Raw genomic sequence first — 72,089 nt, 5'->3', positions numbered from 1 at the left:
TAATTTTGAGATATGGAAGTTGAAGATGGAAGATCTGCTAATAGATTGAGATCTATGGGATGTTGTTGATGCAAATGTCTCAAGACCCTTTGATCCTATTGTGGTTCTCAATATGATTTTATGGACCATAAAGCCGAGGGTCTAATAAGACTGTTCTTGGCAGACTCTATTGTGATCAATGTCTAGGAAGAGAACTTTGCACAGAAGCTATGAACTAATCTTGGTGAGATGTATCAAGTGAAATCTTTACTAAATTAAATTTTCTTGAGGAAGAAATTGTATTCCTTGAAGATAGAAGAGGGTGGATGAATTATAGACCACCTGGAAGCATTTAATATGTTGGTGGCTCAATTGGTATTTGTTGCTGTTAATATGGACGAAGAGGAGAAATATAAGATCTTTCTTTGTTCTTTGCCTGATTCGTGGGATTCTCTTGTTATGGTTATTGGTAGTTGTGTAGGGGAAAAAGCGAGACTAGGCTAACATGTCCTAATCCTACCTTTTGACACACATTGTGGAATACGAAAGAGCCTAGAGGTATCACACAATTGGCTACTTCTTTTTGTGAAAGAGAGAGCCACAGGCTACCTATTAGGGTTTCTATTCCTTTGTTGTAATTGAAAGATAAAATGATGCAAGTTCAATTCCTAACCTCAGAGTGCAAGTATAAACTAATAACAAAATTGCAGAATTGAAGTTAAACAATGGAAAGCTGCAAACACAAGGACAAGACAAGAATGCAGATGCGTACCCAGAGTTAAAATATGAGTAAAAATGTTTGGGACGGGGGCGCGAGCGCCACTGTCCTGATCTTGCTCCTGAAACTGCACCTGAAACTGTTATTTTACAACCTGGGAAACTGTCGGAAATGTTGTCTGACAGAAGGACCAGGGAGCCCAGCACCCCTGTCCCAGGGACCAGGGCGCCCCATGCCCCTGTCCTGGTCTTTTGCTCTAAAATTTGGTGTGAAGTTCAGTCTTCGTCTGCTTCCGTCGGATCTGCAACTTGCGGCGTCGTCCGAATCCCGAAACCTGCACTTATATCTGAAAAGGGATGGTGGGCCGCTATATAGGGTTTTGCCTTAGTCAAACCCCCGCTTTGGTGATTTCCACCTCCACAAATAGCCAAGTTGTATTGTAAAAGTAGTGTGTGTACAAGATCCTAAAATGCAAGTAAGCAAACTAGAGCAACCTAGAAAGTAAACCCTAATTGCTTGTAAATGATAATGTAAATGCTCCAAATCAAGATGTAAAGAGATCTAAAGCATGAATACAAGTGATATAATGAGGCTTATGCAAAGACATGAAAACAACATGAAATCATACCCAACCCCAAGGGAGGGGTACAAGCCAATCTTCAGTCGGTGATCCCTTATTGCTCTTCAATGCCTTCAAAGCCCTGAATGGATGAATGAAATTGATGAATGCTTGATGGATGGATGTTTAATGTTGTTGAAGTCTTCAAAGATCTGCTCTTTCACTGCATAGAAGGTCTCTGAAACCAAAATTTCGATCCTTTCAAATGAAGAAAGAGAGCTCTTATATATGAAACCCTAGGTCTTAATTTCAACTTTTGGCCGACCTAGAGATTGAATCTCCCGCCAATTTCTTGGGGTTAAGCTTTATTTTATGATTGAATTGCGCTCCTAAAATTTCGGGAAAAATGTCTGGACCATGTGCACTCCGGGTGCCCTGGTCCCGACAACTTTTCACCAAATTTTCAAAACCGTAGGATATGATGATTTTAGAGAGAATCCCAAAGTTACAGGTGATTTCGAGATGTTTTGACCCCCGAAATCAAGCCCCCAAGTTCAAAATAGGACCTAATTAGGGTTTTTGATTAAATGATGTATTGGAGGAATAAAATGAAAGGGGCACACTTTAATGAAAGGGCCCAACTTTATGATGTGGAAGATGATGAAATAGAACCTTAGACCTAATTAATTTGATTAATTAAGTGCTAAAGGGGAAATGCATTGCAAAATGCAAAATGCGCCAAGGCGGGTGCTAAACTAGGTGTGAAATTGTACTGCTTTAGCAAGTGCGTACAATTTACGACGTTACAGTAGTACTTCTGTTATTTTGAATCCTGAAGATGTGGTGGGTGCCCTAGTTGGTGAAGAGATGCAAAGGAAGGTATCCATCAATTAGAAAGAAGCCCTAACTTTTCATGGAAGACTTAAGGAAAAAGGCAAGAAGAATGAGAAGCATAATAAATCCAAGTCCAAAGGGAGATCAAAATATTTTGGAAAGTCCAAAGTCATCTACTGGAATTGTGGTAAACCAAAACACATCTGTAAGGACTGCAAAGAAGAAAACAAGAAGAAAAAGAAGTACAATTATGATTCTGAGCCTAAGAAGGAAGATGGTGATACATTCATTGCGGCCTTGTCTACTCATGCAGGTAATGATGCATGGTTAATTGACTAAGGTGCATCTTTTCATATGACTTCCAATAGATATTGGTTTTCTGAATATGAAGAATTTAATGGAGGTAAGATGTACTTTGGTGATGATTCACATTTAGACATTGTTGGTTGAGGTAATGTTAGAATCTGGTTTTCTGATGGTAGAATAAAAAGGATTAATGGTATGTTTCATATCCCTTGATTAAAACAAAATTTATTATCTACGAGCAAACTCATAGATGTGGGTGTGTAGGTTGTCTTTTCTAGTGCAGGATGCAAGATGATTAAGGGTGTTATGGTGATTTCTAGAGGTGTCAGGTTCGACACTGTGTATAAGTTAGAGGCATACACTATCGAGTGTAATAGCACTTCTACAAAAAGTAAATTTGTGGATACTTCGTCAAAAGATTTGAGGGTTTCACCTTCAACAGATGAACATGCTTTTGGGTACCTAAGGGTTCTCTTTCTTCTGAAGCAAAGTTACTTGCAAAGAATACTATGTTATGGCACCAAAGACTAGACCACATTGGAGAAAAGGGTCTAAGGACCTTGAAAAATAAAAGCCTTGTTGAAGGTTTGAATGATTGTAATCTTGACTTTGATTTTTGTGAGAATTGCATTTATGGAAACCAAAACCGCATTTAGGTTTACTCGAGTTCTCATAAATCTTGTGGTGTTTTGGATCTTATTCATTCTAATGTGTAGGTATTCCTTCGATTGGAAAATCCACATATTATGTTTTATTTATTGATGATTTTAGTAGGACATGGGTATAATTTTTAAAGAGTAAATATAAATTTTTTAGTCGATTTAAAGAATTTAAAGCAATGGTTGAGTTGCAAACTGGAAAGAAAATAAATATTTGAGGACTGATAATGGTGGTGAATTTTGCTTTCCAATAGGGCATGTTGTGATGGTTAAGTTGTTGTGTTGTAGCTCCAGATTAAAAGCGTTTACCCATTCAAAAAAAAATGGTGATGAATTTTTCTTTAATAATTTTGATAGATTCTATAAAGAATGTGGCATTAATAGATAGAAGACAACTCTGTATTATTCATAGAAAAATGGAGTTGCAAAAAGAATGAACATGACTCTGGTGGAGAAGGCTACGAGTATGCTAAGTGGTGTTGGTCTAGAAGCAAAGTTTTGGGTTGGAGCTATTGCCACTACTTGCTACCTAGTTAAAAGGTCTCCTACATCATCTCTTGTTGATAAAATGCCTATGGAAGCATGGCTAGGTCATAAGCCTTCATTGAGACATCTTAGAGTTTTTGGTTCTAAGGCATATGCACATGTGCCAAAGGAGAAGCAAACAAAGTTGGAGAACAAGGTTGTGAAATGTATCTTCATCGGATACAGTTATGGTGTGAAAGGATACAAGCTTTGGGACCTTGTTGCACATAAGTTAATACATAGTAGGAATGTTATTTTTAGAGAAATTAAGTCTCCTATTACATTTCAGCCAGCACAAACTAGACAGGAAGATGTGATTCAATTTCCTTCTATTCCTGAAAGAGTTAAATCAAGACCCCTAGATAGGCAAGAAGTTGAGAAGAGATCATCTAGCACTGAATCTTGAGAAGAGGAGGAAGAACCTCCAACTCAGCTTGTTTGAAGGTCTACAAGACATAGACAACCACCTGAAAGGTATTCACCTAATCATTGGAGATGTATTTTTTCTTTCAATACTAATGTGTATGAACCTAGATCTATAGAATAGGCATTAGGTATGAATGATTCAAAATCCTGGAAGATTGCTATGGAAGAAGAAATGACAGCTTTGCAAAAGAATGATACATGTGATCTTGTACCATTGCCTGAAGAGAAACCTGTTGGTTGTAAATGGGTGTTCAAGAAAAAGATTGGTTCAAATGGAGGTATTGAGAAGTATAAAGAAAGGTTGGTTACAAAAAACTACTCTCAGGTTGAGGGTGTTGATTATGGTGAGATATTTTCTCCTGTTACAAAAATGACATCCATTATATTTTTGCTTTCTATTGTTGTTGCTTATGATTTATAGGTTGAGCAAATGGATTTGAAAACTGCTTTCCTTCATGGTGATTTGGAGGAGGATGTTTATACGATATACCTAGAGCTAATCGACATAGTTCAAGGTTTTTTCCTATTCATATTTTGGGACTATGTGTCTTTTGCACAATTCAATAACTTTTGGTTGTTGGATTTGTAACCCGCACACATAAAAGAAGGAAATTTTTTGTATTTTACAAGGGATCACCTAAGTCAAATATCTTGTTGGTGTTTCCACCTCCACTAGAACAATGATGATGTTAAAAGGGAACTCAACCCTAGTAGGGCATAGGATAAATCATAAATGAAATGTTGAATTGACAATATTATACCTTAGAATTGATAATGGTGGTGATGCAATTCTCTTTAGAAAGACCTCCAAGTATCAATACAATAACATGAATAAATCATAACATAATAACTTATGTAAGCATACTTGAAGATATATTGTTGTAGCATGATGCTCCTTGTACTTAGATCTTCTCTTGAATGAAGGAATTGAGACTCTTGAATTAGAATGCTAGAATAATTTAGGATGATTTTTGGATGATAAATGATTTCCTTATATAGGGTTCCTGAGGTATTTTCACATTTAGGCTAACTTCCAATGGTCATATTAAAAGATCCTAAATGGTGAGATTAGACACTCACACACATTTAAATTTAGGCCTAGCTTGGAGGGACTAGGGTGCTAGGTGCCATAGTCCACTCAAAAGGGACAAAAGAAAAGTGGTTAAAGAGTATTCATACCCAAGACATAGGATTAGATCACCTCATTAGCATATGATGACAATTCAGATGTGACAAGGCAAAATAGGCTCAAAATGACCGAGAAGGAAGCACACTAATGTAAGGACCGGAAAAGAGTGAAATTGTAAAGTGGTTATTCTTTACAACACTACAAAAACCAACTGTTTATGTTGATTAGTTTGCACGAAAAGATTTTTTATGGAGAATAGGATTGGGGTAATAATAAGAAGGTTAGTATAATTATTGGAGAGGATGTATGCCATGTTACAACCACACACCAAGGCTAAGAATAAAAAAAATCAAGCAAGGGAATCATCCAAGGAAAAAATGGTAGAGGAAGAAGATCCTAAGAAACAAAGGGAAACCAAGATTTTTTCCACCAATAGGAAGGAAAAGTAAACAAAAGTAGTAGTGTATGTTGAGTCAAGTGAGAGTGGGGAATATATTTCATTCATTAGGAGAAGGAAAAAGATGAGTATGCCTTCTCTTTTTGCTAGTGCACCATCTCTACTACCTTCCAGATGAAATACTCTCTCACATTCCCATGCCTCACCTCCATGTACCACCACCTCCATCAACACTTCAATTACCTCATTAAGTCCCAATTGCTCCACTAATTTAGTCTCTGTCCCAAACTCCAAACCCTCATCCTAAATGATCACCTCCACATGTCCATAATCCACCTCTTGAAACACCCATTCATTCTCCCCCACACATAGATTCCTTCACCCTCTCACACTTCAAAACTAGAGAAAATCAACTAGAGGGTAATGGTGGGCAGTATGAGGAAACCTTGTTTGGGACTAATACTAAAATATAAACAACTTTGCACAAAAAATTGGTTCAACATCAAAATAATGAGTTGAGAGCTCCTAGGACAATATTGGGATAGGTGTGTTAACTCCCCCTCACTTTGATCATATAGAAGAATCAAGACATCCAATGAGGAGGAATATTTTTCATTAGTGGTAGATTTGTTCAAGTTCCAACCAAAATAGAAGAGGGAATGAATAATTTCCACCATTGCCAATAGACAAACAAAGTGCTAGGATGGAATAGGTAGCCACCCTCATGATAGACAATTGAAAGTTGAGGGCTACATGCTATAGTAGGTCAACCTAATGTTTCAAACTAGAGAAGAAGAAAAATAATCACTAAATATGGTTTATTCCATAATCCTTGAGCCTATGAAGAAGGATGAGACCACAAAGGAGAACTAAAATCTCAAGTGGAACAACTCATTTGATATGTCAATCTTTTGATGGGCCCAATTGAAACAAGTGGACTTGTTCTAACAATTTTTATAGCACTAAATAAGGATGCATAGTATCTAAATCCTAAAGGTATCAATCTTGCTACCTCAAATTGGAGAGATGAATTAAGTCTCCTAGGCAGCAATGACATAAAAGAGGCATTGAGAGATTATCATAATATTAGGAATGAGGCAAATTTAGCATCAGAAGTTGAAAATAAATTTGTTGATGAATTTCTAGCATGGGATAAATATCTCCCAACTTTGCAAAGAATAAATTTTCTTCCTTCTAGTGAGCTAGTCCGATTGGGTATTTTTAATAAGAGGATCAAGAGGAGTTGTCAGAATGGTTGCAAGATTACAAGCTCAAGGTTAATATACTCAAAGGGTGTAAGGCCAAGATAAATGGTTCAAGATGTTTAGCAAATAATGTTATGGCCAAGATAGAAAATTTTATTGAAAATATCCCTTGTACCTTCTAGGATAACTCTCTTGTTCACCCAATAATAACAATAATGAAAGAATTCATATATTCTCTTCACCATTAGTTAAAAAAGGAAGTATTGACAAAATTATGGGAATGAAGGCTACATTTTGGGGCCTCCAAGAGTATACCTAACAAAGTTTAGAGAGATGTAAAGAAATATCAAACAATTAATATTCTCTAAAAAAACGAAAATAAATATCATAAAGGACCAAATGTCAATGACTTGAATGAAGCTATCACCTCTTTCTTAAGTAATTTTATAGGCCAAATGTAGTTTTATTTGTGTTGCTAATTTTTTTAATAATTTTTTATTCTTTTAAATGGACGTAATAACTCATTCAAAATGAATTAAATTTTATTTAAGGCCTCTAGATGCAACTTAGTATGCTTGTGAAATTTTGAATTTTAGGCCAAGGTTATAACTTAGCATTAAGTGACTTAGTTTTTCATTTCAAATTTTGGACACCCAAGCTAGATAATATATTGTCTCCTTGTGGATATTGTAAGGGGTTGGTGGATAGTGAACTATAACAATTTTAGTATGGAATTCCTACTAAACATTGCAATCAAAATATATTTTCAAATTAATGAAGGATCATGCATATTGTGTATCAAATGTCCAATCTAGTGAGGATGTATTCTATTTTATTTATTTAAGTTGAATAGATTGATAAGATCTATTCCATCGTAGAGTTATGTATTGAATCTTTTTTTTTTTTGAATAAAAGGGGTAAAAACTTTATTGAAAATTAAGCACAAGAATAAAAAAGAGAGCCGAAGCCCCGAGGCCCTAGATAGAAACCACCAATCCAGCTCCATCTTATCCAGCTCCATAACCATCCATGTCCTTAGTAAAGATCTTCTGCAAATCCTGACAGTAATCCCCGGAGAGATGCTCCCAAACTTCAACTTTCCAATCACTATCATGTTCTAAGGCCCACTTGGCCAAGTAATCAGCTTCTCTATTCCATTCACAAGGGATGTGGATGAAAGACACCTGCTCCATTAAAGTACTAATTTGGAGAATCTACTAAACAATCCCTGCTAACTGCCAGTGGATCCCACTAACCTTCTGATCATTCAACAAGTTAACGACCATTTGTGAATCCGATTCACAAATCACCTTCCTTCGACCCAACTCCCAAGCCTACTCTAGGGCATAGAGAATCGTAAATCCCTCCATAAAGTTATTAGACGGCCACCCTTTATGCATTGAAAAGAGGAAAACAACCTCCCGCCTGTTATTCCTGCCTACACCACCAACTCTAGTAGGGCCTGGGTTCCCCCTTGATGATCCATCAGTGTTAATCTTGATAATCCCATCCAGGGGGGGTATCCACCTTCCCACCCTTTGCACCTTCTTCATATCCCATCTACCTCTCCTGACACAAGTTGAAACAGGAGACAACTCCTGGAGGCCAAACCTACTCACAATATCTGCCTCATCTCTACTCAATGGAAAATTCACCTCACATTTAGCTTCCACTGTCTCTCGGATCATAGCAATGATCCTATTCCAAACTTGCTAAACAAACAATCTAACCTCATGAAAGATCCTCATGTTCCTCTCGAGCAAGATCTTCCACAGAATGAAGATGGGCCCGATGTACCAGATAGTCTGGAGGAAGGAGGACAAGATAGGAGGTCTGCCCAAATTGTTCCAGAACTCTACCAGAGAATCCACGTGGACACAAGGATGCTTTCACACCCCCCACCAATAATGCCAAATAAGCAGAGAGAAAGGGCATCTGAAGAATAGGTGTGAGGAATCTTCTTCCCCATAACCACACAAAACACAAATAGAGGGCCCCGAAAATCCCCTCTTGCGGATATTGTCCCAAGTTAGACATCTATTCAAAGCCAAAGTCCAAGCGAAGCAATTACACTTCGGCCAAGAAACATTATTCCACACCTGTTTCCACTAGTTCACCTCTCTTCCCTCAAGTCTTCGGTTCAACAATTCCTGGTATCCACTAGCCACAATAAAAATGCCCTTAGGATTTGGAGACCAAGCAAGCCCATCCCTACTCTTGAGGGAGCTACAATGTCTACTCTCCAAAATGCCTTGCAACTCGGCACACTCTTCCTCCATCCCATCAACTGGCCACTCATTAAGAACCTTCCACCACTCCAACTCCAGCCAACCACACCTATAAACAGCCTTAAAGTCACTCACCCTTGACCATCCCGCCTCCAAAAACCTCTGGCATAGATTCCCAAGGTTAGGAAATTGATCAAGGATGGGAGGATATCCATCCCAAGAGTTGTTCTAGAAAAGGACCTCTTCCCCCCTTCTGCAAATCCAAAATAGACTAGCCTTAATGAGTGAAGCCCCCCTCTTGAGAGTATACCATATTGATGAGCCCTTTCCCTTATAGAGGATATCTAGGGATTTCCTCCATCGGGATCCTTTGCATATATTTGTTGGCCAAAATCCTAGCCCAGCCTTGATCCTGCTCAACACACCACCTCCAGTACAATTTAGCCGCCAACGCTTCCCCAAAAAGAATAGACTGCCTTACACCAAGCCCCCCTGATTGCTTCGGGCTACACATCAGGTCCCAATTAACCAGACTCCATTTGGAAGAGGAAAGATTGCCTGCCCATAAGAATTGCCTAGCCAGAGAATCCAAACCCCTCAGGAACCACTTAGGAGCCACATGAAGCATACATCGATCGATTGGAAGAGCCTGAACCACCGACTAAATCAATTGAACCCTCCCAGCAAAGGAAAGCAATCTATGAGTCCAATGTTCAACCTTCGTGCGAAATTTATCCAAGATACCCTGTCAGGTCTCCCTAGGAGGGTTTCCAAGAGAAATAGGAATACCCAAATAAATCAAGGCAGAGAGCCAACTTGGAATCTCAAGATAAGAGCAATCCTTCTTTGAATAGTGTTAGGAGTGTTGAAAAAGAGGATAGAAGATTTATCCTCATTGATAAAATGGCCCGAGGCCGCAAGATAAACATCCAAGACCTTCCACAGATTAGTAGCTTCTTTGACTCGAGCAAGCCCCATAAGGGTCGTGTCATCCACAAACTACAAATGAGACTGTGGCTGCAAGTCATTACCCCATTTCCATCCCTGAATAATACCCAACCCCACATTATGCTTAATCAGCCTCCCCAGACCCTCAGCCAGAAGAATGAATAAATAAGGGGAGAGGGGGTCCCCCTGATGGAGACCCCTAGAAGCACCAAACAACTCCGTATGGTCACCATTGATAAGCATAGAGAAAGAAATAGATGTAACACAACTCATAACCCACTGGACCCACTCATCAGCAAAACCGAAAGCCTTGAGGATCTTCTGAAGGAAGGACCACCGAACTCTATCATACACCTTAGCCATATCCAGCTTGATAAACATAGCTTTTTCCTTGGATAACGCCATAGAATAAATGGTCTCCGTAGCAATGACCACACCATCCAAGATTTGGCATCCTTCCACAAAACCACTCTGCTCCTCATAGATAACATTCCCCAGGTACTTCTTCAATCTATCCGCTATCAACTTAGAGATGATCTTATAAATCACATTGCAGAGACAGATAGGTCAGAACTGGCCTAACCGGTCGACCCCCTCACACTTGGGGATTAGAGAAATGAACGTTGCATTCAACGTCTGTGGCATCTGCTTATTCCTTTGGGACTCCTGGACTACTTCCAATAAATCTAGTTTGATAATATCCCAGAACTCTTGAAAGAATTCTATCGGGAACCCATCCGGTCCAGGAGCTTTTCCTTTCCTCAAGTGAAAGACAATCCTTTAAAGCTCTTCCAAAAAAATAGTACACAAAAGCTTCTCATTCATCTCCCCTGTGACAAGAGAAGGATGGAAGCAAGAACTTGATTCTCTGCCACCACTTCCCCCTAGGAGTCCTCCCTGAAGAGGGCCTGGAAAAAATGTAGCGACTCCCTAGAAATCTCCTACAAGGATAGGCACTGCTCACCTCTATCGTTAACCAGAACAGGGATGGAATTTCCATGTCTTCTTGCTTTTACTGAGTTGAAGAAGAAAGTGGTGTTCTTGTCCCCCTCCTTCAACCAATCAATACGAGCTCTCTGCTTCCAGTATATTTCTTCCCTAAGCTCTCATTCCTCAACCACCTTGACAGCCTTTTCCTCCTCCCTAAGAAAGTCCTCAGACAACCCATGCTCTCTGATTTCACTAGTGATCCCATTCAGCACACTTTGAGCAGCTTTCTTAGCATGAAAAATTTCCTGAATCCCTATCGGTTCCACTATTTAAGCTGAAACTTAACAAATTGTAGCTGCTTGGCAAAAGAGTACATGGTTGTGCCAAAGGCCGACCTCCCATTCCTCCACCACTCTGCTACAAGAACCTGCAAAGTAGGATCCCGAAGCCACATAAGTTGGAATTTGAAAGAAGGTGAGCGAGCTACCCAAGCTGAAGAAGACATCAGCTTGATGGGCCAGTGATCTGATGCTCTCCATTCAAGAATCTCATAACATGTGGACCACCCCCCACCAATCCAAAAACTAGAAACCAGAAAATGATCCAACCTCTCTGCAATTCAATACTCTACCAACCTCCTATTGTTCCAAGTGAACAACCCATTGCCAAGCTTAATGTCAACAAGTTGCAATGAAGATATACTATCCTGAAAATGGAAAGAGGAAGGTTCCAACCGCATAACCCCCCCCCCCTTCTTCTCACTCAACTCGAGGATGGCATTGAAATCTCTTGCCATAATCCAAGGATGAAAAGGGGCCAGCCTTCGCACACCTGAAATATGAGATCATAAGTTTTGCTTACCCTGAAAATCAGTAGGGGCATATATGTTAGAAAAAAAGATAAGTTCCCCCATCTCAAGACTAGATATAACCCTAGATACCGAAGATCTGGAGGCAACCTACCAGACAGGGCGAAATCTTAATGGCTTCCAAAGGCAGGCCACCCCTCCAGAGGAGCTAGCTGCCCCAACACACTGACACTCGCCACGCCCCATAGCTTTGACACCAGACCCATCATACTCTCCACTGAAAATTTAGTTTCTTGCAAGAATAGGACATCAGGTGAATGATTCCTAATCAAATCCCGAATAGCTTTTTGTCTAGGGCCACTATTCAAGCCCCTCACATTCCACGAAAGAACAATCATTTAGGAGGATTGGAAAAGTGAGAATCCAAAGTCTTTACTCTCCTTGACTCAACCAAATTCTCCCCCATCAATTTGATCTCATCTAGATCCATCTTTCTACCAACCTTTGAACTCTTCTCTAAAGCACTTTTCTTTATATCTTTCTGATGCAGACCCAGGTGAGCAGAGGACTTATTATTTTTACTCCCAGCCGATTCCATTTTCAAAGCCATCGGAGAACCCTCCCCCTCAACCAAATTTGCCTCAACACCAGGAGTGGTTCCCAATTGGACCCCTACTGGCTCATCCATCTCCATTTGTTGGCTTCCAACCACTAGCAAGGCTTGGGTAGAGTCCTCAATTACTCTTTCTAGAGCCCCCCTGATGCACCTTGATCCAAAGGGGTAAACCCTAGATTTACTTCCTGATGGCTAAGGTCATCTAAGACCTCAAATCTATTGAAGGAATCCTCCTCCTGTCTCTCCTATAAGGGCCTCTTTTATCCTCGGTTCTTGTTCTTTGTCTTAACTGAGACAAAACCCATCAGCACCCGCAACCTCGACTGACATGGCAGCTTTCCCCTTCTCAGCCCTATCTAGGCTCGGGTCCGACTGCTGAGGTTGGTGCACCGCCAGTTTATATCTAGGGCACTTATGCTGTAAATGACCATACTCATGACACAACCGACATCAGAAAGGTAAACTCTCATAATCTAATTGCTGAACCCAAGAATAAGAGCTTGTGAACGTATCTATAGCATCTGGCAAAGGTTTACTAAGGTCAATTTCAACACAGATACATGCAAAGGTCATTACCTTTCTCCCCAGGGTTTGCATTGAAGATCCCACTAGCCTCCCAAGTAGAGCATCAAGCATCCGAAGCACATCCTCCCGACAACATTCCATAGGAAAACATGGTAACCGAACCCACACTGGAACCCTATTTGGGATCTCCTCTGAAGGATTAAACCCCGCATGCCAAGGCTTGATGAACAATCCCACCTGGTTGTAAAAATATGGGCCACCTTCAAAAACCCTATTGTGATTCTCCATGCAATTGAAGGTAACCATGAAGTAGTTATTTGCCAAGAGCATAATCTCCATTTCCCCTTCCGGCGCCCAAGTCCTCTGCGCCCAGTTTTCCAAAAACTACAAGGAAACCCTCATTCCTAAAAACTTGTAGTATAGCGAGTGTTTTGAAAAGTATTCAATGTCTTCAACTATCATCTCAGGAGGAATAACCAACTTCGGCCTCTCGGTGCATCTCTTTAGACAACCATTAATCTTCAAAATGCGAGAGCTGGCAGCACTCCCAACCCCTGAATCAAAAGCAAACAGATTATTGTTAAACATCTTCATACTCTGGAGTGGGCATTTTGAGCCCACCGCAGCACAAAAATCCATGGCTGGAGCAACCTACGAAGCCTCACCACCAAAACTCGACATCAGTGTGCAAAAATAAAATGAGGGTGCCTATAAAACCACACCCCAAAGGGCTGCTCAAAGAAGCTCAGAGCCCAAGACACCACCCCACCCATGCACCACCAAAGGACGGATCCAGCTAGCACCCCAAGCTCACGGGAGACCCTCGTGCCACAGCCAGCCGGATCCCCACCTGCGTGCAACCTAAACTCCACCCCCGCACAGCCTAAGTGCCACCCCCGCGCAGCCAAAGCTCCACCCCCGTGCAGCCTCAGCTCCACCCAGCAACCCCCACAACACCCCCACACCCAACACTGCTCCCTGCTCAACACCTGCAGCCCTGACACACCCCCAACACCCTGCACAACCCTCCCCCACCGCACCAGCAACACCACCACCCACAAGCTAGGGCCACGAAACCCTAGCTCGACCACACGGAGACGCCCAAACGCACGACATCCAAAAAAACCTCTCTCCACTCCAAAAATCAAATCAACACAATATCCTGACTTAAGTGTATTGAATCTTATAATACGTTGGTTTGGTTATATTAAAATTGAAATATCTTAGCATTATTGTTTTCTACATTCTTTCATTTATATCATGGGTGGTTGTGTAGATACTAACTATTGTAAATTTTGTTTCTTGGGATTTAATTAAACCTTTTACATCTAAGAGATGGATTGTGAATTACTCATTGTTCATTCATTTCATTTTTTTTATATTCTTTGAGTCCTAATCATCTTTTAACTTTTTTGCACTAGATAGTTCTAGGGTAAGTTTAGACCTAGGTCTATCCAGAACTTAGAGTAGACCTAGAATAGGAAAATAATAGTTAGAGTAGGGTAAGAAGGTGATTTCACTCTTGAGTTTCAAAATTCCAACTTTGTCTCAAGTATATATGAATCATTTGACTATGTGTATTTGTGTAATTTGATAAAACTGACAAAGACTCCATGTAAACAAATCACATAGGTCATTTAGTTTTTCCAACATATTCAAGACCTAGTTGAAAAGGGACCTTAGAGATAAACCTTCATCTTTTGAAGAGAAGTAGAGTGATCTATCATTCTACTTGACATTGGTAGTGTACATACCACCATCAACAGATACAATCTTTCTATTGGTGTTACACATTATATCCCAGGTCGATGTAGGAATATGTTGAGGTATATATACATTTGTTCTTCTCTTCTTCTTATGAAAGCATGTTTCTTTCATATAAAGAAATATACCTTAAAAAATCAATGTAGTTTAGTTGTAGCATGATATACACTTTGTAATGATGGATCATTTATTTAAATATGACTCTAAGTCTAATTCAAAAATTTTATATTTTCATATTATGCTTCTATGATTTCTTTGTGGACACTTAAAATCTGCATCACCTTTGTTCTCCATTTTTAACCTTATCACACGATCTTGTCCCATTCATTCATTAATTAGTTTGTTCCCTCACCTTCCCATTATAGGTTTAATATTGCATTTTATCCTTAACCTCGTCCCTTTTTTGTCAAATCATTCCATTGTCACTCTTGCAATGACTTTTTGCCTAATTGCATCCCGATTAGGGTTTTTTGCCCCTAATTCGGTCCTTCCGTTCAACCTTTTCCATGCCTATCTAGATCCTTATTCTCTCTTCCCATTCTAGATGAAAAATTTGCATTTCAACCTTTTCTTCAGCCCCCTTGCATTGTATTTTGTCCCTCTCGCTCTAACTGTTAGTCCCAACCGGTGCTGAGAGGGGAGGGGTGAATTAGCACTATACCAGTTCGTTCTAGATTTAAACTTAATCAAAACTTCTATTCAAACTTAACACTTGTCAGTATGAGCAGCATTTAATAAGAAATATGCATACATAAAATCAAACACACATGACTACGAAGATTTATCACGTGGAAACCTAAATGGGAGAAAACCATGGTGTGAGTAGAAACTCACAAAATCTGCACTCTTCTGAAGAATGCCTGGTGAGGAGCCATCCATGTTAGGAGATTAAAAAGACATTGTTAGGTTCCACCTAGTTAAGGGATTTTCTTTAAGGCCTATTGGAACCTTTACCCTATTAGAGGTAGCCTTGTTAAAGGGCTTAGGATCATCATTTAAGATGTAAACGGTTGAGGTATTTTACAAAGGGACATGTTAAAGTCCACCCGGTTAAGGGATTTTACTGTTGTAGTTATTAGAAAACAACAGAGAAACTGATTTGTTGTAATAGCTACGCTTATCTTGATCAAATCCAAATGAATCTCTTCAATTTGATCACCAGTTGCACTAACTCTGTACTCTATTGGTGCTTTGCATTCTTTCTCTTCTCTTCACACTATCTGAGCTCTACACACTCTCTTCACCACTCTGCTATTCACTTAGTAATTCTGCCCTTTTCTCACCTTGTTGATTGCCTCTCCTCAAAATTGCACTATGCAATTTTTACGATCACTCTTTTTGGTTTTCGCCAAAAACATTTATACCATATTTTGCCAACACATACCCACTGATTCCTCAATCAGTTTATACCTAACACTTGGTAGATTTGAAATTCAAATATTTCCAAATCTTCCCACACTCTCTCTGCACTCTCTACATAAATCGTGCCAACAACTCATGCTTATCTGCCTCTGCAATTCATAATTTCACCAACCTCTAGGTCGTGTCCTATCCTTTTAATGCAAACCAGAAAATCCGCACAAATCTCACCTTAATTGGTTGTTAACTATTGTAGACTTCACTATCTGTTTGTTTGATGACATCTCATCATGACTGACTCACCTTTGGTCATCTCATCTAGCTTGCCAGTCACCGCTCTGATATTATTGGTGGATAGCATTCTTCAACCTGTATCATCGATTGATCGATGTAACTCTTCATCTTTTTCCACCGGTCACTGATCATCAATCAAACTGATCACCTGTTTGTCCAAAGTGTTCTGGTTGAGCATATGACTACTAAACTACAATCTGAGTCACCTCTTGTGACCACATCATCATTTCATCTGTCAGTTTTAAGAAACAGATCTCAACACCTATCGAGTGCTTGACTGACTAGTCAGCCACTCTGTTTATCCTTCAACCAATTAGTCTTCTACCAACATACTACTTAAGTGTGTCAATAATGTATATTTGGGAAGCACTGAATCCTTCATACTGTTTGCAGCCATTACCATACCTCCTTGCCTATGAGTTTGGCCTTATTCACCTGTAAGTGTTGGTCATCAATGACAATACTAACTAATGAACCAGTTGTGCCAACACCATTAGTTATTCTAACACTAACAATGTCTATTTTGACTATTTCCTTCGTCTCAATTTTAGGGTTTTTAGGCCTTCTTTTTAGGGTTTTTGCCACTTGGCACTTTCCATTTCTAATCCCGTTGGATCCCTTCTCCTACCTAGCCATATGAAAAAGTTGCAATTTGACCTCTTTCCTAGTTCCATGGTGTCGCATTTGTCCCTTCTCTGTTTGGTGACTTGTTTTGATTCGGTTTACTCAGTATTGCTCAATTTTACCTAATTTTCCCTAATTTGTAGTTTTTCATTCAAATCATCTCATTTCCCATCTAAACTTTCCCATTATTTTCAATTTCATTTGTTTTGACCCAAATTGACTTAATTTGACCCCTTTAAGGTCCTCAAACGTTAGTTTGACTAATTTTCTCATTTAGGTCTAATTAATTCATTAATTAATTAAGACCCTTTTTACTAATTATTCTACCCTAATCTTCCATCATTTCATCAAACCTATTCCCCTTTTAAAATTAATTAAATAATATATGCATTATTTGGTTAATTGCAAATTATCCCCTTTAATTGAACAATCTTAATTGATTAATTAAAGGTTCATTTAATTTTAAACTCTAGTTGTATAATGCATTTAAATTATTTAATTATCCACTTATGTCTTCGAATTAAATAATTGTCTTTATTTATTTAATTTTCCTAATTATCTTGTTGCATGAGGATAATATCCACTTTTTCAATTTTTAATTGAATATATCTTTCCCAGTTTTCAAAAATAGCAACTTTGTCTCAAGATTTATCAGTGCCTCGGAGTGGAGTTGATGCAGTACCTGATTAGGAGGCGATTGCAGCAAGTCACATGAAAGATCTTTTAAGGTCTCGTCCTCCTACTTTTGATGGTTCTAGCAGTGGCATGGAGGTGGAGACTTTCTTCTAGATTTGGGTAGGTTTTTTGCTATGCATCTATATAGCAGTAACACCAAAGCTAGGTGTGCAATTATGCATCTTCATGATTTTGCTTCTACTTGGTGGCGTGTGGAGGAGTATAAGCTGCATTTGGACATTGCAATAGTTTATTAGGAGTTTTTCCTTGAGCGTTTATGTGCCTGTTTCTTATAAGACTGTTGGAGACAGAGGAAGGTTGATGAGTTTCATGATTTGAGGTAGCGGGATATGCAGTTGAGCAGTACAAGCGTAAGTTCTTTGAACTTAAGCAGTGCATTGGAATAGTGGATGATGAGGCTACATTGGTGCAACATTTTGTTAGAGATCTTAGTGATCGTATAAGTGGTGGTGTTCGGGTTTTGGAACCCATGACTATGGAGATAGCTGTGGAGAAGGCACACTTGGTTAAGGAGAATCTGACTTTGGATTTAGGGGGTATGCCAGGTGTGCAGACGGTTACTGCTCTGGCTCCAGATCCATTTCTAGAGGGGCACAGTCGTAAGCTTCATATTTTGCTATGAGTTATCCATCTTCCTTTAGGAGTGGACAATGATATCGGAAGAAGTATCCTTAGAGTCAAAATTTTATTTGTGGTGCTAGGTCATAGGATGAAAGGAATCACAATAGGTAGTGTGATAGGCGATCTTTTCCTTCTCAACCCGCACATAGTTCTCAACAAAATTCCAGTAGAGGTAGTGTTCAGCAACCTAGTGCACCCCCAGTTAGTAGATGATTTATTAGAGGAGGTTGTTTCTCTTGTGGGTAGCAGGGACATATTGTCATTCATTGTCCTCAAAGATCTACATAGATGTTTGTTCAGATCCCACAGTAGCTGATGCAAGCAAATCTCATTATGTATTTGCAATGGTTGATAATCATCAAGTTGAGCACCAAGGTACAGTTGATGAGACTGTAGGTGCGATAGGTGGTATTCCTTGATCAATATTATTTGATTTAGGTGCTTCAGATTCTTTCATTTCTCCATCTTTAGTAGAGCGATGGGGGCTTGTTGTGGCAAATCAAGTCGATAGGTGGCAGATAGAGTTGTCTATGAGGTCCAAGGTGGTAGTGGATTCCTATGTGCATGATTGTGTGTTGGATTTGGGAATATGTACCATCTTACTGGATCCTCATGTTCTTTTGTTGGGATCCTATGGTGTTGCGCTAGGTATGCCACCCAAGCATGACATTGATTTTCAGATAGATTTGGTTCCTAGAGCAGAGCCTATATCTAAGGCTCCATATCGGATAACTACTTAGGAGTTGAATGAGTTGAGATTACCATTGGAGGAGTTGCTATCTGAGGGATTCATATTTCCTAGTGTTGCTCGATGTGGAGCGCACATGTTGTTTGTTAAGAAGAAGGATGGATCTCTTCACTTATGCATTGATTATCAATGGCTGAATAAGGTGACAGTGAAGAATTGTTATCCTTTCCCAGGGATTGACAGCCTCTTTGATCAGATAAAGGATGCTAAGGTCTTCTCTAAGATAGATCTTAAGTTAGGGTATCACCAGTTGAGGATTCACTAGGCGGATATTTATCGTACAACATTTTGTACTCGATATGGCCATTATGAGTTTAAGGTGGTACCGTTTGGGCTTACCAATGCACCCTCGGTGTTCATGAGTTTGATGAATGGATTTTTCAGTACTTATCTTGAAAAAAAATTTGCTTGTGTTCCTTGATAATGTACTAGTATTTCGAGATTGATGGAGGAGCATGAGGAGCATATGAGATAGATTTTGCAGTGTCTTCATGAGAATCAGTTGTATGCCAATATGGCTAAGTGTGAGTTCTTCCAAACCAAGGTTAAGTACCTTGGCCATGTCATTTTAGGAGAGGGTATCATAGTGGATCCCTCTAAGATTTAGGCTATTGTAGATTGGCCAACACCCACTAATGTGGGCGAGGTTTGCAGCTTTATGGGCCTTGTAGTTTATTATCGCCGGTTTATTTAGGGATTCTTGAAGATTTCTCATCCTATCACTTCTCCTCAGAGGAAAGGGGAGAAGTTCGTGTGGTCAGATCAGTGTGAGGTAGCTTTTCTGATCCTTAAGGAGTGTTTGACTAGTGCACCTATTCTAGCAGTGCCAAATCCATTAGGGGATTTTATGGTGTGCACAGATGCTTCTTTGGAGTGCCTTGGAGTTTTTCTTATACAGGATGGTCAAGTGATTGCCTATGAGTCACGTAAACTCAGAGATCATGAGTTGAATTATCCTACTTGTGATTTAGATTTAGCGGCAATTTTGCATGCTTTGGTGAGATGGAGGCATTTTCTTCTTGGGCATCGGTTTGATTTGCACAGTGATCATCACAGTTTGAAGTATATTTTCACATAGTCGAACCTGAATGCTAGGCAATGATGTTGGATGGAGTTTCTTTGTGAGTACGATTTTGAGGTGAAATACATCCAGGGTAAGGATAATGTGGTAGCAGATGTGTTGAGTCACAGGAGGCATGAGGTATTGGTGATGGCTCAGCATGGATTTGAGGAGTCAGATTCTTAATGCACTTCCTTCGTATGCTTTTGTTGGCAACAATGCAGCAAACTGAGAGGGGGGTGAATCAATTTACACCAAAAACTTACTGCAACTAAAACCACAAATCAGATCTGATAATTAATAGTTAAAGCATGAAACAATACCACATCAATAACACACATAAAACAAAGATTTTTGACATGGAAAACCTGGTTAAGGGAAAAACCACAATGGGAACCTACCCACAATGAGATAATACCCTGATAGGAGTAAGTGGAATATTACAATGGGGAATGCACATGCATTTAGGCACATTGCCTAGAGCTCACTGTTCAAATTACAAAACCCAGAAAGGCTACAACCTTTAGGTAAGGATCACTGCCTTACAGGAAGTCTTACTGACTTACAAAGACATTTGAATTATATTGAGAGAATCATCAACTGATGAAATAACATCTTCACATGCCTGAGTACAGTTCTGGTTAAGCTCACTGTCAAATATGTTCTGCAACACTTCTCACACATTTGCACAACTTCGCATAATATCCCAGCTACTAAATAATTAATACAATATTTGCACATATATTGATCATTCTCAATTATTATTACATTCATTTATAAAGTCATCAACATTATTTCAAGGTCATCTCAACACATGCTACATATTACAAAAAAATAATCACACACGCTACAATATTACAGGAGATCCTAGGGTGTTCATGAGTTTGACTAAGACATAGTTTGGACCTAAACAACCACCGCAAATATGAAACACCTCCAAGAATTATGCCTTGATCCCCCGCAACACGCTACATCACCATGAATGTCACATAACACAAAGAACATCATCAGATTAGGAAAATCTTCAATAATTCACACAACGATCAATGCAAACCACTAATATGCATAGCACATGATCTAGAATCATCCTCAAGTAACAACTTGGATTACTAGAATCATAATCATCATTATACTAGACCTTAAGAACATTCACAAAACTGACTGTCAACCTAAAATATTTGCTTTCAGACTTCCAAATCATGAACCAATCAAATTGAGGACACACATCAATGTCCAAAATAGATCCCACACATCCGCAACAAAAGATAATGCGATTCCAGAGCAATACACACAGACTCAACAAAACCCACAACACTGACCAACCAACCTCAATATCGGATCTCATAACTCAATCAATTCATCATGCAGACCTCTGAAACTTATGTTGAATCAACTAGAGATAAGTACCACAAAACCCATTAATCCGCATTAGCTCATTTGCAACATACAGGCTAAATCGACTCATCCAATTTGACTACAACATCGAAATACACAGCATATCCAATAATCTCTTCACATATGTTGATATCAATGACAACATATCATCTAATATCCAACACCTTAGTACCAGGAGATCAGTACAAAGATTTCTTTAGGGAGAGCTTTGGATGAGAGATATGTAGGTTATTCATTAGATTCAAATGATCTTCTTCATCATTTGGGACATATTTATGTTCCACCTTTAGATGGACTTCGAGCTTTGATCTTGTCAGAATCTTACCATGTACCTTACTCAACACATCCAAGTGTCAAGAAGATGCACGTGGATTTATGGCAGTTGTATCATTGGGCCAGTATGAGGAGAGATATAGCAAATTTTGTGTCTTGTTGCTTGGAGTGTCAGTGAGTGAAGGCAAAGCATCAACATCCCATAGGTTTGTTGCAGTTGAACCTGGTTCAAGATTAGAAATGGGATATTATAGCGATGGATTTTATTATCGGATTGCCTATATCTTCTCATTGTCATGATGCTATCATGGTCACCATTGGTAGGTTGACTAAAGTGACACACTTCTCTCCAACCAGATCTTCATACACAGCAACGATAGTGGCTTGGATTTTCATGGAGGATATAGTGAGATTGCATGGTATTCCTCGTCAAATTATATCAGATTGTGATTCAGTGTTCACTTCAGCATTGTGGACTTCTCTTCAACATGATTTAGGAGCTTAGTTGAACGTCAGTTCATCATATCATCCCAAGACAGATGGACAAATTGAGAGATTCAATCAGGTTTTAGAGGATATCTTGGAGATGTATGTTATGGATCAACAATATTGATGGGAGGATTATCTATATTTAGTGGAGTTTGCACACAATAATGGCTACCACGGTTCAATTGGAATTTAACCTTTTCAGGTAGTGTATGGGCAACCATGTTGTACGCCTTTGAGTTGGGATCATTTGGAAGATAGAGTGCTTCTTGGTTTAGATATATTGTAGGATATGGAGTAGCAGGTGACTCGCATTCGAGAGCATTTGATGACAGCGCAGGATAGGCAGAAGAAGTATGTGGATGCTTATCATGTTGATTGGCAAATTTTAGTGGGTGACAAGGTATTATTTAGGGTTCATCCATGAAAGAGTCATGTTCGATATGAGAAAGATCTAAGTTGGCAACTCATTTTGTTGGACCATTTGAGATTTTGGAGAGAATTGATGTGTTTCATGTATCTATTTTAAGGCCATATTATCCTAATGTATCCCATGTTTTGGATTGGAATGCATTGCAAGTAGAGAATGGACAACTTTCTTTGGAGCCCATGTGCATTCTTCAGCGTCGGGGGTTGACCCTCAGGGGTCATGACATAGAGCAGGTAAGGGTCCAATGGGACCCGAGTGATGATTATTTGGAGACTTGGGAGGATGCAATGCAGATGAGAGAGCTTTACCCCTATTTGTTCTCGGGCTTTAGAGAGTAAGCCTAGGCAAAGGGGGGGAGGATCTAGTGTCCCTCCTTGATTCATCTTTTAATTCATGCATTGATAGACTTACTTAGACTTTTCGATGGTTTTTTGACTTATGCTTGTGACTCTATTTATATCTCAATTGTTATTTTCATGATGCTAGACATTTATATGGATGATGACATACCTTGGATTATTATTATGATGGATTTACATTTGTTGGCCTATATATACTCATTATTTATGATAGATTATATTGTCTATGATATTATGATGGCATCTTGATTATGCTAACCCTATTCCATGATTATGTTGGTTGAAATGATTCTATGATGGTTGTGATTGTCATACTAGTGTATTTGTGATAGAGACAATGTCATGCCACTCATATGAGCATGATATGACGTTGTGATTCTCTCCACCTGCCTGATTATTTATTATATATATTATTGTATATGTTGTCTTGTGGAGATTGGTGGTTGCAAGATTGCAGGTACTAGACATCAACTCTATAGGAGTTGAGAAAATACAACACCACAAGAGCCTGAAGATCTTCTGCAAGCCGAATAACCTGTTACAAGGAGAAGCAATGAAGCAAAATCTGAAGAACAAACAAAACACAGAGAATATGCTCAAAAAGAGAGAGCTCAATATTCACAAAAATATGTAATGTGATTCTTACAATGAAAAGAAAGAACTCAACCTTTAATAGGTCAAGAAACCCTAAAAAGGGAAAACCTAGGTTTGCACATAATAATTAATTAAAATAATTAATTATATGCACCTAAAGTTAGCTTAAGTGTAAAAGAGATAAAGGAAACTTAAATAATTAAACAAAGAATGTTTAATTAATCAAGTAAATACCCGAATACTCTAACACCCCCCCTTAAGCTAGACTTAGGGAGAAGCTAAAACCTAGAACAACTACTGAAAGCATGAAAGATGGGTCCCGGCAACAAGGCCTGATCAGGTACCCAAATACAATGAAATCTCTATGAACTGGAGAAATAGAGAAAACCACATGGGAACAAAACTCTACTCCAAAAAGAGATGGAAAAGAATATCACTGAAGCATGAAGACCCTGCAAACTCTGTCGAAGAATAACTGCTGATCTGAAGAACATCCATTGAACTAGAACATGACCAGGTAGAGAAGACTGTAATCTGCATGAGTGCCCTCAAATGACACTACTCGAATCAGGAGGCAAACAAGGCAAAACAACTGAAATCGAAGATACAGATGGCATGAGAAACCAAAGCCTGAAGAGCTGATCAATCGAACCACGAAAGCATTAGAACCAACAGGATAAACCTCCCCATAATGCGGAAGTGGGAGAGGGACAAGAACACTGAAAAGGACAGCCAAAAACAACTACATGATGAAGAACCAAGAACATCAAAGGTGCTGAGACACATCATCATGAGGCGAATGTCATGGAAGGAACACTCACTTGACAAAGGAAGATGGCAAACAAAGGCAAACATCAACCCCCTCATGGCACTTGATCAACAGTGCATGTACAACGAGACACAAGATATGCAAGATTCCAAGTAAACAATGCATGATGGCACTTTATCTCAATGCGTTTGCATAATTACAAGCTACAATGATAAGAAGACTGGAAAAAGAAATGAGAATCAAAACAGAGACATCCTACTCAGAAAAGAGATCCCAGGACCTGAAACAACCACGATATCCACCAGAGTGCTGAAAAACAAAAAACTAAATAAAATATGCATGGAGTAGAATCTGAAAAAAAAAACTCATATTTCTAGAAAGTACATAGAACACGCTTTCCGAAAATATAATTTTTTCAAAAAACGGAGGTCGGATGCTCATTCTATGTCTCCCGGAGTGCAAAAAAGAGACCTCACTTTGACTGCAAAAAAAATAGTCAAACAAAAAAATTGGAAAAAAATACCAACACCATGAGGTCGGCCTCGGAACCAACTTTCCGACGCCTATTCGTTTTCAAAAAAATGACTCCGTATGCCCAAGATAGGGCCAAAAAACCAAAGCCCCCCTGAAAAAGCCAAAAAAAGGGGGTCTGGTTGCTTGTTGGTGGTCCGGTGGCCAGTGGGTGGCGCACCGGTGGCGGTCGAGCGGAGCTCCGGTGGCAGGGCGGCGGCCCGGTGGCGGAGCGGTGGCCGGCCGGAAAAAAGGGCCGAAGAGCCAGAGCGGCGGCGGGGGCCAGGGCAGAGCACGGCCGGGGAGAGGAGCTGCGGGCGGCTGCCGGCGAGCGGAGCGGCGGCTGGAGGAACAAGCAGAGGCCGGTGGGGAGGAGCTGTGGGCAGCGGTCGGAGGAACAAGCAGCGGCCGGCGGGGAGCTGAGCGGCCAGCGGGAGCGGGAGCGGAAGCCGGGGAGAAGCCGGAGGGAACGACTGGCAGGGGCTGGAGTCTGTAGCCGGCGAGGGCCGGGGAGGAACGCCGGAAAGGGCCGCCGGCGGGGGCCGCAGAGGCCGGACTGACAGGTTTGACAGGCCTGTCAGTCTGGTACCCTACGGTACCCCCAAACCCCAAAAAATATCTTTCCCAAAAAAAAAAAAATTCTTAAAAAGAAACAAACACCTCTCTTTTTTTTCAAAAAAAAATTTTAAAAACAAATTTTGGCCTGCATGCCATAAAAAGGCAAATTTTTTATTTTTTTGAAATTTTTTTCTCGATCTGCGTGCCAGGGTCGTACGGCCTGGATCTGAGAAAAAAAATGCTCCCAGAGGCTCTGATACCATATAGGAGTTGAGAAAATACAACACCACAGGAGCTTGAAGATCTTCTACAAGCCGAATAACTTGTTACAAGGAGAAGCAATGAAGCAAAATCTGAAGAACAAACAAAACACAGAGAATATGCTTAAAAAGAGAGAGCTCAATATTCACAAAAATATGTAATGTGATTCTTACAATGAAAAGAAAGAACTCAACCTTTAATAGGTCAAGAAACCCTAAAAAGGGAAAACCTAGGTTTGCACATAATAATTAATTAAAATAATTAATTATATGCACCTAAAGTTAGCTTAAGTGTATAAGAGATATAGGAAACTTAAATAATTAAACAAAGAATGTTTAATTAATCAAGTAAATACCCGAATACTCTAACAGACTCCACCTAGTTTCACAGGTTTGAGCATGTCTTTATCCCAATGGCAAGTTTATTGGAGATGGCATGAGTTCCTTCTACACATTCTAGGCTTAAGTTGTCATCCCTATCAGTCAATGTCTTGGCTTGAGTTGGTAGTTAGAGTCTTGTGGTGTTGTGAGTATTTGATTATATGGTTAATTAATATTTGATTCATACAATTTATTAATGTTAAATTAAATTAACTTATCATATAGTTTTTATATTTATTTATTGTTTAATTATTTATGATTTTATGTTGTTATGGTTTTATATTAAATTGGGTTTTTGTTTATTATACCCATATGGTTATTTAGTTATTGGAATTTTATATTTTATTGTGCCCTTAGTTTATTTTAATTATTGGTTATTTATATTATTGCATTTCCCTTTTTACTATTTGGGTCATTTAAATATCATCTTTCCTACCTACCCTATTATATTAGTACTTGTGAGAATTGGTTAAGTAAATAAAATTATTTTATATTTCTTACCTCAAACTCGGGAAGGGGTTGGTATGAAATATAGTAGATTGGATTGTTTTGATTGGTTGGATTTGGGCTAGTTTTGGTTAGATTTTTATAAATATATCTACTTGAGTTTTCACAAGGGTTGGCTTGTTGGAGAATTTGATTGCATTCTAAAGATTTTCATGTGGATTTTGAACTTGGCTTGGTTTGGATCTTGTTAGATTTTGGTTGCTCTTCCTCGATTTTGCATTGTCATAACTTCTATTTCAAGGTTGGTTGTGTTTACACTCCTCTACATTTGATGTTTCCCAAAGATTGTTTATCGTAGTGTCTATGAAAAGATTGTATGCGGGAAAACTGAGGATAATTGTGAATTATGTTTATAAAAGTTTGGGGGAGAAAATGCATTCATATATATATATATATATATAATCATTTATTTAATTGGAATACTGTTGTGAATGGCTTGTGGCTTTTCTGTGATTTTCATAGCTTGCTCTGAATCTCGATTTTGGTCTGAGAGGTGTGGAATGGATTTGTCATTTTGTTTAATGTATGTGGGATGATTGTTACCCCAATTGAGTTCTCATTTGTTTTTGTTTGAATGTTGGCTCTCTATGTGTTGTCGAGAGGTGCATCTATGTTTTGAGAGGAGCATTTCCCATGCTTTCAATTCCCATTTGATTTGCTAAGTTTCCTTGATTTATCAATATTATTGTGTTTTCATTGGATTGGTTTTGGCACCGTTTAAAAGCCTTAAATATTTTCCGAGTCTTGTCGTAATTTTATGTTTCCATGTTTTGAGTTTTGGAGCAAAAGAGCTAAATTGTATATCAAATGCGCTATAACTATGGAAGCACTAGTGTTTTTATCATATGCTATTATATTGAATGTATGTGGTATTTAAACAAATGAAAGTGTTGTTTTCCCTTGCATATGTGCTATTATATCAAACAAAAGTGTTAGCCTATTAGCCAAAAGTGCTAAACAATCTGCCAAATGCATTGTACTATTTGTCAAAAACGCTAAATTGCTTTGTTGGTGGTATTTTGATTATTTTGATCTTCTATGATGATTTTTTTGGGTTTGTTTTTGTACCAAAGTCATTTGTTGATATTTATGTGTATCTCAAAGTTGATTATTGTCCAGATTTGGCTTTTATAGTATTGTTTTGGCTTCGACAAGATGGATATAATACCTTGTTGTTGAGGGATGTATATGTATATTACATTGGCTCTTGCAAGCTGCACATTCCTTGCAGTAGAGGTTTATGTTGTTATGGATCCAGAGGACGAGTGCCTCATTGTTGAGGATTTGATTGTGCTTGGTTGAGCAAGAAGGAATTATACCTTGCTTTTGTTTATTGATTTGATTTGGCTTATTGTTAAGGCTCTTGATTTATCTTCCTAGCATTGTGACATTGGCCTTATTCTTATTGTATATGTGAATATGGATATTTGTGATGTTGTTGTTGAGCTTCCTTATCATTGATATAATTTGAGTTACCCTAAGGTATTGGAACATGACTAGGGGGAGTAGGCTTCCACGTGATGGTCGGGGTCACAAGAGAATAGGCTATCAAGAGGTTCCTTGTATGGATGCTTGTATTCTAGACCACCAGAAACACGTTGGGGGTTTTCCTTGATTTAAAATAAGTGCTAACCATAATAATTGATTAGTTGGGTTGGGTAATTAGGACTCACCTAAACAAGATAATGAATGAATTTGGTGCCCCACCTCATGGCCCTTGAGCAGTGACTTGGGATGAGCTTAGGAAGACCGTGGAGATGGTAAGACAAACTCCCTTGATTCTCTCATAGGTTGAGATGGTTCCACATGTCTATCAAGGTATGATATTATTTCCTTATTTTTTAGGATAGCATGTGGCAACATGTCTACCAGCGTGTGGCATTTTTCCCTTCTATGTGAGGATAGCATGTGATGACACTCTTTTCCCTACATGTGTCCTTTTCCCTTATGTCATTGTTGTTGATTCACCTCTGGGAGTTCCTATGATTTATGATTAGCCTTGTGAAGTGATTTGGCTTATTGACTATGTGTTACTTCATGTTATGGATTCTTTTGTGTTGATGTAATCTCTTTGGTTGTTAGGTTTCATCCTAGGTCTAAAGTGTGTGTGGGACCTTATGCCATCTCCTAGCATGAGGGGTGGTTCCTTTGGTTCCACATGGTTGGGTGGTTTGATGCCTTCTTCCATTGGGATGTTATCCGTTGGATGTTTTGAGCATGGATTGGATTCTTTTATCTCTTCATCTTATGCATAGATTCTTGTAGCAGATTGATGTATTATGATTCATGAGGCATTTGTAATAATAGGATAGAGAGCTAGATGTAAATATTGATTTTAAGCTATGTATTTGATGTAAGATGATCGTGCATCTCTATGTAATGAAGATCTTGTAATAGCACATGTGGTTGTAATCATTGTTGGATTTATATGTAATTTGGATATAGTATCTATGAAATAAGGAATTGAAAATTAAGGTTAAATAAAGAATTTCATTTGGTTATATTTGGATGCATTGGAGTATATGTTCTTAATTGGGAAGTTGGTTCCTTCTTAGTTGTATTTATCTTTTGGTTAAGATTATGCATATAGTGTCATGTTGGATGTATGATCATTCTAGGAAGGAAAGGGAATTACAAACATTTAGTATTGGTGCTTTTAAAATGAACCTAAAAGGATTAATCGGTATTGAAATGTGATAGGTTGCATTCATGGTGGTTAAGTAAAGGAATATTCTTTGTGTTTTGAAGAAAGCAAATGAATAGAGGTAAAATGTTTAATTAGAGTTGATTAAGGTAAGTGAATGTGATGTTGTATGATTGTGTTACTTAAGTAGTGGCGTTGAGATATCTTAGGGAATGTATTATGTTGAGTTGTTATGTATATTTCCTCTTGTGTATTATGTTCATTTGTTTATGTTAATTGATTAGATGTGTATCTATTAGTTTGATGGATATTTGCATTGAGTATTCAGTTGTTAATGTTGCTTTAGTAGATGTTTAAAAAAATAAATCTCTATTTGCATGTAGTTAGCTATATTTCTCTAAGGTATTTTGGCAGGCATTACAACCTAGCCTCTCAAGAGCAACATATATCTCCATTAGAGGTTAAAGGAATAGAAATGATGTCTAATTGAAGAAGCAAAATGGATGGTTTGCATTTACTTTGTGTTTTATTACAATTACTTTGTTGGTAGGATTAGGAAAGTTAGCTTGCAATCTGAGTTTCTGTGATTAGCTTATATAGATTGTATGTGTGTTTTGGTTTTCGAACTAACTCACCCTTTTTCCCCGTATACAATATTATTGCAATGATACCTCATTCCAGCCCTAGTTTCAATCTTGAAGAATATGATTCAAATTATTATAATAAATTCCTCAACTAAAATCTTAAGTTCTTATGCATCTAAAACTTAAGACATAGAGAATTTTATTTATCCTTTAAATTTATGTAGGAAAGAGTTGGTTGATTTACTGAGGTATATAAACATGTTAGAGATAGGTATTAATCAAACTCCAAGTCACTTCACATCTACAAATATTCAACATGTTGGGTTAGTAATGTTTTATGACTAGACATAAAACAATTAGAACATTAAGTGAATCAATTCAACCCACACATGTATGCAACATTTAATTAAGACAAAATGAAACAAACATAATCAATGCAAGCAAATATAATGTCATACAAATGCTTACAATGACATCATAACAATATACCCAAGATATGTATGAAATGGATTGGGTTGCATCTAATTTATACTCTTTTGGATGAGGGAATGTTAGGGCCAAGATGGATTGAAGGGATTAAGGGATCTCATGGTTTGAGGGGATTACAGGCATGAGGAGAGGACACGTGTCATTCTAGGAATGTGGGTAAAAGCAGTCTCCAAGATTCAAAAGTAATCATGAGTGAGAAGATGTGTCTTGGATAAAATATTATATAAAGAGTGACAGCCCACTTAACCCCAGTTTTCAATATTTTATCAACAACTAAATTATAAATCCAATTTTACAAAAAAACTACATTCAACTAATTATTTGATTTTTGTAAAAAAAGATAAACATATGTAAAATACACTAAAAATATATACTTTTCCTTGCTTTACATCATTTTAAAATACAAAACATATATATGTTACATTTTAATGATTCAAGTTAAAAAATAGTTCAACACTGGTTGTTTCTTTTATATAAGTGTGACAAAGATTTGAACTTTCACCTACCATGAAAAATTATGAAAATATTTATTATTGTAATTCCATGAGAGCCAAAAATTCCTCTTGCAAAGTACAATGCACTTTTATAGGATGAAAGATTACAAACTAATCTAATAGCCAAAATTAATCCATCATGCATGGCCTAATTTTTTATGAGTTTGATGTTTCATCTATAATTATCCCCTTTTGTCTAAATTTTAAATGTTTTCTAGAAACAAGCTAGCATTTTAATGATTAATATTTGGATAAGCCACAACCTTTAGTTGCATGTCCATTTTCAACATGACAAAGAAAAATTATTAATTTTCTAATACTTATTTTTAATAATTGATTGATTTAAAAATTCAAAACTTCCTCCTTTTTTGTTTTGACTAGACAAACTCGGGAAGGGCTCAAATCCATATAATAAAAAAAAACCATAAAGGAAAAATGGCCTATTAGTGAGACTAGGAAAATTAATCAAAGACAACAGATGCTTTTGACTAGAGTACAGAACTGACATAAAATAAGGATCTTGACCCTATATGTAATAAAATTGTGTTTCCCAATGCGAGAAAGGGAACATGAAGAGGGAGAAGGACCTTTCCTCCTCCTACAAACTATAGTGCAAGTGATACTATTATCCAAGATCCCACTAGAAGGAGAAAAAGGAGGAGACCCCCCAATTAGAGGACCAATATCACACAAAGGGGGGAAAATATTATGACAAGGCAAAAGGCTATCATCAATTACTTGGGAAGTCTAAAGTTGATTAGAATCCAACAAAAAAAGAAAAGAGAATCAAGTAGGAGGAGCCCTAGTAGAGACCATTGGACATGTAAGGTTCCCACCAAAATCTTAAGAGGTGTCATCCTTTGAGGAAACAAGATCCTCAACCATCAAGTGATTATCATTAGCATTCCTCCACCGAGTGGCAGGGTCACTTTGATGTGAAAGAGATCAATTTGAAGCCAAGTGACTATTAGCATGGAAACAAAAAACATATAAAAAGGAGGTCCTCATAATAAAATGGTTGTGTGTAAGGTCTTTCTCCAACCATCAAGACCACATCCCCATGAAGAGGCAAGGAGATGTCAATATACACCAAAATGTGAGTGAAGGCAAAGTGTCACATGAAGGAAGTGGAATCATTTACCTTCAAGAAATGACCAACAAAGTTTACAATGGTCTTGTAATGAGAATCCTCTCAAAATTAGAGGGGGAGATTTGAAACAAAATCCCCACACTGAATGCACATTGAGTGGTCCATTGAGGGGGTTAAAGGAAGGTGATCATGGTATAATTAGGAGAGAGTTCTCTCCCATATCCAAAACTAACCTAGTACCAAGTTTATGTCCTCTTCAGAGGGAAAAGAAACAATAGAAAAACCTTTAGCATAAGGTAAAATTTAAATCTTAATTGCCATGAGGGGCTTCTAATAATCAAGGACCTAACTATGAAAGTCAGAGAGAGAAGGCTAAAGACTAGATAAATGGCACATTGATCCTCTATATAAGTAGCATTCTCCATTTTAGACAAATTTGTGCCATAAACCACCAAGGGGGGAGGTTTGGCACACAGGATAGGGTGCCTCACTCACTAAGGACGAGAAGAAATAGACCTAGCCACTTGTGAAAAGCTACAATACCATGTTGTAGTAGTACCAAACACTAATGGAGTTCTAGAGTCAATAAAAGAGACAACTTTGTTAGGGACATTGGGTGCAAGAGGAGAGCCAAGGGCAATATAATTCCCAATAGAGAGTGAGGGGGCTCATAAATAGGTATGAATAGATAGAAGGGTGGACCTCACAATGCATAGAGACCCCAGACAAGACTAGCACATTTCCAACAATAGACAATAATGATAGGGACTAAAGAAATGGCACAAGAGAATAAGGCACCACACCATTGGAGAATAACATAGAGGATGAAAATTAGATACTAAAATAGAAGGCTAAATACCACACATGTAGAGGAATCAGCTATATGCAATGGGGAATGAGAGGTTGCTAGTCATTGTAGTTTGTTGAGAATTTGTTCTTTTCCTCCTTTTTGTTATATGTCATACAAAAAATGCTCTATTTTAAAATATTTGACTCTTCTCCAACAAAAATTGTAGCTCATCATTTCCTATAACTCTAGGTGACTGGTCTCTTTGTCAACATTCATTCATGTATGGTTTCCTATAGCAACTAATGATTTGGAACAGTGTGGCCATGCACTCTACCTAAAGAACATGGTTATCCTACATCTAACAACCATTAGATATCATAAGATACTAATGCAGAGGAAGGGTGTGATAAATGATTTTAAATGAGCCTCTAATAGCTATAAGGGAAATACAAGGTTCAAACCCCTAGGCCTACTAGCACCCAAATGGCTTAGATAGGTCAAATGCAAACCAACACTTCTCCAAATGATTCCAGAGGTATGGAATGTTTGTACAACCCCCAAATAAGGTGTTTCAATTGGTTTTATGGTTCCAAGAACTTGTCTATGTGCAAAACCCTCTTTTTAGTCTTCTAGGCCTATTTATCCAATTAGCCCTCCAGCGAAGGAAATAAATTTTGTTCTCACAAACTTTCCAAATAACTAAAAAAATAAATCATATATTCTGACACCCTTTTGGCTCTACTTTGACATATCAAAAAATTGCAGGAGGTTCTTTTGGAAAGTATATGTTGTCCCGCAACTATGCACTGTTTTGAGACCCCCAAAATGGTAAATTTACAAAGGAGGTATGCGATTCCTTATCTCCCTGACTCCCAAACTTTCAACAGTCATCAAATATGGTGCAAAACCAAGTAATATGCAATTGGTTTCAAGGTTTGACCTCCCTAGGTGCAGTATCCCTAATTTAGTCTTCCTCAAACCCTTAAAAGTAGGGTTTCACACATATCCCTCTTCCAAACACTATCCCACTCAAATGATGATGGATTCAAATTTTCTTGGACATACCTTAACACTTCAAGTCATAAAATATACCCCTCATTAAGTCAGATTTGCTAATGATACTCCTTAGCAAGCAATTTCAATGCATTTTCACTACTTTTCCACGGTGATCACCCTTCTCTCAACCTTATCTGCACATTTATTGGGTTAGAAAATAATGTTACATGTTAAATTAAGAAATCCCATGATTCACAGGCCTGATTCAATCATGGAATGCCTACTCCATGTTAGAAAATCACTATTTTTGATCTAAAACCAGTCAAAATGTTATAGCAGTCAACCAACTGAAACTTCAATGCATCCAACTGAGAAATGGAAGGTTACAAACACTCTCAAATCTTTAGAAAGTAATAACCTATCAGTATGCTATATTGATCATGCAAAAATAACAATAAAATAGAAGAATTTGATCTTTATTGCAAAGTTGTTGTCTTAGTCCGTACACCCAGATCTCTACTCTCCCATATAATGCCATATTCCATACATATATAGGCTCCCCTTAACTGCTTCAACCACCATTGGTCGGTTATGAGGATTTGCTAAATTTTAAAACACAATAAGACTAATTCCTACCAAAATTCCCTAGCCGTTGCCTTTCAAATATTCAAATTTGTCAAGTATGCAACCATGACATTATTTGGTAAATTTCCTAAACTACTGACACTTAAGGTCATGGAATGACTTATTAAACTTTCCTAAACCTTTCTAGACTCTCTAAACCACAAACTCCTCTTACATCTTTATGTTGGTCCTAAGGTCCTTACCAGGACCTTTAGGACAATTTACAAACTTATTACATTTTTCATCATTAAAGGCCATAATGGGCCTCAATACATCATAGTTGATTGTTTTTTCATTCACATGACCTTCAAAGGTCTTTAATGGCTTCATTGAGTTCTTTGGTCTTCTAGGTGCTCCTGCACCAGATACATTAAAAAATCAACCAAGGATGTAAACTTGATATGAGATGTGTATTATGTTTACACTAGGATGTTATTTGGGTTTCTTAATATGCTTTCAAAAACTGAAGAAATCATTAATTCTTGAGGTAAACATTACTAAATTGATAGATAACTAAACGGTTGAACAATGTTACTAATATCCTTCTATAATTCATAGCTATAGGTAAATAATAATTTTAGCTAAAAATCTTATGTAAGTATGAAATTATAGCGAGTACATGAATATTTAACTTATATAACAATTGGATGTAGCAAATAACAACTATTATGGAGTTTTAGTGTTGTAAATTGCATCCCCTTACAATTTCAAACTCCTTTTTGGGCCCTTGCTTTAATGTACTCTCTCTTGTGTCATTTCAAGTTTATTTGGGTTCTATCCTATTTGAATTTTAAGCCACTTTATTCAACACTTGAATTTTGTTAATCCAAATTTAAATTCCAAATCCAATATTAGAGCCCTATTATCTCACTTCCTACAAAAGAAGGGCCTATTTTGTCAAGTCATTGTTCGTCAGTTGAAAGTGACCAACGTTTTTTTTGTCAAAATTTCAAGAGACTAATGTGTTGGCATTAACAATGCAAAATTTGGTCTCAAAATTTGGATATGACTATTGGAAGTCGATCGAAATGCAAACTACCCTGAAAACCATATATAAGACATCATTCATAATTTTTTTTTATAATATACATCTACATATAAGCTATCATTCAAATTCAAGAGCAAATATTTCATCATTCAAGAGAAAATCAAAGTACAAGGAGCATCAAGCTACATCAAGTTGTCTTCAAGTATGTTTTAATGATGGATTTTATTATGATTTATCATGTTATCACATCAACACTTGGAGGAATTATCTAAAGAGAATTGCATTATCAATCATAAGTATAATCATTTCATTTCAACACTTCAATTCAATATTTTCTTTAGATTAGCCTCTACCCTACCAAGAGTAAGCTCTCTTTTCTAATCATCATTGTTGTAGTGGAGGGTAATACCTACCCAATGTTTGACTTGGGAAAGCCCCTATATAGTGCAACACTTTTCCCCTCTTTTCTATGTGTAAGTGACATATCCAACAATAGAGAGTTATAGATCTAGAAAGTGTAGATAGAGATACACAGTTTCAAATTCAAAATAGGTGAAAAATGTTGTCACTATTCATCAATCAAAATTGTATGACACTTATCTACTAATATTTTCGGAGGATGATCTATAGATCATCCTGATCTAAATTTTACACATCTGGGCTGACGAAAAGACCCCTTGGATAGTGGTGCCTATCCATAGTGATTGGCACCTTCATTCCTGTCTATATCACATTTTTAGATCTGAGCTTATTTTCTAATTTACAGTTCTATACCCTCTTGTTTATGTTTTTTCTTGTCAAGATCCCTAGTTCTTGCATCATTTCTCACTCTAATCATATCCAATCATATCAAAATCAAAAAAATAAATAATCAATATAAGTGCCTAGCTCTCCCAAGGATCTGAAGTCAGGTCTAATTGGTTATTATCTTATGAGTTTTGACGTGAGTGGGTTTGATTCCTTGTTTGCATGTTTAGACTAGTGAACACCTATTCCCCTTCATTTCATTTTGGTGAACCCAACTCTTCCCACATTTGCATAACTTCTAATTTTTAGTTTCAAATTTGACTTTGCATGAAATTATTACGAAATTCATTACATACATTAGTTGAAAATTACTTTTAAATTAAATCATTGTTGATTAATATGGCATATTTTATTGAGTATCTTGTTTTTATCATAGTGCATTTTATGAATGGAGTTGTTATCTTCTTTTTCTAGTTCATTTATTGTATTGGGTATCTTCTTTAATTGTAGTGCATTTATTGTATTCATTATAATCTATCCAATTCATTTATAAGTAAATCTCAATATGAGATTCCTTTTTGAATAATTCTCTCTCAAGGTTGCATAGCATCAATCATGGATTTTTCTCTTCAAATGTGATAGGCGTTTTGGTTGTAGGTGATTTCTTGGAGTTGTGGGGTTAGCTATCAACTAGAACAAAGACAATAATTTTTCATAGTTCATGCTATTGAATTCCATAGCTTCTAGATTTTACTACATGAGTATATTTTTATCCATAAATTTTCTAGGTAGATGTGGTGTTTCCAGTTTTGTAGGATTGTTCAACCCAGCCAAATTTCAACACGATTTTGCTTGATATCAACATATGCTTCTTGATCTTGATGCTAAAGGAGTGACCTTTCTCACCAATGTAGGGGGTGTCACAAGAACACATCTAATCCTTTTAAGATATTTGATCTCCTTTAAAAGACACCTTTAAACCCTTATCCCCTTTGAGACACCTTATCCCTTCTCTCAAAGACCATACAAACTCTCTTCTCAAAACACCTTATCCTTTTTGTCAAAGACCATATAGAGCTCCTTCTCAATTCAAGAGTCTACAAGGTGATGTGTTCTTATAGCACCCTCTACATTGGTGAGAAAGGTCACTCCTTTAGCATTAGATCAAGGAGCATAGTGCCAATATCAAGCATGATCATATCTTGAAATTTGGCTTGGCTAAAAACTCCTCCAAAACCGATACCACATTTACCTAGAAAAAATGCAAATCCTAGCAAAAGAAAAAAACTATTTTAAGAAAAAATTCAAAGATACCATAGAAATCAACAACCACCCATCCAATCTCAATTGTGATGAGGGATAAAGTTTGAATTTCTCATGACAACCCTTGCAAACCAACCTTAAAAGTTGCTCCCTCTCCATCCCCTTATCTTTTGTTCCCTTCCTTGCCCTCTTTTTTATACTAATGCTTTTATTGTATGCAAAAATCCTATTTTCTTCTACCCTAAGCAAGCTAACTATCTTTTTAAGAAGACGGTGAAACAATTTAATGATATCTGGGACCTTAACTCCTTGGATTGGATTCGCTGGCATTGTTCCAAGAATTCTTTTAATTTAAATAAGAAGCTTAAAGGGTTTTTGGTTTTTTTCAAATCTTTAGTTCTCATGGAACTACTTATAGAGTTATGTACTCCCTTGCACTGAAATGTTTCCAAAAACTAGTTTTGGCTGAAAAAGTATTTGTTTTCTTGTTTTCCTTTGAAAATGATCTACCTTCAAATTCTTCCATCTATGAAATTAAACCTAAGGCTCAATAACAAATGGAAGTGCACATTTAAAGAAAGTAAGTGGAAGAGTTTAAGTGCTCAGGTTTGGAAATTTAAGGTTAAGGCTAATGCACAAATTTTGTTTCGGAAAGTTTTGCATCAGAAATTTCGTGTTGGGGACAAATTAAGACATCTGAAATTACAATCAGTTAAGTGCCCCTTTTGCCATAACAATTAAAACTTAATACATATCTTTTGGGATTGTTTTAGAGCAAAAAAGAAATGGAATATTATGTTCAATCATTTTCCAGCCCTTTTTAACCATATCTTAAGATGGAAAGAAGCGATTCTTAGTTTTGGTCTTCATAAGAATGTGATTGCAAATTCTATGAGGCAATGCATGTTGCTGCATATTTAGAAAAGTAAATGCCAAGCAATGTTTTCTAATCACATTTTGCATTAGGAAGTAGATAATTTAAGGTTTTACTTTGATATCATGTTTCAGTTCGTCTTTTTGTGTTCCCACCTGAAGAATGGTTATAAAGATGGTGAACATTTTAGTGGACACCTGGATCGAATCAAATATCAGTTTTTGCAACTTCAAGAAGAAATTTAGTGTGCCAACCAGCCCTACAAGTTCTTCAAATTTCAAGTTTAATTTGCTTCTCAAGGGTATATGTACAAAGTACTTTCAATTTCTATTTGGGCATCATCCTTGATGCATAGAGCTCTCAGTCTTGTTTAACATTTACTTGATGTAATGTTTCAGGTGGTTGTCACAGCTTGATCTCGTAGGGTTTATAATGTTTCAGTCAGTTGTTTCAGCTTGGTCTTGTATGATTGAACGGTTTTGTTCATTGTTTGTGAGCTAATTGATTCAGCTGTCTTGGTTAGTTTTAGTATTACTGTTTTTAGTTTATTATTTCCTTCTGTGCAGTTCGTTCTTTAGATTGCTTATTTTTTTCTTGTAATCGTTTTATTAATTTAATCAATACAAAAACGAGTTGTACATACCTTACTCCCTTTATTATTGAGATTGATGAGAAATTCTCATTGAAATTACTACTTTTAATAATATTAAAAAGCACTAGTACTTATAATGGAATTCAAAAATAAGAGATACCATCTTAGTGGATGGTCAATAAGAATATAAAAATGCTGCCAAAGAGATGAGGATGAATTTTAAAGGAATGGATTCCACATCTGCATGTTACTTGCCAATGACTGAAATGAGAAAAAAGTGATGGTTCCACTGACAGCAATTTATTCCTCTACTGCAAAAATCCCAAGACAAATGATTCCATATCATTGTCCCCCTAAAATCTGAGTCCCTTTGAAGAAAGGAATTTTCAAGGAAAATCAGTAACCCTAGGGCCTACAGCCTGCCATTATGTTTTTCCTACAATGTTTCCTCAATTCAGATAGAGGATTGCGAGTATAGTCTAATGTGGGACCCAATGGTTTCTTGATCAATGGAAAACAATAGAAGCACTGGACATTTCCTTCAAAGATCCTTCAATGGAGTTTTTTATAATCACTACTTTTATCAAACCATGTTCAACTGAGAATCTGAGACACTGATGAGCATCTGCAGGGATATTCTTTTTATAGACTATATTAAAATAGGATTTATTAGGTTCTTATTGCATGATCTCTATCAAGTAAAAATTCTGTAAATTTTCAAAAATTATTTATAATTTTCAATATTTATTTAGTTTGACGTGAAAATAAATAATTTGACATAAGTGAATTCAAACACTAAGAATCGTTATTATGATCTGTAGAAGACTTATACTTCTTGTTTTACAAATTCCTCAATTGTAATGTAGACTTTATGATCAACAAGGGTTCACACTGATGTTTTTTATGGAACCAGGGGTAAATTTGTGAATAGCATGCAATCTGAAAAAGCGGCTGTTTTTGAGTTCACATGAAGTGGATGGTGAAGATTCCGACAGCAGCTTGACATTTTACTCAATTCCTTGGTTAAAATTGGACTATTTTTACATATGAAATGGTTCAAGGTAAAATTTTGTTATTAAAAGCAGGGTGGCGTTATACAATTTCTTTGCATATTGCATGGATGGGTGATAGAAGATTGCTTGAGGTGTCTTTTCGAAATATGTGGGTTTTAAATTAGATTTTTTATTTTTATTTTTACGAAAATCATTGGATCACATAGTCTGGCATCTCTGTTCTTATCTTGAATAAACAGATTACAGAATGGCAAGCAAGCATACATCTAAAACAGCAGTCATTCTTCAACTAAACAGCCATGAACAGAGAGATCCCACTAAACAGCCATGAACAGAGAGATCCCATCTGTCAAAGTTGCTGGACTGATTGTATCAGGAAGATCCCATCTGTCAAAGTTACTGGACTGATTGTATCAGAAGATCCCATCTGTCAAAGTTACTGGACTGATCATACCTCTAAGGGTTTGAATCTTGATGGATTACATAATCAAAAACCACATCATCACCAATTATTCGCAACCAATAGAATTACTACTCTTAACAATTTGAATGACAACATTTAAAACTGCCATTGACTGTAACTGATATTTAAATAGTGTTCCTGTAACTGATATTTAAATAGTATCTTAAACAGTGTTTTGCCAGTAAATTGGTCCAAGTGTATCAGTGCAAGGCTATGCCCAGAGAAACAAGGCGGTGAATTAGTGGCAGCCTACCACTGCTTACGCCATGCACAGAGTTACAAGGCTCTCGTCTTCTGGGCTAAGAAAATAAGGGTTTACCCCACCAAAAGAGCAATATGGCCCAATGGTAAACCTTCTAAATCATGACAAATTATCATATTTGTAGAAGTTCAATATGCCATTAGACCATGTTTCATAAATCTAATAAATTTTTGGAGCCCATCATCATGGACAGTAGAGATTAGAGAGGTGTACAGAGTATTAATTCATCGTTACCAATTAGATTTGGAAAGAGAAAGGATTTAATTTACAGGCACCAAAATAATTTCATCCCAACTGGGAGAACCATCAAAATTTATTTCTATAAAGAACCATAGCATTACAGTCATATCCTTTTACCTTGGCTCTACTCTGCCAAGGCTTGGGTACACATTCATTCGTGTACTCTACTTTCTGAACGAGGCATATCAATCGGAAATTTTCCCAACTCTTTCCTAAAGCTGAGCAACAGACGTTCTTCCCAAACCCTCACCCATGATTGTGGTCCATCCTCTGCAAATTGTGAAGGGGTGAAATGTATCGAAAAATAACTGATTTATTATATCATAGTGGCTTAGTATTTATGTACAGAAATGACCAGGTCGCGCCACAAATTTTATAAAGGTTCGACCATGGACCATTGTGTTCAATTAATTCAAGTGCGCCTGCAGCTACCCCATGAAGAAAGTCGCCACAATGGCCGCCTCCTTTTGGGAGAATCCTGAGAAGTTTCTGTTTTCTTTAGCATTTCCCACATCACTTGAACATCCTCGTACCCACATGTCTGCACATCATTGTGAAGCTTCAGAAGCCCCCCTCCTGCACAATCATTTCTACCATCATCAATCCACATCCCCATAAACAAATGTGCTAAAAACAGAAAACCCATCTTCAGAATCAGATCAGACAAACAATGAAAGAGCAGGAAGAAGAATCTAAAAGAAAGTATATCAATGTCCACAAATAACCAAATATATCAAAGGGGTCATCACACAAAAAAATCTAGAAAACTGGGAAAACGTACAATTCACTAGCTGAAATGCTAAGTTTGAATCACACTGCCAGTTTGAAGAAAGAATAATTTCAAGATACAGTTCAAAATTTTACGAAAAGAATAGATTAACCAGAGGAAGTAGATAATCTGTGTATGGGGTTCAACCTTCATCTAACACCCAAAATATGTAAGGTAATGGTATAGCTGATGCAATTGGCAAGAGAGTTTTCTTTTAGAATATTTAGACCCTCTTAAAGCACTGCAGGCAATACTGATATTTGATTCAAAGGGTATTGGCCTATTTTATAGGCAGAAGGACATATCTATTGAATGGAAGACTTTTCATGAGATCAAAGATAATCTATAAGACAGCAGATCTTACTACTTTGCTTTGTGAAAAGCTGATCTTCTGATCTTCTACTGAATTGAACATCAAGTTTTAACAATCGTGAGCTTTTGGAAAAGAATGTGTTAAATTTTTAATCTTAAAGGTGAGAAGAAGAAATGCTTAGATAGATAGGCCTAGAGTCCTATAGATTTTTCATTTTTTGTTATTATGTTGATGAAAGCTGAGGTACAGGATCCTCATCTCTACCCTGAAAGCATTATAAGACAGTATTTTAGGTAACAGAACTGCAACAAGCCACAATTTAAACTATTGATCAAAGCTGAGCACCAGGGACCTCATATCCATTTTGAAAGCATTACAGCACAGCATTTCAGGTACCAGAACTAAGACAACTTTCACCCCTTATACTGATCAAAGCTGAGGAACAGGGACCGCATCTCCATCCTGAAACCATTACAACAAAGCATCACAAGTGCTGGAACTACGACTAATTGCCATTACACTCTCATGGACAGAGCCAAAGAGTCTACCCTATAATCTAGAAGAAAAAGGCCAGGCCACACATTTTTGCCGAGGTACTCAAACAACAGAGATAAGTTACACCCACCATCTTTGAACAGACAACAATAATTGCTTTGAATTTCAAAACAGACACAAAATCTCAAGTTCCCAACAAATGTTACTGGTAGAACTTCACCCTCAACATTTTCCCCCCTTTAACCTACACCAGAACAAAATACGAAGACCATAGATCCAGATCTACTACTCCATTAGAGCAAACCAAGAAACCACACAAACAAAAACCAGTGCCCATTTGGAAAATTTCCCAACTGGGCAGCTCAGGCTTACAACAAGCAGAAACAATTTCTTTCAGACGTGAAGGAAAACCAAAAACTAACCAGTTTTTCTTGTTCTGACACGAGTGGCAAGGCCAAGCAAAGCTTTCCGGACTGGAAAAAAGACCTTGTTCAAAACCCACTCCATTTTCAGCACAAAACCAGAGTACAGTGAAAATCCTCTGCAGCCCCGTAATACAGAGAGACCCAACTAAAATGCCCAGAGATTGAATGACTGTAAAAATTCATTAATGAGGTGGAGCGGTGCAATGCAGAGGATGGGCGTGGAGGAAAGTAACATCCTCGTGTCTAATCACACAGCACAAAACAGAATCATTACGTATATGGTATTAAAAACTTTTGCCCAATAAAATTAGGCACGCGTAGATTTAGACTTTGGGCTTCCTCATATCTTCTTCCTTCTACCGGTTGGAAATGTATCTTATCTTCCATCCATTTTACTGACACACACTCTTTAATTATGCGCCGCGGATCTAACCTGATAAATGGAAGAAAGATTGTCAAAGATCTTAATAACGTCCACAAGACCAAAGGGAATGGGGCCCATCACCCAATTAATTTTAAAAAATATATATCCAATGGAAGGTTCCCACCAGTATGTTTAGGTGTATAAGCCTTGATTGAGACAATATCATTTCTAATTTTTTTAAAGAATCAAATGTCTTAATGAGTTAAGTTGATTTTGATATATAATTAGTAGATTTCTAAATTAAATTGTGTGTAAACTTTTTTTACCAATGTTTTGGATTGCTGTTCTTTATACGTTTCATCTTATGATGGATCATGACAATGGCTTCATTTCTATATGTTTCATCATGACGATGGATCGTGCACTATGATCCATTCTATATGTTTCATTCTGATGATGGATCATGCAGTATGATCCATCTCTAAGTTTGATATGAAGTGTTGATGGAAAAAAATTGCACATAGTTTAATCCATAAATCTACTATATATCTTCATGGGCTCTCAAAACTGCATGACTTTTAATTGATTTTGATGTAGTTAATTTTAATGTACTAGCTTGACTATTCAATATCAGATGACCTTTGTAAAGTAGGTATAGGTTTTTCCTCCTTTTTTATCTACTTATCTTACATTTAAGTTGATGTGAGCTAGTTTTCATTAAGGTATCGATGTTTTTGTCTTTTATTTGATTTAAAATTCATTTTATGTAGTTTGTTTTCCTTTTTCATTTGTTTGCTTTCATTTCATTTATTTGTTTCATATTTGATCAATCAAAGATATTTTATGTTATTTATTAATAAATGTGTTTTTATGTTTTGTGATTATTTGATAGTCAAATTATAGCCACTATCTTTGAAAGAAAGGTTTATATTTAGGTGTAAACTATATTATATAGTGTTGAGGTTTTGATTTAGATGTTTTTAATTAAAGAGCATTCTTAGTCAATAAACAATCTTGTATCATCTAAATAGAACTTGTTTTCTTTTATTATGTTCTTCATTTTGCAATATAGCATCAAATTGTCATGTCCTCTTTCAAAATTATTTTAATTAGGTGATTATTTACCCAATTCCATTGTTTATTGGGCTAAGGTAACATAACAGGGAAATAACATTTTTAATATTTATTTTGTCCTCAAGGAATTTAATATTTCAAAATCATATTGGTATATTTAAATATAAAAAATAAAACGTATTTACACCTATAAATGGGATGTGGGATTCTTGGTGATATTCCCAAGGTGGATACAAGCTAAAATAGGAAATTCTATGTCAATTAGAAGAAATGTTTTCAAGTATGTTCAAACAAGCCATTTTGGGCAAACCGTTTGAGTGAGAAAATCAAAATATAATATTAAATTATTATTCTCTCTATTGTTGGTGTGGGATTCGCTAAGTCAAGTATGGTATAAGAAAACATATGAAAGTCATTTGAGGTTCATCAGTTTATTCCCTTCCAACACATTGTTTAAGTTTTGGCTTGATAGATCCCTTCTCAAATGAAAACCTAATGAGGGTCGAAGACTGTGGAAAAAAACCCATTAGTTTATTGGAGGCAATTGCACTCGAGATTTGTTATGGAGTTTAAAATTTATAGAAAAATTAAATTTGTGTGTTGTGTGTGTTTGCAAGTTTGTAGAGATAGTTGGGAGTGCCAGTTGTTGTTATCAGGAGTGTAATTTGTTCTACATTTTGGAGTGGATTTTGGTCTCTGTTGGTTTGATGTGTGTGTCCAATTGTGTTCTTGTAGATGGTCATTTTTTTTTTGTTATTTAGAATCATTTTGATCAACCCCAAGTACCAAAGAATTCTTCTTTCTAGTGGATGTAGATCATGTCATGTCTAGTTGTACTTTCAAGAGTATTTTTGGTAAAATAGCTTTCCAAAATTTGTTGTTGCTACTCTTGTTGGGTTCTTGCTATCATAATAGAATATTCCTCATGTAATAAGTCAATTTTTAAAATAAGTGACATTTTGGGCGCTATTATGCAAATTCCAATGCTTTCAAGTGCATAGTTCATTCTATAATTTGGCAAATCTTGTGGAAATCGTCGTCTTTCTTCCATTTGTTTCAAAAGGGGATTTTGAAGGATTAAATTTCTTAGATTTGTTATTTTTGGTTGTTTAAAAATAGAATGTTCAAAAAACCAATTTGGGACACTTTACATGTATTACTATTTGCACTTTCTATAATAGGTTTCTAAAAATCCTTGGATGCTCCAACCTTAACACGAAGGAGTAGTATTGTGGTTTTTTGTTGCACATGGTCACAAAGAACCATTCATGGTTTCTTATTTTTACTAAACCTTTGTAGTTATGTGGTAATGGCTTAATCATAAATGACCAATAACTTACCTATAACTTGTAGTTTGGATTGTTTTTACTAGGAGAAGATGCGGCAATACATAAATGACCTATAACTTACCATACAAGAGTATATTAGTATGTCAAGGTTATGCACCATTGAAGAGATGTATTAGTTTTCCCTAAAGGTTGATGAGAATCTCAATAAGAGGCACTAGAAGAATATTAAAGGGAAAGGAACAATAGATGGTATAGAGTGTTGGTAGTTGTTGTCATTGTTGATGACTAGGTGTTATCATTTATGTCAACCCTCAACTTATGTGTTGTCATTGATGGTATGATGATGATGATGGATGCATGTGTTGTGTTAAGGTGTTATCATGGATATATAGTGCAAATAGTTGATGGTTGAAGATTTTCTTTGTTGTGGATGTCTACCTTCTTGGTGTTTATGTCTACACGTAGTGTCTCATAATGATGCTTGTATAATAATGTTGATGTGTTAAAGAACATGGATGGTGTTAATGATCACATTTGGATGGAAGAGATGTTATCATGATGATATCATATTTAGATGAGGATTAGAAGCATTAAGTTGAGGATTAGAAGTATTGAGATGAGGATTAGAAGCATGGTGATGAAGTGGATATGTTGTTGATGATCTTATGTATAGTATAGGATGATAGATAATGTCCTTTGTTTCTCTTGAGTGAGCAATTGTTGTTACAAGGATGTTTTGGTCATTGCAAGTTAATGAAGTGTGTAAATGCAGGAAAGTGTGTTGAAGATTGTCTAGAAGAATGCTCTACATTCCTCAGTGTTTGTTGATATTATCTTGTAGTTTAAGATTTAATGTGTATGTTATGTGGACATTGCACTCCTATCTTTTTTAGGTTCTTGGTGTTGCAGAAGATGTGTTTGGTAATCGATGTATGTTGGTAGGTTGATGGTTTGTTGAGACTAGTCCCAAAAATGCTCTACATTTCTTTGCATTGATGTTTATTTTGATGAAGCCTGGGGACATGCTTATAATTTTTGTGTAGTGTCTCACTTTATATTTCGGGTGATGATGTATACTACAAGTATGATTGTTGATGTTTTGTTTCATGTTTGTGTTTCCTAACCTTTCAGGTATGAAGAGCTATGTATCAATATGGCTACACCAAATTGTTTTGACATGTGAGTGTGCAAGAAAGATATGGAACTATCATTGGATGTTTGAGGAATGTCTCTATGTGGTATGCATGATAGTTGTTGATCTTTTTGGTGCCACATATAATTGTTTTGTGTTGGTTTTCAAGGTGACTTGTAGTTGTCTGGTCAATGGGGCTTGCTCTTTTTCTTGCATTGTACCTTCAAGGGTTTTCACTAGCATTGAAGGTTTTTTTGAGTTGTATTTGGGTCCTAATATGTCTTATGGTGATTCGCAATGACTAAATTCATTTGGAAGTTATGTTTTTAGGCCAATTGATTAAGTGTTAAATGTTTTTTCTACATGTTACCATGTTGTTGATTTAGGTCCTCTCTATCTTCGGGATTGGACCACTTTCACTGCAATTATGTTTTAATGATCGACTTGTTGGGATCATTCTTTGTCCCCTATTTTGGCTAACCTAATTGGGTTTTTTAGATGATGAGGATATAAATAGAAGATCAAATTATTTTTAGATAGGTGTGGATTGAAAATGCTAAGTTTATGGTGAAATTTATAGTTGAATTGTTCAATGGTTGTTTGAGGCAGCATGTCAAAAACACCTACATTGTAAGGAGAGTGCTAGAGGTTGTAATGTTGAAGGCTTATTCATTGTAACTCATTAATCCATATATCCTTCTCAGAGATAGTGCATTTCCTCGACAGGTTCTTTGTATCCTACTATGAGGTAGTGAACTTTAGTTGCAAGTCCTTTCCAGGAGTAGTGAGCTTCCTTAAGCAGTGAGCCTTAAAAAAAATTGTAATATTATTCATATAGTGTGAGTTGACTCTCACTGTGGTTTTCCCTTTCTTGGGTTTTCCACATAAATATGGTATTCTCTTGTGCATGTGTTTTCATTTCTTTACTGTTCATTGTTGTTGATTAGATTAAGGATTTTTGGAATTTGAATTATTATATATAAATTTTTAAGTTTCGTTCAAGATCGATTCACCGTTACCTCTCAGTTTTGGGGTGTGTTCAATAATTGGTATCAAAGACAAGATTCTCTAAGGAAGATTAACCACTTGAGGAAATATCTGAGATGGCACAAGGTGGATCTTACAAAGCACCAAAGTTTGATGGAATTAACTACACCTTTTAGAAAGTCAAAATGGAATAATATTTATCCTCTTTAAGGTTTTGTATATGGAAATTAGTTAGAGATGGTTATGTTAGGTTGTATGAAAATAATTGCAAAGCAAAAAATGCAATCATGAGTGGATTAGCATATTTAGAGCTTGTGAAGGTGATACATTGTGGTACTACTAAAGAGACGTGGGATAAACTTAACATTTATGAATGAGATGATAAGGTAAAGAAAATCAAGTTGCAAAATTCCAAGTGTAAGTTTGAGAATTTGAGGATGCCTGAGGATGAATACATTGCTAGCTATATGCTCTAGGTTGATGAAGTAGTAACTGGCCAACGTCAGAGGTATTGATGCTAAATTGAAAGAAGATGAAGTTGTGAAAAAGCTACTTAGATATCTTCGTAAATATTAGATTCATAAGGTATCTACTATTGAGTAAAGTAAGAACTAGGGTAAATATTCAATGGATCAACTATATGGTGCTTTGAGTTTTTTTGAGATGAGAGAGTTTGGTAAAGTTTCTTATAAAAGAGAATTTTCTTTCAAGGTTAGTTAAAATGAAGAAGATGATGCTTCTAATCAATTGTATGGCTTTTATGAAGTTGAAGCAAATTTTGTAAGAAATTTGAAGAAAGGCATTGACAAATACAAAAGCAAGCTACCTTTCAAATTCTTTAATTGTAAAAGAATGTCATTAAATGCATCTAAATGTACCTTTAGAGAATTAATTGATAACAATAAAAGAGAAAAGTCTACGAAAAGTCTTTATTCCAAGGAAAATATTTGTTCTTCAAAAGATGAGGATTGGGGTGATTCAAATGATGAAACACTTTGCTTAGTCCTGAAAGTTGATGACAAAAAGAGTGATAAGAACATCAAGATGTATTATATGGATTCTAAACTAGCCTTCTTGAATAATGATTTAGAGGAAGAAGTATACATAAAGTAGGTTGATGGATTTTAGTTGTTAGAAGATCCAAACATGGTGTGTAGACTAAAAAAGGCATTGTATGGTCTCAAGCAAACCCCTAGGGTTTGGTATGCAAGGTTGGATAAGTACTTACTTCAAAAAGGCATTGAAAAAGGTACCACTAATAGCAATCTTAACATTAAGGTTGAGGATGAATTTTTTTTATAGTTATTGTATATGTTGATGACTTTATCTTTGGTGGAGATGATGGTGTGTATAAGAAACTTGTAGAAGAGATGCGTGAATAATTTGAGATGTCTATGATTGGTAAGTTTTCTTTCTCCCTTAGACTTCAAGTTTCTTAGCTAGATGATGGAATCTTTATATCTCAAGCTAAGTATGTTAAAGAGATGTTGAAGAAGTTTGGTATGAAGGATTCTAAATGAATGAGTACCCCCATGGCTACCAGTTGTCATTTGAGAAAGGTCGATGAGTCACCAAGAATTGATCAAACTCTTTATAGGTCTATGATTGGAGAATTGTTATGTTTGACTTCTTCTAGACCTGATATCATGCATGCAGTATGTATAGTTGCAAGATATCAAGCTAACCCTAAACAATCTCATGAGAAGCAAAAGGGTATTTGACTATGAAGGGCACTTAGGACTATGGTTTGTGGTATAAAAAGGATGGTGACTTCTCTTTAAAGGCCTATACTAATGTTTATTAGGATGTATGTGTCGATGATAAGAGAAGTAATAGTGGTAGTGTTGCAGTGCATATTTATTGGGAGATAGATTGGTCTCTTGGTTTAGTAAGAAGTAGGATTCAATATCTTTATCAACAATAGAGGTTGAGTATATTGCTAGAACATCTTGTTGCATCCAAGTTTTGTGGATTAAGCAGGCACTAAAAGATGCCAGAGTGGTATATGATGAACCTATTCCCATTATGTGTGATAATAAAAGTGTTATACACATTTCCAAAAATCTAGTAATAAGTTGTCATATTTAATCAAACCATATTTTTATTCCTTTTTATAAAAAAAAAAACATGTATGAGATACCAAATACAATATTATGTACATCAAGGGGAACTGCATGCTTAAAATACATCATTTTAAAAATGCTAATCAATAAAAAAATTCCTTTCTACTCATTATTTTACTCGACTTAATTCATATATTTTTGACGTTAATATTCTCCAACCCAAGCTTCTCAAAAAACTCCTCAAAAATTAAATTAGCTTCCGAACAAGAAGGTCAAAGAGTGCATCTTATTTTTCTTCTTGATCAAAATTTCATATGGAAGAGTTTAGAATGATTTATTTCATGTTCCCCTTTATGTATTCATTAGTTCGCCTTTTTTCTAAAGGGAGTTACTAGTAATCATTTTATAAATATTAAGAATACACTCCATTTATTTGCCATAAAGAGGAGGTTGAATGGCCTTCTTATACTTATTTTTCCATTTTTTAAGTGCACTTTTAGGTACATTTTTTAACATATTTCATTAATATGACCCTCAACATTTCATAGTTTTTAGAAAAAAATAATTAACACAAAAAATATTTTTACCTTGCCCTTTGCCTTTATGTTGTTACACACCTTGTTGTCCTTGTTTATTTGAAAATTAAGATGGACATTTTATTTTTCATATTTAAATTTTGAGAATGGAAAGATGTCTCATTCATGTCATTAGTTACTATAAGCAACAAGACCTCTTATATGGCTTTGAATATCAGTTATGCACTTCATCCAAATACATTTTCTTCTTACACATCCTTATTCAACTAAACATCCATCCTACAAACTTCTCTTACTTATTGTAATATTGTTATTCAACAAAGCCCCATTTATGATTTTAAGTAGCCTTTTAAATTTATTAGGTAGTAACTTTCTTAATGCTAAATACTGAGTATATATTTTAATCCAATTAAGAGAATGTTTGAGCAATATAAATTTAGCAAAAGAAATAAGTTTTTCTTTACTAATATTATGTAGATTAATATATACCTCTTATTGTGGCAATCAATGGTCAAATTTATGGGTGTCCACTCTTCTACATAAGATTGAATATCTATATGCTCTCCTTAGTAACTCTTTTTTTGGTTAGTGGATGTCTGTTTATGGTCACTCGGATAAGTCTCTATGTCTTCACTGCTTGCTGGTTGAGGCTCTGCCTCCCTTGACTTCTCCTGTATAAACTCTTCATTTTTGGTCTCTCTATTTTTAATATAAAGAAAAATATCTATATTTACTTCTACTTTAAGTAAAGGAATGATTGGAAGTCTTTAGGTTATTATGGGACTACAATTATCATGGGTGAAATCTTATACTCTTTTAGCTCAACATTTTCTATAGAGAATTCCCAAAATTTTCATTAGAGCCTTCATAATTCTTTGAAGCTTTATGATAGAGTAGGATATGTTTGCCACATCTTCCTCCAATTTGAGGAATACTTCCTCTCCACAAAGAAAAGTGGTATTACCTAAGTTAAATATCATGATTATTGCCTTTTTGCAATCTCTAAATGTAGTCTCTTATTATAAAAGTAACAATTATACTTACCCATTTGTATTAGTTGATCTACTTATAGATATAAACTTGCAAAATTGATCGTTATAAAAAAAATAACAAAACAAAAGAATAAACTACTCTAATATTATTTTTCTCTTTAATTATAAATTAATTAAGAAAATAAATGTAAGTACCCTAAATAAATGGTTTAAGTGTCAAAATGCAAATGGTTTAAGTGTCAAAATGCAAAGAGGAATTCAATAAATGTTAACAAGATTGCAAAACATTTAAAAATATACAAATAAATAGAATTTAATTTGGAGAAAACCAAAGGTTGGTAAAAAAACTCTAAGAGTAAGGTGTAAGCCACCTAAAGAAATTATATTCTCAAATTTACTTGCTTGAAGGATCTAAAAATAATTTTCAAAAATAAGAGTACTCAAATACATGCAAACTATCCTTACAACTTTCTTAATCACATTCCTATTTGCACTCAACTCCCAAAGCATTGTCTTCCAAAGAAAGACTACAATATGAAAACGTTTATTTAATACTTTATAACTTTTCAACATGTTTATTTATGAAAAGGATGTAATTATAATTTAAATTAAGGAATCCTTTAGAATCTAAAACACTAAGAATTTCACATATCTTAGCTACTTTTAATCTTATAGTTTTTTTCAATTACAAATAAAATCTTCCCACAAACTACTTCTTCAATCCAAATGAGATTAATTATTGTGAATGTTTTGTCTCTATCTCAAAGGTTCAATGGTGAATGATATTTTGTGCCAATATCAACCTCTTGAATGTATGGATCATCAAATGACATTTATTTCCATTTTCTCTATTAATTTATCATTTGATCTTGTTGTAGATGTTTTAATACAAAATTGAGTATTAAGAATGTCTATAAACTTGTGACTATTCAATATAGAACTAATTATTGATGGTGTTAGATAATTCAACTGACACAACTTAACTATTTAAGATTGTAGAATATCATTCATGAGACAAACAATCTAGAAAAGGTCCTATTGGTTTACCAATTCCATAATTCAACATATATTCTCCTGCCATACATTGTGTATAGTCCTCAATTAATATTGTTTATGAAAATCAATTTATTTCAACATATATGATCCACAATTATTATTTTTGGGTATGTGCAGGATCATGGTGTGCCAAAACAGGCCCTTAAGTGGCAATGAAATTTCAAAAAATCAGAGTTATGCAACTTAACATGAAAAATTGAATAAGTTATGAACATTATTTTTAAATATGTAAGAAGATAATCTATAGAAAATTGAACGAAGTTTCTAAGCTACTAGTTGTTTTTTGAAAAAAAAAATCCTATTTGATGAAAATTTCAAATTTCAATGCAATGGTACAAAAATTTCAGGAAAAAGATAAGAAGTAGGTGTATGTCTGACCACCCTAATCACAATCAAATCATAATATTTTTTTATAATATTTATAATATAAGTATTAGACTCATGTCCGGTTGTGACACATATTTTTTTATAATTTTTTATAAAGTAAATAATTATTTATGAATTTTTTACTACACCTTTTCAGAAATTCAGAAACTCCTATGTCTAACCACCTTAACTTGGTCAAAACCTTATTAAATTCTTTTTTTTTAAATTTTTCCCTATAGTAGATGAAGCATAGGATGTGACGCATGTTTCAGATTCAAAAAATGTTATGCGGTTTGAAAGTTATGAGTATTTTTCACCCTAATCACAATCAAATCATAATATTTTTTTATAATATTTATAATATAAGTATTAGACTCATGTCCGGTTGTGACACATATTTTTTTATAATTTTTTATAAAGTAAATAATTATTTATGAATTTTTTACTACACCTTTTCAGAAATTCAGAAACTCCTATGTCTAACCACCTTAACTTGGTCAAAACCTTATTAAATTCTTTTTTTTTTAATTTTTCCCTATAGTAGATGAAGCATGGGATGTGACGCATGTTTCAGATTCAAAAAATATAATGCGGTTTGAAAGTTATGAGTATTTTTCAATCAGTCTATCAATCGGGACTTTTGTCAGAATTCAATTAGAAAATAAATAATTATTATTTATTAAAGTCCAAATAAGACAAGCCTTATATTGTTGGAAAGCTGAGAATGTCCTTAAAAAACCCTTTTTGTTTTATCAATTTTGGCTATAAAAAAATTCGTTAGCCACTAGTGTAAAGTCTGGAAAATCAAGGAATATTGAAAAACACGTTTTTTTAGTTGACTTTCCAGGCTTGTCACTTCCAAGCCAAATCCCAAAGCAAACCCAAACCAAAATATGGAGGGCAAAATTTATGTTTTACAATCGGATATCCAATTTATGATTAAATCGGATATCTGATTTTTTTTTAAATAAAAAAATATATTTTAGTAAATTGGGCATAACTTTTGCGTTTTATATCAAAATTTTGATTTTTTACAGGTGATGGAAAGGTAATTAAGAGCTCTATTATATGGAATAGGTATATTTTCAATTATTTGTTTTAAAAAATAATTATAATTCATTTAAATTAATCCTTCATTTTTAAAACATAAAAAACTCATGACTTTTTCATATGATTTCCCTATTGCATGAATTTTCGTAACAATTATCTCAAAATAAACTAAATAAGTAATTAATCAATAATAGAAAATTTATGAATTTTATTGAGTTCGATAAATTTTGATAAACCATGTTATCTATGTTTGTTCCTTTCTCCACCTCTCTCTCCAAAACCTATCACTCCACCTATTTGTTTCTTCCTCCCTCTTTTTTGTCCATATTTATACATCTCTCTCTAGACCTATATCTCTAACTATCAATGAATACCTCATTAAATCTCTCAATATCTACAAGGTGCTTATATTTCTACCTCTTCATAATTTCCTCCTCTATGTCACTCTCTCTTCCTTAAGATCTAGACTAGTCTCTCTACATTTCCTTCTCATCTATAGCAACAAAATTCAGAGGGGACAAGGAGAGGCATAGGGAAGTATCAAAAAAAGGAGAGGGGGAGAGAGGTGAGAAGGAGAGATTAATTGGGGGGAAGAGAGAGTGTGAGAGAGAGATATATAGGTAATTAGGTGGAAGGCGAAGAGAGAGAGGGAGGGGGTGATTGGGGTGAAGAGATAATGAGAGGGAGAGTTTGAGATTATTAGGGGGTAGGAGGAGAGGGGGAGAGGGGAAAGTATCAACAAGGAGAGAAGAGAGATGGGGGTAGAGGTGAAGAGAGACATAGAGAGTAATTAGGGGGTGGGTAGAGGGGGAGAGGGAAGTATCTATAAACCCATAGGAGGAGAGAGGTGATCGAGGGTAATTGAGGAAAAGAAATATTGTGAGAGAGAAAATGGTGTCCTAAAGGGTCATATGGTGTCTTGTGAACCTTTAGGACACCATATGACACCTTAGAACACCATATGATTTTGTTATAAGTCTTATGGTGTCCTAAGGGGTCATATGGTGTTCTATGAGCCTTTAGGACACCATATGGTGTCATTAGGGGTCGTATGGTGTGTTAAGGGGTCGTATGGTATCCTATGACCCCTTAGGTATTGTTAGGGGTCATATTGTGTCTGAGCGGGTCATATGGTGTCGTTGGGGGTTGTATGGTGTGCTAAGGGATCATATTGTGTCCTAAGGGGTCACAAGACATCGTATGACCCCTTAGACACCATATGATCCATTAGGTTTTGTTAGGGCTCATACTATGTCCTAAGAGGTCATATGGTGTCCCATGACCCTTTAGGACACCATATGACCCCTTAGGACATCATATGGTGTCATTATGGGTCTTATGGTGTCCTAAGGGGTCATATGGTGTTCTATAACCCCTTAGGACACCATATGACACCTTAGGACATTATATGATCCCTTAGGATACCATACGATACCTTGGGACACCGTATGGTGTCGCAAGGAGTCGTATGGTGTCCTAAGGGGTCATATGGTGTCCTATGAACCCTTAGGAAACTATATGACCAATTAGATGTCATCAGGGGTCTTATTGTGTCCTAATGGGTCATATGGTGTCGTATGACCCCTTAGGACACCATATGCTTGGGAGACTATATGGTGCTATGGGTCGTATGGTGTCCTATGACACCTTAGGACACCATATGACCCCTTAGGATACCATTTGGTGTTGTTATGTGTCGTATGGTGTCTTATGACCCCTTAGGTGTCATTAGGGTTTATTTTATGTCCTAAGGGGTCGTATTGTGTCCTAAGGGGTCATACGGTGTCCTATGACCCCTTAGGACACTATATGACATCGTTAGGGGTCATATTATGTCCTAAGGGTTCATATTGTGTCTTATGACCCCTTAGGACACCACATGGTGTTGTTATGGGTCGTATGGTGTTCTAAGGGGTCATATGGTGTTCTATGACCCCTTAGGACACCATTTCAATGTTGTTATGGGTCATATGGTCTCCTAAGGGGTCATATGGTGTCCTATGACCCCTTAGGATGCCATATGGTTTCATTATGTGTCGTATGGTTTCCTAAGGGGTCATATAGTGTTCTATGACCCCTTAGGACACCATATGGTGTCATTAAGGGTCGTATGGTGTGCTAAGGGGTCATATGGTGTCCTATGACCCTTTATAACACCATATGACCCCTTAGGTATCGTTAGGCATCATTTTGTGTCGTTAGGGGTCATATGATGTCCTATGAACCCTTAGGACACAATATGACCCCTTAGGTGTTGTTAGGGGGTCATATTGTGTCCTAATAGGTCATATAGTGTCCTATGACCCCTTAGGACACCATATGGTATCGTTTGGGATTGTATGGTGTGCTAAGGGGTCATATTATGTCCTAAAGATTCCTAGGACATCATATAACCTCTCAGGACACCATATGACCTCTTAGATGTCGTTAGGGGTCATATTGTATCCTAAGGGGTCATATGGTGTCTCATGACACCATATGACCCCTTAGAAAACCATATCGTGTCGTTATGGGTCTTCTTGTGTTCTAAGGGGTCATATGATGTTCTAAGGGGTCATGTGGTTTTATATGACCCCTTAGGATGCCATATGACACCTTAGGACACCATATGGTGTCGTAAAGGGTCGTATGGTGTTCTAAGGGGTCATATGGTGTTCTATGGGGTCATATGGTTTTGTATGATCCCTTAGGACACTATATAATGTTGTTAGGGGTTATATTATGTCCTAAAGGGTCATATTGTGTCTTATGACCCCTTAGGACACCACATGGTGTCGTTATGGGTCATATGGTGTTCTAAGGGGTCATATGGTGTTCTATGACCCTCTAGGACATCATATTATGTTGTTATGGGTCGTATGGTCTCCTAAGGGGTCATACAATGTCCTATGACCCCTTAGGACACTGTATGACCCCTTAGGACACCATATGGTGTCATTATGCGTCGTATGGTGTCCTAAGGGGTCATATGGTGTTATATGACCCCTTAGGACACCATATGATCCCTTAGGACACCATATGGTGTCGTTAGGGGTCGTATGGAGTGCTAAGGGGTCATATGGTGTCCTATGACCCCTTAGCACACAATATGACCCCTTAGTACACCATACAGTGTCCTTAGGGGTCATATGGTGTTCTATGACCCCTTAGGACATAATATGACCCCTTAGGTGTTGTTAGGGATCATATTATGTCCTAACGGGTTATTTTATGTCCTACAACCCCTTAGGACACCATATGGTGTCATTAGGGGTTGTATGGTGTGCTAAGGGGTCATATTGTGTTCTAAAGGTTCCTAGGACATCATATAACCCCTTAGGACACCATATGACCCCTTAGGTATCGTTAGGGGTCGTATTGTGTCCTAAGGAGTCATATGGTGTCTCATGACACCATATGACCCCTTAGGACACCATATCGTGTGGTTATGGGTCTTCTTGTGTTCTAAGGGGTCATATGGTGTAATATGACCTGTTAGGATACCATATGACCCCTTAGGAAGCCATATGGTGTCGTAAAGGGTGGTATGGTATTGCAAGGGGTTGTATGGTGTCCTAAGGGGTCATATGGTGTCCTATGACCCCTTAGGACACTATATGACATTGTTAGGGGTCATATTATGTCCTAAGGGGTAATATTGTGTCTTATGACCCCTTAAGATACCACGTGGTGTTGTTATGGGTCGTATGGTGTTCTAAGGGGTCATATGGTGTTCTATTATCCTCTAAGACACCATATTATGTTGTTATGGGTTGTATAGTCCTCTAAGGGGTCATATGGTCTCCTTGACCTCTTAGGACACCATATAGTGTCAATATGCATCGTATGGTGTCCTAAGGGGTCATATGGTGTTCTATGACCCCTTAGGACACCATATGACTCCTTAGGACACCATATGGTGTCATTAGGGGTCATATGGTGTGCTAAGGGGTCAAATGGTGTCCTATGACCCCTTAAGACACCACATGGTGTCGTTATGGGTCGTATGGTTTTCTAAGGGGTCATATGGCAATATATGACCCTCTAAGGCACCATATTATGTTTTTATAGGTTGTATGGTCCTCTAAGGGGTCATATGGTGTCCTATGACCCCTTAGGACACCATATAGTGTCATTATGCATCGTATGGTGTCCTAGGGGATCATATGGTGTTCTATGACCCCTTAGGACACCATATGACTCCTTAGGACACCATATGTAGGGGTCATATGGTGTGCTAAGGGGTCAAACCCCTTAGCACACCATATGACCCCTTAGGTATCGTTAGGTGTCATTTTGTGTTGTTAGGGGTCATATGGTGTCCTATGATCCCTTATGACACAATATGACCCCTTAAGACACCATATAGTGTTGTTAAGGGTCATATAGTGTCCTATGACCCCTTACAACACAATATGACCCCTTAGGTGTTGTTAGGGGTCATATTGTGTCGTAACAGTTCATATGGTATCCTACGACCCCTTAGGACACCATATGGTTTCATTAGGGGTTGTATGGTGTGCTAAGGGGTCATATTGTGTCCTAAAGGTTCCTAGGACATCATATAACCCCTTAGGACACCATATGACCCCTAACGAAACCATATGGTGTCCTAAGGGGTCATAGGATACCATATGACCCCTTATGACACAATATGACCCCTAACAACACCTAAGGGGTCATATTGTGTCATAAGGGGTCATAGGACACTATATGACCCTTAACAACACTTTCCTAGGACATCATATAACCCCTTAGGACACCATATGACCCCTTAGGTATCATTAGGGGTCATATTGTGTCCTAAGGTGTCATATGGTGTCTCTTGACACCATATGACCCCTTAGGACACCATATCATGTTGTTATGGGTCTTCTTGTGTTATAAGGGTTCATATGGTGTTATATGACCCCTTAGGATATGATATGACCCCTCAGGTGTTGTTAGGGGTCATATTGTGTCCTAACGGGTTATATGGTGCCTGACGACCCCTTAAGACACCATATGGTGTCATTAGGGGTTGTATGGTGTGCTAAGGGGTCATATTGTGTCCTAAAGGTTCCTAGGACATCATATAACCCATTAGGACACCATATGACCCCTTGGGTATTGTTAGGGGTCATATTGTTTCCTAAAGGGTCATATGGTGTCTCATGACACCATATGACCCCTTAGGACACCATATCATGTCGTTATGGGTCTTCTTGTGTTCTAAGGGGTCATATGGTATTATATGACCCCTTAGGACACCATATGGTGTCGTAAAGGTTGATATGATGTCGTATGGTGTCCTAAGGGGTCATATGGTGTCCTATGACCCATTGGGACACTATATGACGTTGTTAGGGGTCATATTATGTCCTAAGGGGTAATATTGTGTCTTATGACCCCTTAAGACACTAGATGATGTTGTTATGGGTCGTATGGTGTTCTAAGGGGTCATATGGTGTTCTATGACCCTCTAGGACACCATATTATGTTTTTATGGGTCATATGGTCTCCTAAGGGGTCATATGGTGTCCTATGACCCCTTAGGACACCATATAGTATCAGTATGCATCGTATGGTGTCCCAAGGGGTCATATGGTGTTCTATGACCCCTTAGGACACCATATGGTGTCATTAGGGGTTGTATGGTGTGCTAAGGGGTCATATGGTGTCCTATGACCCCTTAGAACACCATATGACCCCTTAGGTATCGTTAGGTGTCATTTTGTGTCGTTACAGGTCATATGGTCTCCTATGAACCCTTAGGACACAATATGACCCCTTAAGACACCATATAGTGTCGCTAGGGGTCATATTGTGTCCTAACGGGTCATATGGTGTCCTACAACCCCTTAGGACACCATATGGTGTCATTAGGGGTTGTATGGTGTGCTAAGGGGTCATATTATGTCCTAGAGGTTCCTAGGACATCATATAACCCCTTAGGACACCATATGACCCCTTAGGTATCGTTAGGGGTCATATTGTGTCCTAAGGGGTCATATGGTGTCTCCTGACACCATATGACCCCTAAGGACACCATATCATGTCGTTATGGGTCTTCCTGTGTTATAAGGGGTCATATGGTGTTATATGACCCCTTAGGACACCATATGGTGTCGTAAGGGATCGTATGGTGTTATAAGGGGTCATATGGTGTCCTATGACCCCTTATGACACTATATGACCCCTTAGGTGTTGTCATGGGTTGTATTGTGTCCTAATTGGTCATATGACATTCTTTGACCCCTCAAGACACTATATGACCCCTTGGGACACTATATGGTGCTATGGGTTGCATGGTGTTCTAAGGGGTCATATGGTGTCCTATGACCCCTTAGGACACCATATGACCCTTTGGGATGCCACATTGTGTCATTAGGGGTTGTATGGTGTCCTAAGGGGTCATTTGGTGTCTTATGACCCCTTAGGACACCATATGATGTCATTAGGGGTCTTATTGCTTCTTAAGGGGTCATATGGTGTTTTATGACCCCTTATGACACCATATGACCCCTTAGGAGACCATATGGTGTCATTAGGGGTCATATTGTGTCCTAACGGGTCATATGATGTTCTATGACCCCTTAGGACATGATATAACCCCTTAGGACACGATATAACCCCTTAGGAGACCATATATACTAATTTTCAAATAAGGAGAGATATAAGGGTGAAGAGAGATGAAGAACTAAAGAGAGGGAAAAGAACTAAATGACAAGGACATAAATAGAGATATAGATATTAAGGAGTATGAAATGAGAGGGAGAAAAACAAAAGGACAAGGATGGATAGAAAGAGGTAGACATATCTAGATATTGAAAAGGGGAGAGGAAGATAGAGATAAAAAATGAAGATAAAGGGAGAGGGAGGTGAATAGATATAGAGAAAGAGAGAGGTAAAGACAAAGATACATATATGAAGAGATGGAGAAAAATGGACAGAGAGGGGTAAAGAGAGAGATAAAAAAAGGAATAGATAGAGAGATATAAAGGAAGAGAAATATCGATAGATAGAAATATATAGATAGTGCAAGAGAGTGAGAAAGAGAGATAGAGATTATAGATAGGGATAGATAGAGAGGGAGAGAGAAAAAGAGGAAGATATAGAGATATATGAAGGCACTATAGAGAAGGATGTGGGGAGAGAGCAAAAGATATATAAAGATGGAGTAAATAAAGAGATAAAAGTAGAGAAAGGGAAAGATACTTCACGAGGGCGATAGAGGAAGAGACAGAGAAGTAGATTAATCATGTATAGAGGAATATATATAAAGATAGAGGAACATATAAAAAGAGAGATTAATAGGGAAAGAGATGGAGATGTGAAGATGGAGATAGAGATAGATATGGATAGAACGTGATAGAGAGAGTAAGACAAATGGAGGGAGAGATGGAGTGAATAAGTGAGATTATAAATATACATGAAGATAGATCTATAGGGATATAGAGAGAGAGGGGACAAGATAGGGAGAGAAAGGAGGTGATAAAGACAAGTAATATATAAGTATAGGTAGGATAAGGTAAAGGAGGGAGATACATAGAGAGAAGAGAGATTATTAGAGATAAATATAGAAATAAGGAGTGACAATGATGGAGTGGGAGACATAAGTAGAGAAAAAAGAGATATATAAAATATATTATATAAGTATAGATAGACAAGTGATAGATAAAGGAGGTGATAGGAAAAAAAATGAAACTTTGTATGCAAAATTTGTGAGTATTTAAAGTTTTAAAATTGAAGGACTAACTTCAAATGATTATAATTAATTTTTGGTCCATAATACCATCAAAATACCACATCCATTTGATAGGTCTATGAATTACCTTTCCAACACTTGTAAAAAATCAACATTTTGATAAGAAACGCAAAAGTTATGCCCATTTTACTAAACTATATTTTTTATGTTGAGAATATCCGATTTGAAAAGTATGATATCACAATAGTGACATCACAATGGTGACATCACAATAGTGACATCCGATAATATCAGATATCCGATTTGGTTTGGTATTACCAAACCAAATTCAAATTTCGCCTGACCCAAACAAAAAGTCAAAGCGGATTTTGGCGTGTTTGGAAAGGTTGAAAACACATTTTTTTCTCCATTGCCACTTTTTGGCCCCCCATGATCTTGCACATACCCTTCTAATAGAAATTTTCTAATAGAAATAAAGGAAAAAATTAATTCTATGTTACCATACCTCCAACATATTCCCCCCCCCCCCCAACAAAAAAGAAAAGTTTATAAGCTTTTTCTTTCCTTGTTAAATAAATTGGACTTAAATTTTGTTTGTATTTAATTCTAACCACTAACATTAAAATATATATATTGCTTTACAATAATATTTGACTCAATTGAAAAAAGTTAGTAAAAATTTGTTAGTGTCAATAGTGATAACCACCTTTAACATCTTTATATTGAATTGGTATGTAGGATCCTTTTTAAGTATAAAATTTAGTGAAATATTATAACTGTCCCTTGCCACAAATATATATATATATATATATATATATATATATATATATATATATATATATAAAAAAAAAATATTTTTGGGAGTTATTACCATCCTTCTTTTTATGTCCTATAACTCTTCAAAAGTACAAGTGTCATCCATGTGATTATCATGAGTGCTACCATATTTATCTTTCTCCTTAGACCTTTAAACTGTCATGCATGTTTAAGACATTTAAAACATTTAAAAATATATATATTTAACAGGATATCTTTAAGATTAAATATTTTTTATAATAATATTATTATTATATCATTATATAGCATAATAAATATATCTAATTCATTTTGATTTTATGTTAGAAGATTTTGAAGTTTTATTATGAAACTTAGTGAAGTAACTTCTCACACTATTATAAGTGAGGAATGTTTAAAAGAATAATCAAAGTAGAATTAGTATGATATTTACAATTGACTTCAGCTTGTTCTTTTTGTAAAAAGATTTTTATAATATTTCATTTTTTTTTATTTGAACTTTATAGCCTAGATACATAATATTTGACACTATTAAATATACTCCATATAACTCTTAAGACAAGATGTCTCTTTCCTAAGCTAATATTTATTAGTATGTTCATATTAGAAGCAATATTAGAGTATATGATTACTCAAACCAAATAGCCTTTGTTTATATCTAAGGTGTCTAACCATAGTTTTAGGCTCTAGGAAAGTAGAAAATTGTTTTTATTGAAATAATATGATATAAATTCACATTTTAATATTTTAGTTTGTAGGATATAATTTTTTATATTTGTTCAATTTTGTTTCAAGCCTTCACAATTCTATAGGATAAGTAGAGCAGTTAAAATTTAAATTTTCTTTTCTCATCCCAATCTTAAAGTTTGAAATTTCTGTATTTATAAAATGAACAATTAATGCAATCTAATTATTCCATATTTTTATCCATAATCCTATTTCCTCACTAACATAGCTTTTCAAGCACATAATGTTCAATGTACAGTTTAACCTAAGTATGTACAGGTTATATCATATAGGGTTAATATTAAGTAATTGAAAATTTTTACATTAAAATTTCATTTGTATTTTTTTCTAATCTATTTAATGTGATCTATATTGATTATCATTATGTCAAGGTTATTTTTAATGTGCACGGAATTCAACAGTCAATTTTACAAAAATATTTTTTAAAATAAAAAGACTATTTAATAAGTGTTTTATGTGTGTATGAGGTGATAGGAAGATTGGTATGGGCCTTTTTTAGAGAAGTGGTTCCAATTTCAAGTCTCATTTTACCACTTTCTAGAATTGTAATTGATCATTTGACCATTGAACTATATGCATGTAAATTAGAACATTAAATATCAATCACATTTTGCCTCATTTGTGTAATAGTAAACTATTCTAAAATCAAAGTATTTAATTTTTAAAATAATTTTAAATTCTTTATATATAAAGCTTAATAACAAGGAATATAAGGATATTAGAGTAGTCTATAACAGTCTAAAAATATACAAATAAACACAAAGTTGTGACACTCTTTTATAAAGGAGAATGACAACATCTTCTATCTTCATAGGAAATCAATATATAAAATTTTGAAATGATGTAAACTAATGAAATCTAGATATTTTAATGAAGTTTATGATTGCATTTTTAAAATTTAAAAAATAGTTTGGCAGGTTTTTAAATATAAAATTAGGAGTATTTTTTAGAAGCTAAAAAGTCGTAAAATAAGATTGATGGGATGTGAAAAAATGTGTAACAAAATTCATTCTTTCTTCTAGATTTTAACTTATTGCTAACTTGATACTTTAGTACATGACAAAAAAAACTTGTCATAAATTTGAAATAGATGAATTTAGAATCAAAATCAAGTTGAGCTAAATTAGGTTAAGTCTAATCTCCTTCAATCCAACCCCACACGTATAAAAGATGAAATTTGTATTTTTATAGTCAAAGGGATTTGGCCAAACCTGTTGTACCATGTGGACATCGCATTCAATCCACACAAGGGATGGATCAGAAACTTGTTTTCGATTTGTCTAAACCCATTGAAACAAGTGACTTGTCCAAAAGAGTGACATAAGTTTGTCCTTTCACCCAACATAAAAATGATATAATAGCTTGAGAGAGGACTACCCACAATAATTCAAAAGAACACTTAAAGGCAACATGCTTAGCTGTTGTGTTGATAGAACATGACATAACATACTAACCTCAAAAATTGCATTTAAGAAAACATCTTTAAACATCAACACAAATTTTATCTATAAATGAAGTTAAACATTATGCTCTGTCAAGTAATCTTTGATCGTATACTAAAGTTGAATGATTCACAAAGAACTCACCAAAAATCAAGTCTTATTAAGTGCAAAAACTGAATACTTTAAAAAAACGAGATTAGAATCATACTCTAAATAACTTTAACAAACTAAATATCCTTAGTCTTTAACCTTTATTGAAAAGATAAATTACTGATATAACTTAACTCAGGCTCCCAATATCAATAAAATAGAAAACAATCCCAAACTAGAAGAGAAGGCATGAGAGTCCCACATTAAGACTTGAAAGCTACCCATGAATTCATTTGAAAGTCCAAGGGGTCACCCATGACCCAATTTTAAAGAGAATACAAAATGTATGGTCCCCATTACTTGCAAATTCTCATACTTTATGCTTATTCTTTCCTTGAAAACTTGTGTCCTTTCATTTGAATTCTTCTGTGGCCTTTTGAATTATTTTGAATAAACATGAATTCCGTTTTATTTCTTATCCACTAATATTTAGCCTGGTTACATGCATATATCCAAGGAATTCTATAGTATCTTTCCTATCCCTATAAAATGGAGAATAATTATACCCATTCAATCCTCTGAGCATATCCATAATTGAGTGGAGCAGAGACTTAGCATAGGATTCTCTCCTTTCAAGCTTTTTTTAAAGCATTTCATGAAGGAATATGGAAAATAAAAGTTTACCAGTCAAATTTCATTACCAATCAATTGATTAACAATTCCCAATTGAATTAAAAATGGATTTAACAATGGGTGTTTATCAAATAGGCACCGCCATTAAAGCTTAAAGAAGCATATATCAGCCGTCAGATGATAAAGAACAAAGATAAACCAGTGAAGAATATGGAAACAAAAGGAAAGACAATTCACAAACTGTGGCGACAAGAATATACTGTAATGGATGTGCACTCATAACGATCTAAGATACCAATCCATCAATTGTGCACACAGTGGATTGGACTTTGGTTTTTACAATTTTTGTGGATGAACATTTAATTGGTCTGGCGCGTGGAATTTTTTATATGTCAAGAATTGATTCTTAGTGGGCTCTTTAATGGATTCTAGTATTTCATTAACAAATAGAAGAAAACGATGTTTTGGATCATACTTACGTCTTGTAATATGTTTGATATTCAAATTCAATGACAACTTCAAATTTTGTTGTTTACAATAAGTCTCTGAATTGTAATAGTTTTGCCTTCTATTTTCACTTTTGAATCACATATAATATAACAGTTTTTCTTATATTTTAGTTATATTTGGTTAAATTATTATAGATATATATTATAGTTGTTTTCAAACTTTTTCTATTGGGTGAATTGTGGTGATTTATTCGGGCCCTCACCTATGACAAAAAGAAGTTGAAAATCGAAGCTGTGGGAACTTTCAAAGTATGAGAATTACTTTACTTCGGACATAACAAAAAAATCTTAGAAAACACAAAAAACTTCTTTAAACTTTCTTATTTAAAGAGGGGCAAATGCTTTTGATCTGGAGCTATGAACCGACGACGTCACAAATGAGGGACCCCATCCCCAATATAATCATTCAACAATTACACCCTAATGGAGTTTGCACCTTGATGACAGGGAACAACAACACACAACTTAACCATCACACTTGCCAAAATCGACAAACTTCTTTAAAATTTAAATCATATAGAACAAATATTTTTCTTAAAAATTCTTTAAATATTTTTAAAATTTTATATTTAATATATTTAAAATCTTATTTGACTTTAAAATGGACCATGCTCAAAATTTTTTAAAAATATAGATTGAGAAAGTTTGAAAGAGATGTACACCTAGTACTATATTTACTTTTTTATTTATTAAATAAAATTTATAACTTTTTAAAGTTTAAAATAAATAAAATACATTATTTATAAAAAGAATAAGAAATATTACAAAGGATTAGGTTGGGCATCAAATGTCTTACTTTAGTGTAATCTTGAAATCCAATTATTTGTGTTTATTATTGAAAAATAAGATAAAACTACTACAATAAATATGAGATAAGAAAATTATAATGACACACAATTCACATGGAAAACCCTTTTTGAGGACAAATATGTAATAACTTTTTCAATGAATTTGATACAATATTGACACACATAACTATGTGCTTTGATAGCATTATAAAACCACTTGTAGACTTGAAAATAATGATATCAAACCACTATATCATATACCTCCAATATATTGGCAAAGAGAGAAACCAACATCATAAATGATTTCACCTAAACAATGAAAACCAAACCATGGTATCATGCAAAAATTGTACGCCCACTTTGGAAAGCATATGTTGAGTAACAATGAATTCACATGAACATCACATGTGTTCAACCAATGAACCCTTAACTAGAAAAATTTAATTACAAAGGCATCTTTCATACATAACTCCACCATGACTCACATCCTCAAGTGTAGCGCTCCATTTCAAAGTCCAAAAACTCATGTAGGTCCTACCTATTATAACAAGATTCTCAATTCCTTCTTATAACACCTAGAATTGGGAATATGCCTTAAATGGGTTGAGATTCAAATATAATTTTCATCCAGATAGTGCTCCACTTCCCTCATGAATGCATATAATAACCAATACAAAGATTCTAAGAGAATCCAAATTATATTTTTTTCTTTAATTACACCCTAGGCATCCAAGTGCACCATCCACCTTCAAAGAGTGTTGAAGACACATAAAATGCTCATAGGATTTGAAAGGTTGATGACGACTTAATTCTAACATTCTTCCACACAAAATTATACATTAAAAATATTTTTGTAGGAATAATAAAGGAAATTAAGTACAAGATCCAAGGCCCATGGTCTTCTTACACTAAGAGAACTTATCAACATAGTTACTAGCTTTGTCAGAAAATCTACAACATTTTCATGATGTCAATAGGTTGATGACACCTTAATTCTAACATTCTTCCACATAAAATTATACATTACAAATATTTCTATAGGAATAATAAAGAAAATTAAGTACAAGATCCAAGGCCCATGGTGTTATTACACTAAAATAACTTATCTAGATGGTTACTAGCTTTGTCAGAAAATCCACAAAATTTTTATGATGTCAACCTTTTGCAATAATACCTTACTATTATCTAACCTCTCACACAAAGTGATATTGAACATCAAGACACTTAGTATAAGCATGGTAGATGGCATTGTTGGCAAACAAATAGTGTTATGATTGTCACAACAAATTATAACAATCGTGCAATAGAATATAGTACCTATAAAGAGCATATTTAACCAAACCATCCCATTAGAGGCATGCATAGTAGTGATATTATTTTCTTTGATATTGGACAAAAAAATCATGAACTACCTCCTTATCTAGCTTATTGCACTACTAAACATAGAAAACACATAGCCACTAGTGGACTTTTGACTATCCTAGTCACCTACGCAATATACAACAACAAATCCATGTATTCTTAATGAACTATCCATATCATGAGTATTGTGATAACACATATAGTAATAAGAAGTCTCACATAAATAGGCAAAATCCCTCTTAACACAAATTGAGTGCTCCTTACAAGGGTTAGACATAAACTTGCTTAAAATCTCCACTCCTTGAACAATGTCTATTATAGTGAAAACCAATATATACATTAGGCTACCACAAACACTACCATAAGCCATAAACTTTCTTAAAACTTCCACTCATTGGACAATATCTAGTATAGTGAAACTATTTGGTATGGAGCCTGAACAGTCTCCGAGTGGGAGATTGTTGGTATGTGGTGTCTGATATTGTTGGGCTTTAAATTTGGCAACTTAGTCAGTCGTGTTTTCCCCTCCAAAAAGGCTTATAAATAAGTGGTTGTGTAATATAAAAGAGATCATATTGTAATTTTTTCTTCATTGGATAATAGAAAAGAAGTGGACAGTTGTTTCTTTGGTGGATGTAGCCCACATTGGGTGAACCATGTAAATCTTTGTGTTATTGTGTTTTTTTATTTGCCTTCTTATTCTGCATTATATTTAATACCATTTATTGCTTTGGTATGCTTTAAAACCCTAACAAAAACAAATAGATACATTAGGCTACCAAAAACACTACCATAAGACATATCATATATATTCTCAAAATTACCAAAATTACAAATAAAGCTTATTGTTTAGGAAATAAAATACTCATCATTGATTTGCAATCATGCTTACTAAATCATTGTAAAATCACAATGATATTCTTACTTTGACTTACCAAAAAAATTAACGTATCTAATCTCTATTTATTTCCATCCCAAAATTATATTTTATAACCTCTAAGTCCTTCATATCAAATATTTGAAAAACTCAAAATTTGAGCTCCCTAAGCATTACTTTGTTATTACCAATAAGTAGCATGACATCTACATAAGAGATAATGATTAGAGTAAATTCATCAATAAATGTGGCATAAACACAATGATCATCATTGCTCATAACAAAAACCAAACCCAATTTAAAAGGATCAAATTTATAAAAACACATCTTGGATGACTATTTTAGACCATACAATTATTATTTTAACTTGTAATTCAAGTGTTCATTTCCTTTCACAAAAAAGTAGTCAGGTTTTCACTTGCAAATTTTCTTCTCAAGATCACCATACAAGAAAGTAGCCTTAACATCTATTTTCTCAAACTCAAAATCACAAGCTATAATAATTTAAAATAATAATATAATAGATTTCAAATTGATAATAAGAAATAAAATCTCATTGAAATTGACTCCCTTTCTCTAGAAATAGCCTTTGGCCACTAGTTTGGCCTTATGCCAATCTAATTATCCATTTGCATCAATTTTCTTCTTATACACCTAATGCAACCAATGTGATTTTTCCCTTCGGAAAAAGAACAAGATCAATACTGTAAAAATATCTAAAGTACTTATCTCTTCATGCATGGATTTCATCCAAAACTCACTATTCTTTCAAGAGAGAACCTCCCTACAAGATTTAGGTTCATTTTTTAGTACTTAATAAAGCAAATACATAAATAAAATGCAATTAGCTATATGTCCACTAGTTTTTGTTGTCTTGTATACCTCCTTAAGGTGGGAATAAGGCTTTCTACCTATTCTACCATATGCTCATCCTACACATCCTCATACAAACTATCTTCTTCCTCTCCATCCTTTGATCCATCAATTCATTCTTCCACAAGTGTATCTTCCTATTGCTTGACCTTAGTTTTAAAATACACTATTTTATTTCCATCTTTTTCTTTTAGTTGTTTTAGACTTGAAAAAGATATACTCTATGAAAATCACGTCTCTAAAATAAACCATTATCTTAATTAGAGGATTTTGAATCTTATAACCTTTTTATATTTTCGTTATAACCTATACATATACATTTCTAATCTTTTGAACTAAATCTATATCACTTTTGTCAAGGCACATGCACATTAATCTCACAACCAAGGTCCCTTAAATGTAAAATAGAATGCTTCTTACCTATTTACAATGCATAAGGTATTTTTCTTAGTAAGAGATGAACAATGAGATCTATTAATCAAATAATAAGTACTACTTACAAACCCAAAATTATTGATCCAACTATGTACTACTGAACAAACATATATTTCTTTATATTAAAGTTTGATTCATTATCTTTGTAACCCAATTTTATTGAGGTATACGTGGTGTAGCCCTTTTTTGAACAATATCAACATGCTTATAAAACTCATTGAAATCCTTGAGTAATATATCACTACTATTGTCAAAATTCAATGGCTCTATTTTATTATATGTTCACTTTTCAACTAGAACCTTTAGTTACTTAAACTTAGTGAAACCTTTAGAGTTAGCACATGAAAAATATAGCTATATTTAGAGTCATAATTAATGAATGAAATATAAAACCAATATTTTCCTTAGAACCCACATCCACTAGATCAAACATAAAAATGAATAATTTCTAATAATATCTTTGTGCTATATATGTCAATAAGAAATGAATATCTATTATGTTTATCAAACTCATATTGCTCACATATATCATTTTTTCTAATAGATAATTAAAAAAATCAACTTGGATACAAAAGTAATATTCTTACAAATATTAGAATATATGAAATATTAAGAGAAATTTGTTTCTTGAGCACAATTGAGTCCAGAAACAACTTTCTCTTGATATTATGGATTGTGGAATCTCTTATCACTAATATGAAATATTATTATAGATTTGAACCCTACCATCACTAAAACATAAAAGTTACTTTTATTTACCAATAATTTTGTTTGTATTGTTGTTACCAAGGAAAACCTCTCCTCCATCATAAGTCATGTAATTCAAAAACCATTAATTGTGGGGAGTCATATGGTAGGAACAACCCAAATCGATATGCCAAGCATCATCACTTTAGTGTTAGTATAAATAAATAAAAATCACTATCAACATCATCAAAAAAATTCTTTGTGGATGAATATGAGGATTTATTCTTGTTTCTTTGCTCCTTATTCACATTCCCTTTCTTCTTGTAATTCTAATGCTTGACACTCCTCTTCTTTGTGATTTTTAATCATCCTTTTGATTTGGATCTAGCTAAGTTCTTTTTATTCCCTTTAGGACCACTTTTATCCTTGGGCCTTCCCTAAATATGTAGGGCATACTTTGGGGATTTTTTATCATCCTTTTGATTTGGATCTAGCTAAGTTCTTTTTATTCCCTTTAGGACCACTATTATCCTTGAGCCTTCCCCAAATATGTAGCGCATACTTTAAACCATTGTAATTGATTTTCTTCTCACCTCCTCTAAAAGAAAAATGGTAATAAGATTATCCATTTGGATTTCTACACCACCATAACTTTGATAACTCAATGATGAACGAATAGAACCAAACTGGTACTGAGAGGGGGGGGGGGTGAATCAGTACAAACAAAAATATAGTCCAAAACTAGTTTGACAACAAATACTCCAAATGACTGGCAAGTAGTGATACTAGTTGAAATAGAGTGCAACTAGTAAGACCCAAAACAACTAAAACAATCATAAACCGGTTACTCACTAAGCTTTCCTCTTAGCTCAATACTACAACACCATTACACCCTCAAGCATGAATAGGTAAACTATCATAAGATCTTCACAATAGTTAGTTCAATATGTTTTATAGATAGGCATAAAACACAAAACCATCATATGCCCAACAAGTAACAACAAATCATCACAAGATAAAAGCATCTCACATGAAACACATATTTTTCACGTGGAAACCCAACTAGGAAAAACCACGATGGGGATGAATACCCACAAGCTACTTTTTGAACTCTTTATAAGTCCGCTCTGTTAGGAGCCTTGTCCGGTTAGAGACATTACAATAGGTTCTGCTAGGAACCAATCCTGTCAGGGATCACCCGGTTAAGGGATGGCTATAATACCCGGTTAAGGGTTAAACCCAGTTAGGGTTACCTTGTTAGAGGATTTCAAGAACTCAATAGCTAAAGGATCTCCAGAGCTCCATAGCTTCTCAGAACTCAATAACTTCAAGTTACCCTGTTAAGGGATTTGTATCAAGCTGGATAAGGCTACCCTGTTAAGGGATTTCACAACTATTGAAGTGGTTAAAGATCAACATGAATTACAATGATCTGGTAACAACACTCAATGCTAATGCAGATCCGTTTTGGCTCCTCTTCACCTTTTGCACATTCACTTTGTAGCTATCTCTTCTCTCCTTTGGTCTAGAAAGAATCACGTATCACTCCCCTTGGATACACATATACAAATTTTCCTAACAACTTTAGAAAGAAACACAACATTGACCTTATAGGAAACAGACAGGTCGGTAGCAAAAACC

At 35.7% G+C, this 72,089-nt stretch overlaps 1 protein-coding gene across 1 annotated transcript; it reads right to left on the bottom strand.

Moving 5' to 3' along the window:
• Nucleotides 1-40,673: 40,673 nt before the first annotated feature.
• LOC131048320 (uncharacterized) lies at nt 40,674-43,070 on the bottom strand. Its single transcript, XM_057982232.1, has 3 exons — nt 42,633-43,070; nt 42,112-42,177; nt 40,674-41,209 (listed from the first exon to the last, which is right to left on the bottom strand). Exons 1-3 carry the CDS (start codon nt 42,715-42,717, stop codon nt 41,046-41,048), a joined length of 315 nt encoding a protein of 104 aa, XP_057838215.1. The 5' UTR covers nt 42,718-43,070; the 3' UTR covers nt 40,674-41,045.
• Between the last annotated feature and the right edge of the window lie 29,019 nt (nt 43,071-72,089).

The sequence above is a fragment of the Cryptomeria japonica genome, chromosome 3, assembly GCF_030272615.1.
Source record: "Cryptomeria japonica chromosome 3, Sugi_1.0, whole genome shotgun sequence".
In the NCBI taxonomy this organism is placed as follows: Eukaryota; Viridiplantae; Streptophyta; class Pinopsida; order Cupressales; family Cupressaceae; genus Cryptomeria; species Cryptomeria japonica.
Note: the sequence above shows the minus strand (reverse complement) of the source record. Positions and strands in the feature narration are given on the sequence as shown.

Excerpts from the sequence above, each read along its gene's own strand:
- LOC131048320 (XM_057982232.1), bottom strand. The coding sequence starts at position 42,717 with ATGGAGTGGGTTTTGAACAAGGTCTTTTTTCCAGTCCGGAAAGCTTTG. Across the intron at positions 42,178-42,632 it reads TGTCAGAACAAGAAAAACTG|GATGGAGATGCGGTCCCTGT; the intron begins GTTAGTTTTTGG and ends TAATGGTTTCAG. Across the intron at positions 41,210-42,111 it reads TGAAAGTTGTCTTAGTTCTG|GAGGGGGGCTTCTGAAGCTT; the intron begins GTACCTGAAATG and ends ATGATTGTGCAG.